Below are 72089 nucleotides of genomic sequence, written 5' to 3' on the forward strand. Positions count from 1 at the left end.
GGGCATTGAGGTTGAGGTAATGATGAATTTAGTAGGACTGGGTGTTTGGTTGGTTGAGGGGATTGGGGTAGTCGTGAATTTCGGCGGGCTGGGTGTTTGGTTGGTTACCTCTTTTGCTCTGAGTTTAGGGTACCTGTTTGTGTACAGAGTTTTGTAGGCTGAGCAGCCTTTATAGTTGGCAGGATGGTCACCTTGACAGTGGACGCACTTCTCTGGGGTTTCCGGTGATTTAGTGCACTGGTCGGTGGAGTGTGTGCCTGCACATTTAACGCAGCGGAAGGTATGATTGCAGTATTTCTGTGCGTGACCGTACCTTTGGCACCTTTTGCATTGCACTATCTCTTTTTTCACAAGCGGTGGTTCGAATTTTACTATTGCGTTCATTAGGCGACTGATGTTGTAAATTTCCTTATTGTTAGGCTTTTGTTTTATGTCTATAAAAGTAAGGATAACGGTTCTTTCGAGACTCTATGCCTTATATTACTTACGTTGATGATTTCGTGGCCGAGTTTTGAGAGTTCGAATTTGAGTTCATCTATGTCTGCTGAGTGGTGGATGTTGCGCAGAACCACTCGAAAAGGTCTTTCTTGTTTGAGCTGGTAAGTGTGAAAGTTGGCGGTCAAGGTCTTAAGCAGTTTGGTGATTTTTCTGTATGCGTCGGGGGTTGTCGGCAGAATTTTTACTTTGTTGTTGTTAATCTTCAGGTTGTAGTCGTCCTTGGAGATATCTCTCTGTAAGGACTTGATCATTGTTTGTATGTCGATGACATCATCCACAAATATTGGTGGGGGAGGGGGGATTCTCGGTGCTTGTTGGTTTGGCGGCGGGTCTGCGATTTCTATGCCGTCGTTAGTGGGTTGCAATACGGCGAACCTGTTGTGGGTGTTTATTTGTAACGTTGGTTGTCCGCTCCGGGTGACGTGTTTGGTTTTGATGTTTCTATTTTCCGTTTCTTTGTAATATTAGCGTCGTTGGTGCGGAGGGTTCTACTGCACTTCTGACACGGAGGAGGTAGCGCAGGGTAGTTGCGAGTTTCCTCAGGAGAGCCTGGTCGCGATTGCTGGGCCATCATCGAGCTAGTCAATTCAAAATGAATATCTAGTCGTGAGGCTATGAGGCTAGTATTCGGGTTGGGGTTAGGTGCGTGGGATTTTCTTCTCCCTAAAGGGTAGGAAACACTTGGCTGTGTTCACTTTCGACGGTTGGGCGACACGTGATGTTTTCGGGCTTCACTGGGCACTAGAGACACGTCTGCACGCTTCGGCACTCAATAGCGAACTGAACGTAAATGCTGAATCATACGAGGACCAGAGACACCACCAGCAGCTTCAGGCTTTTAACCTTTCTTATATCTTTCCACGCAGGAATTTTACAAAAACTCTTCCAACCATTCCATAACCAGCTATCGACGAGACAAGCCAACTTTCTTTTTCCAGAAATTCTCTGCAAGCCACGGATAGGATAGAAACAAGAGGAATCGTGTACTATTGGATTGGCAAATAAGTGATTGCGGATTTTGCCATTAAATGGTAATGACAAGATCCGCAATCATTTAGTTTCCAACCTAATATATGTCGGAGATGAAAGAACACCGGAGCTTTTGGAATTTTGGATAATCCCGCAACATTGTAACCTAGAGCCTACTATAGCTGTAATTGAACAATTGTAGTTATTCAATCCGATTGTAATTGTTCGAGAGTTGTGATAATGAGCTTAGGCTCAAGGCGACAGTCAGTCGCCGAACGTAGCCGCGGTCACGGGATGAACGCTTTGCCTAGCAAAGGTATGGAGTAATTCTATAGCTCTCCTTAAAAGAAATATTCGTGGCGACACGAGACAGTAAACATTCCAACGGTTTCTGTCCCGTGGCTCGCCACACGCAGACCCTATTCTTCGAGTAAGATGATTGCCAGATGTCGATGCGTCTCCGCAGTACATGTTCGGCTAGCCCGAGGGCCCGTTATAAATCTTAAGGTTTAGTTAACTAAAGTCCTTCAAACAGACAAACAGTCTTTGTCCCAACTATGGGAAAATAGGGGAGACCTATTCTTCAACGAGCGGCGTCTCCCACTAGCAACTTTCCCTCGAGGACGGCTAGCATCTTTTTCTAACCACCGGTATAGAGATTGACCAATTAGCGGCAACATCAATTTCCCTTACTTTCCGAACGAAGGCTATCCCCGACGAATCCGATGATCTCGTGTCCTTAGACACACCCCATCATAGTTTTTCCTCTGTAGCATCATCGGGACAGAAATGCATTCTTTCTTGCGATCTCGTCGACGAAAAGAGTAACACCAGTGAATTTACGCGTCCGACTTAGATTTTGTGAGCACGTTCATCTATCATCCCGTCGACCGCGGATTCGTTATTGAACCTAGGATGATTTGTCATTAGTTTCTCGAGTATCTAATTACCACGGTTACTTGTCCAATTCTATAATAATCGTATGTTGCGACGCACAACTTTCTAACGACCAGTCAGATGGCAACTGATCGGTTGTTTATCGCGAGCCTTGAACGTTATTAGCGTCCAAGGTGGAGGAGTACAATAAAGGTAAAGAGCGAGATTTAGTTCACCTTATTTATTACACTCAATACTCTGATTACACTGGTTTAAGTTGCTATATTCCACGTTCTACTCTGAATCCACTGCCCGTAAGTGTACTGATTATCTTGTTAAATATACTGTTCACTGAGTGAGTACTGGTAAGTGTTGACTCTTAGAATACTGATGCAAGAGTCTGTACTGTCCGTAGGTTACGGAATATACTGTTAAATATACTGTTCACTGATACGTGTTGACTTTTCGAATACTGCTGCAAGAGTGAGTCTTGGGCTGTTGCCGTTGTAGCGGAAGGTTCGTCGTGGGTGTGTCCCAGGTCTGTTCCTACCTGTTCCTTGGGTAAAGCCGTTTCTGAATGGGCTGGCTGCTTTCGTGAAGGTTCGCGCGGGTGACCTTACACTTGGGGAAACCCGCGTGTCCCGTCTTGCTGAGATGTAGCATAAACTAACGCACTTTCGTAGTTTATGGGTTTTTTCCGGGAGGTCCTAAAGTACCTGGACTATACAATAGGCCCACTGTTTATGATGGGTCCGCATTGCGGTACCCTTGACGATCGTCCTGCCCGAGGCTCGCGTCTGGTGGTCATACCGTAGCGGTACTTACCAGGCCGCCACTCCAAATCTCGAACATCGTATTTGCACTAGTCAATGTCTTCTCTATTGCATAACGACAATGTATAATCCGAACGAAGTTTCGTTTCACGCCCCAAACTCTAATTCTAATGTAAACTCGACATATGTATGTATAGCTGTTGTGTGTGAATAAAGTAAATCATTTATTTTCTCGATTCCTCTCTATACCTTAACAGAATGTTACATTGGCATGTTGTTCACCATAAACAATGAACTTCGGTTGTGGGGTTGTTTAGGCAAAAGTACCGATACATGACGGTACGACATATGGTATACAGTTGTGGCGGATCGGTATCAATAGGACGCCGACAGATGGAGGCACCAACGCGGCGCAACACCTCCCGGGCGATCCGTGGGTACCAACCGCCAACACCAGAGGGCTACGACGACAACGAGCCTGTCTATCTCGCTAGCGGTCGAATATACGGGCTATTGATACAAATACCGCACCTAGCGAGACTCCCTCTACGTCTGAGGCAGGGACTACCGGGCATAGCCTTACTGACGAGTCCATCGGTAGTCCCGGGACGAAACGCAAACCTCTCTCTTCACCCACCAGACAATATTTTGTGTGTGGGAATTACATTCTTTTAGCTTTACAATATATAAATTAGATTTAAGTCGCTGTAGAGCAATGCTTATACACGATGTTGTTTTTTTCTTTCTATCTCTGTTCTGAAAACCTGGTCGCAAAAATAGGACAGTTCGTTAGTCTATTTGGTTTCAGAGGGGTTGTGGGATTTTGGAAAGGGGTCGGTGAGGGTGGACGGGGAGGAGAAGGGAGGGGTGTCCTGTAGAATTATTTGCAATATTTACAAAGTTTACAATATTCACACTATTTTATACGGAGCGAGATCTGAGCGTTGCCGTTTTGTGGCTCTTTCTCTTGTTATTCTCTTTTTTATTATGGTTTTGGTATCCACCAATTTTTTTATGTTTTTTCTGTGATTGTCTTCTGTGTCTTTTTGGGGAAGGGCCATGTTGTATCTCCACCTAGTGTCTACGGTTTGTCCATTTAAGTTTTTCTCGCAGAGTATTGTTTTAATCCCTATTTTGCTTTTTATATGATATATTATTGGGATATTATTTTGGTCTTGGAGATAGTTTCTTTCGTGTAGGTATAAAAACGCTTCCTGTACGTAACTTGTTGTCAGTGTATTTTTGTAATACGAATCGTTTGGAAATAAGCAACCGAAGATTAAACTATTTTCTTTTATCTTTGCAGCTTGCGCGAAGTGGTTCCTTGTTAGTTTTATGATGTTTTTTTTTTTATTTATTTATTTACATTTCACAATTTGTCCAGTAGGACATTTGGTAAAATATTATAGCTTAGTGGTATAATAATATAACATGTGGATGGCTACCCCCAGTGTAATACCATCTTTGAATTTGATTGATTTATTTCTTTAGTGTGGTGAGTGCTTGTTAGTTAGGTTACGTTCTTATTTTAAGATGTGACAGTCGATGCGGTGGTTGTTGGCTAAGTCGTAGATTCTTTTATCTTTGACGTATTTTTTGAATCTGCTGTGTTCGAATCTGTAAGTACTTAGACAAGCCCTGATGCATTTTCCTTCGAATATGTGAATTTTTTCCATGAGGGAACCTGATATGTTGTACCAGATTAGGCAGCTGTAGGTTATGATCCGTCTGATTAGTGCTTGGTAGCACAGGATTTTTACTTTGCTGTTGAGAGGTTTGGAGTAGAACAATCTTTTTGTTTTCTAGAATGCTTTGCTGGCTTTGGAGAGTTGAATTTCGAGGTGCTGCTTGTAGTTTAATTTGTCGTCTATATTTACTGCTAGATATTTTACGCAATTTTTGTGTGGTATGAGCTCCCCTTCGTTTGCTTTTTCTCTTAATTGGAATTTTTTACAGTGTTCTCTTTCTATTGGGCCGATTTCACTTGACTTGGGTCTAAACAGTATGGTTTCGCATTTGCTTGCATTGATTTTTAGTTTCCATGCATAGTAGTGTGGCGAATGAAAAGAGAGTTTTGCGTTTCGTCCCGGGACTACCGGTGGACTCGTCAGTAAGGCTATGCCCGGTAGTCCCTGCCTTAGACGTAGAGGGAGTCTCGCTAGGCGCGGTATTTGTATCATTCGCTCGTATATTCGATCGCTAGCGAGTTAGACAGACTCGTTATCGTCGTAGCCCTCTAGTGTTAGCGGTTGGTACCAGCGGACGGCCCGGGAAGTGTTGCGCCGCGTTGATGCCTCGACCTGTCGGCGTCCTGTTGATACCGATCCGCCACAGTAGTAATCGTTAATTTTGTCAAAAAGTTCTTGGAGTTCTGTTCTTATTGTTTAGGTGTAAAAGTGTTGTTCGTGATAATTGTTGCGCTGGCTGTAGATGTCGCTGATGGGGTAACTGCTGTTTTTCTTCTAATTGCGTTGAATTGATTTTCTGGGATTACGTTATTTATTGCGCAGAAGGAGGCTAAGGGGTTGTTTATGACTATTTCCAATACTTTGCTTATGTTGGGGAGGAGGCCTATAGGTCGTAGGTTTGCAGGTGATGAACCGTCTTTATTTTTTTGTAATGGCTATTAATTTGGCCTTTTTCCATTTTCCGGGGAAATAGGTGTTATTTAGCGCATTGTTGAAGAGTACCGTGTAGTACCATTTTATTTTGTTAGTTTGTTGAAGAATATTATGTGAAATATTATGAAGAATATTTGTTTAGTTTGAAGAATATTATTGTTAGGGAAGTGATACATTTACACTGTACATGAGAGTGTGTGTGTAAGGGTTAGAGGGCGTCAAGGTCTTAGTGGAGACAAAAGACTGTTGCCAGATGTTAGAAGTATCTAGGATAGCCGGTTGGCGACCAGCGTGCGTGCAAGACGTTCTTCAGAGAGTAATATAGATGTATAACTGTTGTGTGGGAAATATAGTCAATAATTTGTATTCCCAAATCCTCGAATTTCCTTAACATGGTAGCAGAGCGTGGTTACTAGTTTTGCAAGATATTTAGTGCGTGGTTACGATCTTGCGAGTGAGTTTTCAGTAAAGAAAAAAAACTTTCAGAGGAAAAAATATACTTCGAGCACGTAGGAACGCTTGAGTAAGAAAAGAAAAAAAAAAGAAGAATCAATTAAAATGGAGAGATCGGAAATCATGATACCTATATTCGATGGTGAGGATTATGGAATGTGGAAGCAAAGAATCACGATGTTTCTCAAATATAAGGAATGCGAGGTTGTTACAACTAGAATGAAGAACGAAAGAGACGATGAAGACTGGGACAAAAAGGATTTGAAGGCGATTAATATAATTCATAGTGCAATATCGAACAGACAATTGGAGTATGTTAGGGAAGGAAAAACGGCGTATGATATAATAAAAAGGTTCGATGAAATGTACTTGAAAGAGTCGACGGCACTGCAGATCGTATGCAGAAGGAGATTGGAAAACATAAGACTGGAGAACTACAGCATCAGTCACAACAAGTGATTCAGCATCATTCTTTAACGATTTCGAAAAATTAATAAACGAATTAAAAAGTGCGGGCTCACAAGTAAGTGAGAGGGAAAAGCTGAATTACATGCTGAATACGTTACCCGAAGAATACAGCTACATAGCGGACATAATAGACGCATTGAAAGAAGAGAATCAAACGGTAGCGTATGTGAAAAATAAAATAGAAATAGCAGAGAAGAAAAATAAATCCAATCGAGGAGAAAGGCAAACCAACGCCTTTTCTGCAAAAAAGGAAGGATGCTTCAGATGTGGAAGATTATGACACTTTGCGAGAGTGTCAAAATGGCGTCCAAGCGGGAAGCAGTAACGGCTATTGGCATGGGCCAACACGTGGTCGAAACAGAGGAAGAGGGAACAAAGGCAATACGAGCAGAGGACGTGGAAACTTTCATCGTCAATCAACAATCAGTTCGCTGTGGAGTGCCGAAGTGTGCAGACGTGTCTCTAGTGCCCAGAGTAGTCCGAAAACAACACGTGTCGCCCAACCGTCGAAAGAGAACACAGCTAAGTGTCCCTTACCCTTTAGGGAGAAGAAAATCCCACGCACCTAACCCCAACCCGAATACTAGCCTCACAGCCTCACGACTAGTTGTTCATTCCGAATTAACTAGCTCGATGATGGCCCAGCAACCGCGACCAGGCTCTCCGGAGCAGTCTCGCAGCTACCCCGTGCTACCCGCCCCCCGTGGCAGAAGTGTAGCAGAACTCTCCGCACTAACGACGCCAATACTACAAAGAAAAGGAAAATAGAAACAGCTACGCAAATAAACACACACAACAGGTTCGCCGTATTGGAATCCTCAAACGACGCCATGGAAATCGTAGAACTGCCACCAAACCAACACTCACAGAGAATCCCCCCTCCCCCACCAATATTTGTGAACGACATCATTGACATACAGACAATGATCAAGTCCCTAGAGAGAGATATCAGCAAGGAGGAATATAACCTTAAGATAAGCAACAATAAAGTAAAAATACTGCCGACGAACCCAGAAGCTTACAGAAAACTCACCAAGACACTCAGGACCCTGAACGCCAACTTCCACACCTACCAACTCAAACAGGAAAGGCCTTTCCGGGTGGTCCTACGAAACATACACCACTTAGCAGACATAGACGAGCTCAAATACGAACTCTCAAAACTCGGCCACGAAGTCATCAACGTAAGTAATATAAGGCAAAGAGTCTCGAAAGACCCGTTATCCTTATTCTTCCTAGACATTAAACAAAAGCCGAACAATAAGGAAATCTACAACATCAGTCGCCTAATGAACGCGATAGTAAAGATCGAACCACCGCTCGTGAAAAAAGAAATAGTGCAATGCAAAAGGTGCCAAAGGTACGGTCATACGCAGAAATACTGCAACCACACTTTCCGCTGCGTTAAATGCGCAGGCACTCACTCCACTGACCAGTGCGCCAAATCACCGGAAACCCCAGCGAAATGCATCCACTGCCAAGGGGACCACCCTGCCAACTACAAAGACTGCCCAGCATATAAAACACTATACATGAACAGGTACCCTAAGCTCAGAGCAAAAGAGGTATCCAACCAAACACCCAGCCCACCGAAATTCACGACTACCCCAACCCCCTCAACCAACCAAACACCCAGTCCTACCAAATTCATCTCCACCTCAACCTCCTATGCCCAAGCAGTACAAGGCATCCAAAATAACCCGAACAGCCAAAGGAACCTTCCCCAAAACAGTGTCCCCAACCCACCTAACACAGACAACTCCTCAAGGCTTGAAAAGCTAATAGAGAAACAATCAGAGCAAATAAATCACTTGCTATCGCTACTAACACTCATCGTGGAAAAATTAGCACGCCCCGACTCAAAATAAAACCAAGGCGCATAGCACTCTGGAACGCCAACGGTCTAGCGCAACACAAACTTGAACTAGAACTCTTCTTAAAACACCAGCAAATCGACGTAATGCTCGTATCGGAAACCCACTTCACCGACAAGAGCTACCTGAAAATAAATGGTTACAAATTCTACCATACCCAACACCCCAGCGGAAAGGCCCACGGTGGCACCGGAATAATAATCAAAGCAAGTATTAAGCACTACGAACTTCCATCATTCCAGAAAGACTACCTCCAAGCAACAAACGTAGCAATAGAAGACTGTCATGGCTCAATCACCACCTCAGCAGTATACTGCCCTCCCAGACACTCCATCGCCAAAGAAGACTTTGATAACTTTCTGGACACCCTGGGCAATAGATTCATAGTTGGAGGAGACTATAACACCAAGCACATCCAATGGGGCAGCAGACTGGTTACAGCAAGAGGCAAAAACCTCTTAAACAGCATACTAAACAACAACTACCTCACCACATACGAACCCACATACTGGCCCACTGACACCAACAAAATACCCGACCTTCTCGACTTCTTCATAACTAAAAATATCCCATCAAGACACGTCCAGATCAACTCCTCGGCTGATCTTTCCTCTGATCATTCTCCCGTGATAGCAACAGTCAGTTCAACAATCATCGAGAATACACCTAATGGCTCCATTCACAACCAACACACCAACTGGCAGCTCTTCAGAGAAGTCTTTACACACTCAACCTCAGCCTTCACCCCACTAAAAACAAAGGAAGATATCGAAGCAGCCACGGAATACTTAAACACGAGCATAATAAACGCAATCCGCCTCTCCACACCGACAAAGCCATCCAACAGCAAACAAGAATATCCCCAATACATACTAAAAAGAATAGCAGAAAAACGTAGACTAAGAAGAGTATGGCAGACCCATAGAACACCGGAGGACAAACGCAAACTTAACAACGCAACTAGAAAGCTATCCAGAACCTTAAAGAACTATAAAAACGACTGCTTCCATAAATACCTCGCCAGCTTATCCCCCACAGCCGACGCCAACTACTCACTATGGAAGGCCTCCAGAAAACTCACACGCCCCCCACAAATAATCCCACCTATCCGCCGTCCGCAAGGTGGATGGGCGCGAAGCCCTACAGAAAAAGCCGACCTGTTTGCTAAACACTTGTCAAAAGTATTCAAACCCCATTCCCCCAAAGCCGCCGCGGACGTTACCGAATACCTGCACACCCCCTTCCAAATGTCCCCTCCTATCGAACCCTTCTCCTCTGCAGAGACTATAGAAACAATCAGTCGCCTAAACCCCAAGAAAGCAGCAGGACACGACCTAATAGGCAATAAAGCAATCAAGGAACTTCCCACAAAAGGGATAGCACTCATCACATCGATTTTTAATGCTATCCTTCGCCTGGAACACTATCCTAGGCCTGGAAAATCTCATTGATTACCCTCATCCCTAAACCCGGTAAACCGATATACGAAACCAGCTCCTATCGCCCAATCAGTATTTTACCTACCCTGTCCAAACTATTCGAGAAGATGCTCACGAACCGACTCCTTCCAATCCTAGAGAACTTGAAAACACTCCCAGATCACCAATTCGGCTTCCGAAAACATCATTCTATAGTAGAGCAAATCCACCGCTTAACTCATACGATCAGCCAAACACTCGAAAAGAAAAAATATTGCTCAGCGGTTTTCCTAGACATCCAACAGGCATTCGACAAAGTATGGCATGAAGGGCTACTATACAAGATTAAAAAGATCCTACCTCACCCCTACTACTCCATCCTAAAATCTTACCTAACCAATAGACAATTCATGGTCAAATGCCTAGACGCCACTTCCGCAACATTCCCAGTAGAAGCCGGCATACCCCAAGGTAGTGTCCTCGGACCCCTACTGTACTCCATCTACACTGCCGACCTACCCATATCAGACGATATAACAATAGTGACATTTGCAGACGACACAGCGCTATTAGCTACCCACGCAGACCCGGTAATAGCCTCATCCACTCTCCAGCGAAGTCTCGACTCCATGGAAAAGTGGTTTCACAAATGGGGCTTCAAAGTCAACGAAAAGAAATCCTCACATGTAACCTTCACGCTTCGAAAACAAACCTGCCCCCAGGTCACCATCAACGATGCAACAGTTCCTAGCAGGGACACAGTCCGATACCTGGGCATGACCCTGGACAGGAGACTAACGTGGAAGACACACATCTCAGATAAAACGAAGCAACTAAAGGACAAACTAAAAAAACTCTATTGGCTCACGGGCCGACGCTCCAAACTAAACATACAGAATAAAATTACCCTCTACAAGACCGTAATAAAACCTGTCTGGACCTACGGAATCCAACTATGGGGAACAGCAAGTAACTCCAACATTGAAATACTCCAACGCTTTCAATCGAAAACGCTAAGATCCCTAATTGACGCACCTTGGTATGTAACCAATGAAACAATACACCGCGACCTCAAGATACCCACCGTCAAAGAGGAAATAGCAAAATATAGCGACAGATATAGCAAAAGAATCAACAAACACCGAAACCCCCTAATCACTGGACTACTCGATACGACGGACCAGATTCGCAGGCTGAAGAGGCACTACCCGCTAGACCTAAACGTTAGATTCATGTAATTATCCAAATTAAGCATTTGCACTTACTTATAATACTTATAAATTATACCTATCTATAATAAGTATTAACTTATTGTAAATAAACAGCCATGTCACTGCGCCACACCAGAAAAATTACTGAAAATTCTCAACGCGAGAATTGATTGTAATTTCAACAAATAAATAAAAAAAAAAAAAAAATCAACAACCGGCAGGGGCGAGCATGGAAACTCAAGAGCAGGCATATGGACAGCAACGGCGCACGCAGCAAACAGCAGTGAGACGAATGAAATAAGTAAGATCGAAATAGTGTGGCTATTAGATAGCGGTTGTACCGATCACATAATTAATAATATAAATTATTTCGATAAATCTATCGACCTAAAAGAACCGGGAAATATATATTTAGGCGATAATAGACCGATAAAAGCGACAAAAGTTGGGAATGTTATAAGTTATTTTGAAGCATTCGGAAAACAAAATGAAATAAATATGAGGAAAGTATTTTACGCGAAAGAAATGTCCGCAAATTTGATTAGTTTAGGTAAACTAACAGACAATAAGAATACGGTTATTTTCAAAGGAAATATTGCGAAAGTAATAGATGAGGATAATAAACTTACAGCTGTAGCGTTCAAGGAGAATGGGACATATAGAATAAAAAGTATATTGAAAGGGAAGAAGCACTTAGTAAACAGCGCCGAACGTAGTGCTATGAGTAAAAAGGAAAGATGGCATAGAATGCTAGGACACGTAAATTTTAAATATTTAGAGATTTTGGGTAAAGAGCAGCTAGTGACTGGCATACCGAATGAATTTGAAAAGGAACTTTTGAAATGTAGGGTGTGTATAGAAAGCAAAATGCATAACTTACCTTTCAAAAATAATCGAACTAAGGCTAGGGAAACAATGGAAATTATTCATACGGGCGTATGTGATCCCTTTAAGACTACCGGATTCAATGGAGAAAAATATTTCATTTCATTTATCGATGATTATAGTAAAATAGCTAGGACCTATTGTATAAAATCAAAAGATGAGGTCTTTGATTCTTTCGTACAGTTCGTAAATGAAGCCGAAAATTTAACGGGCAAGAGGTTAAAAATATTAAGATGCGATAATGGTAAAGAATATTTAAATAATCGAATTTATAAATTTGCTAGGGATAAAGGTATAAGAATAAATAATTGCCCAACATACGTACATGAATTAAACGGGACAGCGGAAAGGTATAATAGAACAGTGATGGACATGGCGCGTTGCTTGTTAGCGGAAGCGAAAGTACATAAAAGGTACTGGCCGGAAATAGTTTGTACAGCAGTATACTTGAAAAATCGAATATTAGCGAATACTATAGAGAGAAAGACACCTTTTGAAATATTCTTCGGGAGAAAACCAAGTGTTAAAAATCTACATCTCTATGGAAGTAAAGTTTTTGTAAGAAGGCCAGAACAAAAAAGAGTTTCCAAATGGGACAAGAAGGCAGATATGGGAATTCTATTAGGATATAGTGAAGTAGGATACAGAGTCTTATTAGGTGGGAAAATAACAATAGCTAGACATGTAGAGGTCATAGAGACAGACACTAAATGTATCGGTTTTGAGGAAAACTCATTAGAGGCAGATAGAAATGATAGCGAAGATAACTATTCATTGCATGGTATGGATAAGGAAGAGTTAGAAGATAGGGAAGATGAAAATGATAGTAGTACTGAAAGCTCAAACACTACTAGGAGATCTACACGTATTAAGAAAACTCCAGTAAGGTATCCAGAAAAGGAAAATATTTGCGAGATTCATGCAAATTATTGTAAAGTAGATATCCCTCGTACATTTGAGGAGGCGATTTGTTGCGAAAATAATGAAGTTTGGAAACAGGCTATGGATAAGGAAATAGAATGTCTCTATAAGAATAAAACTTGGAATTTGGTAGAAAGGGTAAAAGGCAAAGAAGTATTAGATGTAAAATGGGTTTACACGAAAAAATCAGAGGACAGGTATAAGGCTAGATTAGTGGTAAGGGGATTTCAACAAAGAAACGTAGCCGATGACATATATTCTCCAGTGGCGAGTAATCAGACCTTTAAGATATTGCTATCATATTGTTGTCAAAATGGATTAATAATTGAGCAAATGGATGTAGAAACTGCCTTTTTAAATGGTGAAGTAACCTCGGAGGCATATGTAAATCAACCAAAGGGATATGCGGACGGAACGAATAGAGTTTGTAAATTATCGAAAGCGCTTTATGGGTTAAAAGAAAGTCCGAGGGACTGGTATGAGTGTTTTGATAAGTATGTGACGAGATTAGGTTTTAAGAAGAACAATATAGAGCTGTGCCTATATACTTATGGAGAGGGAGAAAATGTTGTTTATTTGTTAATATACGTAGACGATTTGTTGATTTGTAGTAAAAACAAAGGGAAGATACAAAGTGTAAAAAAATTATTAACTGATAAATTTGAAATGAAAGATTTAGGTGAAGTAAAAGAATATCTTGGAATAAATATAGAGTATGATTATTTAAAAAATGAAATGAGATTAAGCCAAAAGAAATACATAGAATCATTAGCAAACAAATATAAATTACACAATAGCAAATTGTACTGTACACCTATGGAGACCAACTTAAAAATTGAAAAAGCTGAGATAAATAGAGAGGACATTGGATACAAGAATTTAATTGGCGCATTGCTGTATATTAGTGTAAATACCAGACCCGATATAAGTTATAGTGTGAATTATCTGAGTAGATTTCAAGATTGTTGTAACGAGACACATTTTAAATATGCCTTGCGAATATTGAAATATTTGTACCGGACTAGAGATTTAGGGCTACATTATAAAAGAAATGAAAAGTGCGAAACGATAGAGTGTTATGTGGACGCTGATTGGGCAGGAGATCATATAGATAGGAAATCGACTTCTGGGTATATAATTAGATTGTATGGAAATGTAATTGGATGGAAGTCTAAAAAACAAAGGTGTGTGACAAAAGCCTCGACGTATGCAGAGTATGTAGCTCTATCGGAAGCGGTGAGCGAAGTAATGACTATCAGAGAACTAATGAAAATCTTCGATGTAAATGTAGACGATAACTCTGTAAAAATCTATGAGGATAACTCTGGAGTAATGAGTATAGCAAAATACGGAACTTTTACAAAAAATTCTAAACACATCGAAGTTCATTACCACTACGTTCACGAGTACGTAAAGGAAAATAAGATAAACATAATAAAAGTACAGAAGAAAACACTGCGGATATTTTTACGAAGGCACTGTGTAGAGAGAAATTTGAAAGGTTTAGGTCATGGATGAATGTAAAATAAGAGAAATGTAAATAAAGCGATAAATGTTAAATATTTTGTTAATTCGACAAGTATGTAAATAAAATTAAGTGTACAGTATAAATGTAAGGAGGCGTGTTAGGGAAGTGATACATTTACACTGTACATGAGAGTGTGTGTGTAAGGGTTAGAGGGCGTCAAGGTCCTAGTGGAGACAAAAGACTGTTGCCAGATGTTAGAAGAATCTAGGATAGTCGGTTGGCGACCAGCGTGCGTGCAAGACGTTCTTCAGAGAGTAATATAGATGTATAACTGTTGTGTGGGAAATATAGTCAATAATTTGTATTCCCAAATCCTGCAATTTCCTTAACAATTATATTTAGTTGGCTGTAATTTGTAAAGTAGTTTATTTCTGGTTCTGGTTGTTTGGGGTTGTCCGAGGTGTTTTCGTTTGAGAATGTGCAAACTGTTTTATTTTGCGCTATGCCTTGTTCTATTTTATTTTTGAGTTTGTTTGTTTCGGCGATGATAATGCTGTTCAGTCGTTCTCGACCCATGTGGTCGTTTTGTGTGTGTGTTTTGGAAAAGTGGGTGCCGATAATGTTTAGTTTTTCCGTTGTTTTTTAACGAGCGTAGCTGGCTACCCGGCCAAAAGCTAAATACCTAATCCTAGGCCAACAATTTAGATTCAGGAAGAATCAGAATACAGTAAAGTAAATACACAGAATGATCAGCGACGTAATTAGATCAACGGAAGGTGGAAAATACTGCACCGCGTTGCTTCTCAATGTGGAAAAAGCCTTCGCTAAAGTTTGTATGATTTTATGTATTATGTAATAAAATGAAGGATTTTAAGGAAGTTATAAACAATTCTGCTGACTAGCACATATAGAATTATTTTCTCCCACATTACGAATAGGTATTTGTATGTTAAAATTAGAAGTGTATGTGTCCTCTCTGAAAGAAATTAACGGTTCCACAAGAAAATGTCCTCGAACCCATTTTCTATTTTGTTTATTGCTAACAACGCTGAAAACGGAAATTTGTTCCTTCGCTACGTTCACATCTGAAAATAAGCTAGAAAAATTTGCGGAATGTGGGCAAATTGTAAAGTACAAATTAAATAATAAAAAAAAAAAGAAAAAGAACATCTGAAAATATCCCATGCAAACATGGAAACATTAAAATAGCAAGAAGAAACGTAAAACGCACGTATATAATATAGAACGCTAAGCGAGAGATAACAAAATGCAATTAAACTCAAACAAGTTTTCGCACATTGTCTTCATTTTTAAGGAGAAAGAATCTTCTGAGATTAAATTGTTAAATCAGGTAATCGAACAAACAACTTCGGTTAAATACCTTGTACTGCATTTGGATCATAAGTTGGACTGGAAAACATTAAACACCTAATGATAATGAGAAAATCGTTGCACTATCTTACAGCAAGAACATCTAAATTGAGCATGAGCAACAAATTACTAGTTTATAAAACCATAACAATAACTGTAGCAGCTAACTACCGACACAAAGAAGAAATCATCCTGCCAGCGGCTAGTCTCACGTATAGTTGAGGGTTGGATGATAAAATAAAATAGCTGAGTCGTAACACAACTATCAATTTTGCTTTTATTAAACTTTATTATGAATTCAGCAATCACAATGGAATATACACTGAATTAACACACATAAATCATTCCAATAACTTTATGTAAAACCTAGTTACATTTATACGTTAAGTATGCGACCGTTCTAAGGGTAGAAACTCGGTAAAAGGTGTTGCCTATTCTAAAGATGGAGACTGAGTCGTTTAATGACGATAGTGTGGATGTTGAGGAAAGCTAGGGGTGGGTGTGTCTGCGGTCACGAGATGATCTGATTCGTTAAGGACAATTTTGGTTAGGAAAGCGAGAACGATAGACATTGCTTTTGATTGGAGAATCAACGTCGTTCCGGTGCCGTTGGAAAAGCAGAGGAACAAATAAAGTTCTTCTGTTTCACAAAAGAAGGATACATACATATGTATTTTCTTGTCCTTCTAACCCATTGCCGTTGCGGTCATTTGTTGCAAATTCGATCGTTTGCATCGGACGTAAATTTTGAGGTTAAAATCTTCTGTTACAAATTATTAATTAGACCTATTTATAACTTATGCTAATCCCATACGTTATAAAATCTCTGTCAGTGCGATGGAAAACGCAAGGCTAGACATCTTGAAAATAAGCGCAATAGAAGAGGCACGAATTCTTTTAGAACAGTCTTCTCTTACTACAATAAATATAATAGCAGCAAAAATATATTATTCAGCGCTTCATAATAGACTTAATAATAATGATTTAATTAAGGGAATTATTTAATTTTACCCCTTATATTTTGAGAGGGCTATGAAAAATATACATCTCCTTCAAGAGGCTAATTAGAATACTTCCTGATATACATTGCCACATTAAGAATCAAATACTTTCCAATCGGGTAGAAAGTCGACGGGGCAGCCAGCTACGCTCGTTAATGTCCAGAACTGAAGACGACGCGTCGCGAGTTCGAATCCTCGGCATGATCGCTCTTTAGAAGGGGACGGAAAAACCAAAATTTCTCTTAAAAGTAATATACTACAGGCAAACGGCCAGTCCCTCCCTTGCGTGTCTTCTGGGTGTACTTTCTGAGAATACTTGGTTAAAGGTGCTTGGTGTTCAGCACACAGGTGTCCGACGATCAAAACTCGCACTGATACACTGTCCCGTTCGTGGAGGTTTTAGCCGGTAAGAATCCGGCACTACCTCCGCCCGCGACCGCAGGGTAGTAAGGTGTCTATGAAGATTTCCTCCACGTAAAAAAAAAAAAAATTTTTTTTGCAGTACGAAAGGAGACACGTTTAACATTCCCGTAGACAAGGATAGAACACACATATATATAGTAAGGCATTGTCGCCTTTCGGCGGGACTTATCAGATCTTTTTGGAGGAACCGCGAAGGGCATCCGCTATCCTTCCGGATAACACAGGTTATCTGTTAACCTTTTCTTGTGGCAAATGATCTTTACAACTACATCCTTTCGAGCATTGCATTTCGAACAATATATTAGACGCGAATCTAGATGTTTGATCCATTGACATCGTGTAATCAAAAACGAAATAGATAAAAAATTTGATATACAACACAGTATTACTGAGTGAATTTACACTATTAATTACCAAATTCCAGACTTGAACAACATAATCATAGGCAAAACTTGGATACATACCGGTGATTAGAAGGTGGCGCCTACTGACATTCTGGATCAACTTCAGTAAACATATTTCTTTGAATGATGAAATTAAAAGTGTTATACGAGTAGCGATAATATCGTAAACTGTTTATAATTTAATTAAACATAATGTTACTTATATGCTTGTAAAAAGTTTCTATTTGTAAATTGGTTCGTTAATTATTTTGTTTTATTTTATTTATATGATCATATATTACCGGGTTTCCGACCGGGTTTACACCCGAAGATCAGTCACTCACTCATCTTATACATACGCACCAGCGTAACTATCTTCTTTACAAGTTGTTAGAATAAACGGTGATTTATAACTTACTATACAGTGTTACATTCATTTTGTGTTACACCGAAGTTGTTGGATTGTGAAAATATATAATAACCTGTTAGTAGCAGCGTCATGATCAATTTAACTACTTTTATTATCCCAAAAGAAATAAGGGATCGAACGTTTCGCGGCGTCGACTAGCAAATCGTAACGGGAATTTACTACTCCCGTTGGCGCGCTTCTTCGAGATCGTGTCTCCCCGCGAACGTGCGAAAACACATTATAACTAATATTTTATTGATCTGCGGCATTTCAGTCAATATCACACCATAATGTTATTATTATTATTATATTATATTACTATATGGTTATTATTATATTAAAACTGTTTTGAGAATAAACGCTAAAATAGGTACACATTACACAGTTGTTCATCGAAATCGTTACAAAGTTACGTAGTATCTAAACACCCGACGCAACACTTAAAACTCGTTTGTCGGAAAATAGCGGCATTGCTGTCAATGATATTAGCATAGTCGTCTGTGCTATATGTAACAACACAAGCGTCGGGCGCGTGTTTCAGCTGGTGTTGCTATGAGAGTGGTGCAGACAGGCGATCGATGTTGTCCATACAATTCGGATTTAAGACTCAGACTGCGAATTTCAGACGCAGCCGCGTAAGGCGCGGCTGTGCGGCTACAGAAATTCCATCTTTAGACAATAGGGCCCTGTCTAGCACTCTTTCCAGGAAAAGCGTGTTCAGATTGCAAAGCACCTTACAACAAAAAAAGAAAAGTAAAGTAAGTTAAATATAAAGGGGCAAGCCATGCGTTAGGTGAGATTATTCTCAATCAAAAATGAATTTTTGATCAATATCCAAATGTGTTATGATGTATATCAATTGTATAAATAGCAAAAAAGGATTAATATATCCTTTCAAACTTTGCACGCTGCACTAAAATACAGAACACATTTACTCGCAATATATTTTAATACAGTTTCATTCGCTTGAAAAGAAACAAAAGATTTTGATTGCAATATACTTGCGTCTGCAGTTTGCTATTGCCATCTTGCCCTCGGTGTACGGCCTGATCTCTGATGTGGATTAATGTTACACGCTCGTCGGCCCTGACACAACGATTCCCTTTTCAGCAGCTTTTTCGTTGCTATTATAGTACCGGGGAGAGATTACCGACATATAGACAATGTCGACGACAAAGGGCAAATGCCGACAAGCCGAAAAGGTGGGAAACTTCAATAGGCCTAACGGCCATCAATATATTTCGGCACCGCAGCCGTTGATGTTCGGTTAGCCACCGGAGTGTCAAGAGTCAAGAGTCGTTCTTCGACAGTTGTCACATCACACTACTGCATTAAGTTCACGTTAAATAATCATTCTTCATATTATTGTAGTATCATGGACGAGAGGCCTGGGGTTGTTGTGCGGATTGCAAACAAGCGATTGCCGAGCATGTGCGTAGTGGGGCTAAGACAAACGGCAAGGGGCTGCTAGGGGACGATAAACGAATTAACAGCAGTATGAGTTGAGAAGTCAGAGAGTGCGAATTATGTTGTCGAAATAGCGTTGTTAGCGTTGTTAAGAGAGAGTTGAATTTGCGTTGACGAACATTGTTAATTAATTATCTAGTTGTTTTAATTATTATACGTTTGTTGCAATTAGTTCATACCTAATAACCATTGTTTTCTCTTTAATTGACATCTGTTTAATTCATTTATCATTAATAAACTAATCATAATTATTTACAATACTACATTATGATAAATAAATAATCATCGATTTTCTATTTAATCAATTGTAATAAATCCATCTATCAATAAATTATTACATAGGATGGATACCATTGGAAATCCCAATTTCTAACATTTCTGAATAAAGAAATTCTATAATATTCGGTTGCCAACCCAATACATTCATCCACACGTTTGCTCTCTCTATTCCGAGATAAAACCTCAACAATATGAAAAGCCAAATTAACGAAGGTAATACAGGGAACAGAGAATATTAACCAGAAGCAGAAGAGTTTCAAGAAAACATAAAACGCGGACCCAAACGAGGATGACTGAATAAAGTCACACGAGAAAAGCATGACAGGTTGCTAATGGCAAGAGAAATGCGCTTAAGAGAAGAAGACGTTTCGAAAGATTAGAAAAGCGAAATGAATAAACGAATGTTATTACTACCAAACAACTATGTGGCAGCGATAGAATCAGAGATCGTGTCTCAACACGATGAGACAGAGCACGATATGGAGATTAGTGCAGCACGAAAAAGAGATAGAAACGATAGAAAGCAAATAGATGTACAGTCAGAAACATTCGCAGGAAGGAAATATAAAGTACAAAGTACGATTACTCGCAGTAGGAAATAACTAGAAATCGGAATAAGTTACGGGGAATCATTCGCTCCTGTCAACGATTGGACATAGCAAGGGCTATGCTGGCTCTAACAGCGATTAATCGAATGAAAATCAAGCAATCCAACGTCAAATCGTCATACTTATACAGAAATACAAAGGACATAGCATATATGGAACAACCACTAGGATTTATAACCGACGGTAACAAAGTATGCGAGCTAGAAAAACGCACATATGGATTGCCTTAATCTGGATACCGTTGGATATTATATAACACACTTTGAAGGAGAATCGTGTGCATATAAATTAAGGGACAGAAACAACCGATCGTTGAAATATACGTAGCTGACTTTTTATAGCAACAAATGATAAGATAGTTGAAGAACTCGCATCAAAATTGAGATAGCACTTTGAGTTAATCGAATCGGAAAAAAATAATTCCTTAAATATAAAAGTTATAAAAAAGAAGGATGTGATATAATTACCGGAAACATCATACAAAGAACAAATTTTAAGGAAACACCGCCTAGAAAGTTGCGATCCAGTAAAATAGCCAGTAAGAAAATTAAAATGCATTTAAAACAAGATTTAGATACATATAAGGTTCGCCGAAGCCGGTATCACGTAAAGTGAAAAAAGAAATGGAAGATGAAAATAAAAAAAGAGAGAATTTATTTGCTAACATCTTGTTTACACTAATGACAGTTTACTTCCGAACTCCAGCCGTGACTTTCAAAGACTGGAGCTCTTACAACTCGGCCGCATCCCTACACAAGTGGTTATCTTACGAAGTAGGGCGGACGCCCGGGTGTTGGGTCTGGGCCCTGACCCCCTGCTGTCTGGTAGGTGTCCGTCATTAGCTCATCGGTTTTGAAGTGTACCGGTCCTGACACCGGATAAGACCGAATACCAACAGTTACTGAGACCACTGATCTACTGCATTGGCAACTAAATGATTGCTGATTTTGTCAATACCACCTAATGACAAAATCTGCAATGACTTAATTGCCAACCCAATGTATAGCTATCGGAACGAGACCTGATATTTCTTCACGGTAAGTAAACTGTCACAATATAATCGTAACTCAAAAGCAGTACATTTGACCGCTGTGAAAAAGGAATGTAGATACCTGAATCAGTAGACGCCATTTGGATGGAAAAAAAATTAAATTTGTAGAAAGAAAGAGTGAAAAAAGATTAGACAAGATCAAGCCGTGCTTTATTCGCTTTACAATTGAATATGTCTGCAGAACAGCAAGGAATATTTTAGTAATAGCATTTTACAATTAATTTGAAGATATCTAATACGAAAATTGAAATGTACCATAACGTAATAGTAAAATGATTAAGAAATATGATAAATACAGATATGTATGTATGAGTAACATTTTGTATGTAAATTAATTTTTAAGAAATGGACAGGTGCTATATTTTAACCTTTCAGTTTCGACAAAAAAGATAATTCCTTTAACAAATTTTGTACAAATTCAAATCAGAAAATAAAATATAAACGTATACAACTTTCTATTATCTTTCGAAATCATTTTAAAAACAATTACAAATAACATATGAGTTGTATGAATGAAAATAGTTACATCAGAATCATTATCCACGCTAAACCCTTATTTATTTAGTATCAATTCAAATTTTTCTCATAGAAAAGGAATGTCACGTGAAAGTATTTAATGCAGAGTTTAATTAAAAGTTTCCATGCTATTGACCATTCATTTGCGTACACGTTCGAACGTCCCTTGTGATAGGATCTTCTTATTATTTTATTTATATCGTTCTTAACAATATGAGTAAAACTAACGTAGAAAGAATTAGTTATTGGTATACTACTTGTAGCAGACTGCAGAACTAAAAAGAAGGCAAAAAATAGTGTGAAATTAAAAATTTTGGCGGGTTTAAAAAAATGTGTTTTTTAAAAAGAAGAAATAGACTTTAAGGTGCTATAACAATTATTTAAATAAACTTCTTAACGAACTTTTTTAGTTCATCGAGAAGAAAAATATATGTAGGAATGTTTATTATAAATTAACAGAGAAGACAGTATGATAAACACAATATTGTAACACTCTCACAAAATTGAATATAATATCGCACTTCATGAATTCGCTTAACACTATTTCTACGTCACAGCAACGATGAACTTCCCTCGACCACGATTAATTCAACTCTGACAGCATTACCACGCTCATTTTTCCCTTAACAAATCTTGGTAACGCTCACAACACTCCTTGACAGCATTAACATATCTTAACAACGTTTAAAACAATCAGCCACGTCTTTCGCTAACGTCACACCATCCCACATATATATAAAATAATTTAATCCTTTTTTGGTTTTTCGTTTCAGTCAAGAATTACGAGATGAATCTTTCACGCCGATTGAAAACTGCAGCCCATGAAATAGGCTTAGAAATCTATTATAATTTTTCTTTTTACTTAAAAAAATTTTTTGTATTCGTTAAATATATAGAAAACCATACCTCTAAATTCAATAACTTCGTTTCTTTCTTTCCCTTTTAACAAATATCACAAAAAGACGCTATTTTAGAACATTCTAATTCAGGACATCCCCTTAAGGAGGTTACTAAGAAAGGGATAAGACTTAGCATATTTATTATCATATTTAACGCAGTTCTTCGCCTTAAATATTATTCAAAGCTTTAGAAATTGTCACTCATTACTCTTATTCTTAAATCAAGGAAGCCAATCCATCGAGCAAATTCAAATTGATCAGTCGCTCTTCCGTCAAATTTATCCAAACTCTTTCTGAATATGCCAATCGGACGACTTCATTCCTTTTTCGAGGATTCGAAAATAACGTCAGATTATCAATTCGGTTTTCGGAAGCGACATTCAACAGAACAATATCATCGGATAGCACACAAAATCAGCCAAGACCTAGAGAAGAAAAAATTGTGCCCTGCAGCAGTGTTTCTGGGTATTAAAAAAAATATATACTTATACCTACTTCTCTGTATCATAGTTGTACTTAGTCAATAGGTTTTTCACAATAAATATTTAGGAAATGCTACTAACTTTTTTATTACATATATTTTGTCTCTCTATATTACTTTATTATTATTATCTCTATTTATTTTACTATAATTTTAGTTGGTAATTGAATTGAAAACAATTTCATATTCGATATCGCTGCTATAATTTAAGAAGTATTGTTATTTGGTCTTAGATATCGAATGAAATAAATTTCTTAATTATTACTTCCACATAATTATCGATTACTGCTGCAGAACATTTTAACTGTACACTATGTTCATAATTCTAAACTTTTCGTATTTTGCCTTTAGCATTCCTATAATATTTATGAATCAAGCGTCCTATTACTGTAATGAAATTATTGATATAACAATAAACAAACGTACTAATAACGACAGTACCTTCAGTTATGACTTAGTTATTTCAATCCGACGTGATCAACGAGATGTCCATAACAAATTTCAATGTTACCCACCTGAAACGACAAATACAATAATTAAGTTATTAATGTGACATATTGGAAAGGAGGGAATTACGAATTTTTACATATAAATTAAAATTCATTTTGTTCTGTTAGAACATACATCATTTATACGTAATTCAATAAATAAATACAAAGCAAAAAATGTTGTGGCTCTATTATTTCCTTATAAAACGAAAGAAACTTTTCGGACAATGTAATATTTATAATTCACTGTATTAATATTTATGTCATATAAACACATGGAGAGAGACTATTAACAGGTACATGGTTTGCGAAGACACGTTTAAATTTAGTTAAAATATATCGCATTAGATGATATTCTTTAATGAAAAATTTACCGCAACAAAAACTACCGATGGCAGAAATTTAAATATTTCCAAAGGTAGTTGTGCTTTGAATTAACTTCTGTCGTATAGTAAATATGAATTAATGAATTTAAAACAAATTGTCACATTATCTTTTTGAATGCAATATTGTTTTACTGTAGATAATAATAAATTATATCTTATAGTTACTGATCGATCGTTCGCGGGGAGACGCGATCGCGAGGAAGCGCGCCAACGGGAGTCGTAAATTCTCGTTACAATTAGACAATCGACGTCACGAAATGATCGATTCTCTATTTCGTTTAGGCCAATAGAGGTAGTTGAATTGATTATAACACTGAGAATAACAAGTTACAACGTATACTTTATTGCAGCAACTTTATCGACATAGAAAGTTATGCCAGGTGCGTATAGATATAAGTTAAACAGATGACTGATCTAAAGATGGAAAATCAGTCAAGAAGATGTTGACTTATCTAAGGATGACAACTAACGAAGATATGTTGACTGATCTGAGGACGATGAACCAGTGAAGTTCGGTGACGATGCTGTGACAACAGCCATACCCAAATCCACGTCATTCCACGCTACCTGACAGTGAACCGTTAGACTCTGACCTTACCTTTGCACATGGCCCAAAACTAAATTTTCCTCATTACGTAGGGCACTCAGGATCCTCTCCTTGCCTCTCAACACTCTTACTACAAGAAATATAATAGCAGCAAAAATATATTAAGAGCTTTATAATAGATTTAATAATAATGATTTAATTAAGGGAATTATTTACCTTTACCCCTTATATTTTGAGAGGGCTATGAAAAAAGTACATCTCCCTCAAGAGGCTAATTAGAACACTTCCTATGATATACATTGCCACATTAAGAATCAAATACTTTCCAATCAGCTAGAAGCTCGGCGGGGCAGGCGCTACGCTCGTTAAAGCCCTGCACTGAGACGGTGCGTCGCGAGTTCGAATCCGCGGCATACAGAGGAGCAGCCGAACACTTCCCAGAGAATGGAAGTTTCTTATTAAAAGAAACATACAGCATTTATTAAAGGAACACTACACATGCAAGCGGCCAGCCCCTCCGTTGCGTGTGGTGTTGATGGATGCACTTTCTGGGAGTACTTGGTTAAACGTGCTTGGTGTTAAGCACACAGCGCCTCGACGATCAACTCGCACAACACTAGTCCACTGTCGTCCCGCCCGTGGAGGTTTTAGCCGGTAAGAATCCGGCACTATCTTCTGCCCACCTACACTTAGGGTAGTAAGGTGTCTATGAAGATTTCCTCCACGTAAAAAAAAAAAAAAAATTTTTTTTGTAGTATGAAAGGAGAGACGTTTAACACTCTCGTATACAAGAGTGGAACATACATATAAATGGTAAGGCACTGTCGCCTTTCGGCGGCACTTACCAGATCTTTTTGGGAGGACCGCGGAGGGCTTCCGCTATCCTTCCGGATAACACAGGTACCAATAATTTTTTCTCACTGGCGAATAATCTTTACCAAAATTTTTTGTGACAAATGATCTTTACATCCTTTTGAGCATTGGATTTCGAACGATATATTAGACGCGAATCTAGATGTTTGATCCATTGACATCATGTAATCAAAAACGAAATACATAAAAAAATTTTATATGCAACTGACAAAATTTACACTACTAATTATCAAATTCCAAACTTGAACAATATAATCATAGTCAAAACTTGGATACATACTGATGGATAAAAAGTGGCGCCTACCGACATTCTGGATCAAATTCAGTAAACATATTTCTTTGAATTTTTTTGAAAGTTTCTATTTGTAAATTGGTTAGTTAATTATTTTGTTTTATTTTATTTATATTATCATATATTACTTAATTTCCTTTTATATTATTTTATGTTTTTTTATCCTATTTATTTATTTTATTTCATCAACATAATTTTCGTATGCCCTAACAGAGCATAAAATAGTCAATGCAAATATTGTAATTAAATATAAGAAATTATAATCTGTGAGTAGACTAATTTTAAAGCCATTGGATTGGATTCATTATTTATTTAAAAAAAAATTTTTTCGTATTTGTTAAATATATATAAAAGCATGCCACACAATTCAATAACTTTATTTCTTTCTTTCCATTGTAAAAAAATCACAAAAAGACGCTGTTTTAGAACGTTGTAATTCAGGGCACTCCCTTAAGGTCCAAGGGCTGTCTTCGACGAAGTACCCTAATACCAATGTGACCTAATCGCATTCTCGCGGTTACGATTTATCGTTCGATTAGCTTGAAATCAGTTGTTTTAAAGTTCAATAGTATGGGAACCGTTTGCATCTTGTTCAGTTCACAGGATTCGGTCGAATAACCTTTACAGACGACCATGGGATGGTTCCATGTGAAAAGATAGTAAGAGAATATATGATACAAATTTTTCGTCCGTGGTTTAGTTTCCAAGCAAGCGAGTCTGAAAATTTGTCAAGTATACTTGAACGTGGCTAATTATAGACTGGGTATGAACAAACAATCAGCAGGAAGTTACTTTATCTGCGAAAATGGCTTCACTTTTATGAAATTAGGATTTGGATATATTTAATTAAAAATTGTCCTAGTATACGAGTACGATAAACTTCCGAATTTATGCGTCTTTTAAAGAAATTGTATTTTTTTCATTTTTGACTTATTTTCACATGTTATATAACTTCTTGTCGATTATTTACACCCGTCCAATCCGGAATTAACAATATTTAAGTATATATATTTGATACATTTTTGAATTTGATTTTATCGAAAACGAAGATTCTATATTTTCTTCTTATGTTTTCATAAGGATTGACCTCATTTGCATATCGATGTTATTCAGCCGGGTTTACATTTCTACGAGACTGCGAATTTTTATGAAAATTCATACTTTTGTAAATGTAATCAAGAAAATTGAACTCAAGCAGAGATTTGCTTCGCCCTCTAAACATCGTAACAACTATTTTATTTCAGATATCTTATTGACAAGATGATTCTAATAAAATAATCGAAAGGGACTAAAACTCTATCCTAGCTGAAGTTAACACTAGAACTACCACACCAGTGAAATTGACTGGTTTTACAATTTTATTTTAGAATTCCTACTTCATGTTATATTTTCTTTCCGCAATGATGTAATGACTTTCGCAACGATAACTAAAAGAATAATATAATGAATTTTATTTTGTTTTTTATGTATCCAAACTCAAAATAATTTTGTATCAAGGCTACGTATACCAATAGCAGTTAAAATGACTGCTACTTGTCAAAGCGTGAAAGGGTCCTGCAATCTGTTTATCGAACTTCAATTAACCAGTTTCCTCGTTTCCTACAACTTCCCACACGTTTTTCAAATTTTTACCGCGTATCATTCGATATGATGATATCAGTTATCAGGAAAATTTCAGATCGATCGCTAGATGCTAACGCTAGAAATACCACAAGCAGTCAGAATGACTGGTTCGACGATTTTATAAATGTGTCAACTCTCGTTTAGAGATTATGGTCCCGGATGGATCAATAATACCAAAAATCTACTACATAACATGGAATTTCTTCTGTAAGAAGGTAATAAATCAATAAATATAAAACTGTTCTATTATTACGTGTTTTTTAAAGACCATTCATTTTCACTGGTTTTGGTAGAAATAGCTTCGTGTTAACTATCGATAGTTCTGGTGTTAAGGAACAATTGTAGAGAAAAATTGTGCACTGTTTTATCCATTACTCCATTTTTTTTATTGATTTGAGGTGTATGGTGTAATAGGTACTGGAGGTACACTCAAGTATGTTCAACCAATAAGGTTTATTAACGTCTATCACTCGATAACAATGAATAACACTTAACGATTAACAACAATTGACGCTTGACGACGATTAACAACAGCGGCGATTAATGGATCTCTTGAAAATAGCCGAGTCGTTTCTCTTCGCCATTCGCGCTTCGTGGTTCGGGGTAGAATGTCCTTTTTGTTCCAGATCGAACGGATTCTTCCCTTCGTTGCCCATCGATATCGATATCCCCACTAGCGTGAGTTCATTAGATCTGCCGCAGCGGCTGGCGCACGTATGCTCTTCCGAGAATTCGGCGGAAGAAATCGATGGCACATTGTGCACGTCGGTGTTGCGCTTTCACGGCGTAACGCTTTGTATCACGAAGCCGTTGAAAAGATCCGTGACACGTGCCGCCGCAATCGTTAATCGTGGTTAATCGTTATTTGTTGTTAATTGTTAAGAGTTTTATTTATTTATTCTTAGTCCATACCTTTCGGCTTTGGACGACTTTTGGTTTACATTTCTTATATAATGCCCTTACATCACTTATATATCTCTTACACTAGCTCTTCTATAATTATATACAACTGCTTATACCTATCTATTGCACCTTACTTGATCTATCTCCATGTTCTAACTTATATCTAACGCTTGTAACTAAGTGCTCTTTCCGTCTTTGGCTTTTGCTTCCTTGTTGTGCTCCCTCCCTGTCGTTCCTCCCCTCTTCTGCTGCTCTTCTCTCCTCTATTATCGCTTTCAGTTCTGCCAGTCCTTCTCCAGTCTCATTTAGCGTTTCTACCATGTTCCTTGCTCCTCCTGTTATCTCACATTCCTCTAATATGTATATAAGTCCTCCTCTCCTTTTTTGCATAATCTGCAAATCCTCTTTCTCCCTCCTCTTTCCAGTGTTCCCTTGCCCTGGTTTCGTTACTACATCTAAATCTTTCTACTATACTTCCATTTCATCTTTCCTTCTAGATATTTTGGTAGCCCTTCTTTTGCTATATTTCTGTAATATCTATTGTACTTAGATTCCCTTATCCTTTTCTCCCTCTCCTCTGTTTCTCTCTTCCCTCTTTCTTCTATGATTTGGTTTGCTGTCATCCTTTCTTGTCCATCTCCTGCCGCCACTTGTGTCCTTCCCTCTCTCGCCTCCTGTAACCTCATCTTTCTTTTCCTTGCTCTTTTCCCTTCTTGGCCCTTTCCCCACTTCCTTTCTCTCTCCTTTATACACTCCTTTACTAATTCCTTCTTCGATTCTAAGGCTTTCTCCTCATACCTTACTGCTCTTTTCAGTGCCTTTTCTCTTATTTCCTCTATCTTGCACTCCTCTCTCAAAATGTAATTCGGCGTTGTTGTGTCTAAGCCTAGAATCCATCTCACGTATCTCCTTTTTATTCTGTCTAGTCTCTCTTCTTGTTAAGAGTTTAATAAACGTTATTGTTGAAAATCAATAGTATTTCTTGTGGTCACCTTCGCCGACGATCACCTCAGATATTTTATATGTTTGTTTGCATATTACGTACAATTCGATATTTCTACAACCTCGAATGTCTTCGATCATGAAACACTTGATATTTGTATTAACGGATATTAATATTACGAATTTATATAGCAAACTGATTGTATTCGTGTGAGATTAATTTAAAATGAAGCTTCAGTTCCAATTCCTCGATGTTAGATTATTATAATATTTCTATCTGATACAGTGTTACAGCAATAGTCACTTAAGCACAGTAGAATTTTCAACCTCAAACTATTAGGGGGAGGATTAAGCAATTCATATATTGGGTTGGCAACTAAGTGATTGCGGATTTTGTCATGAGAAGGTAATTACAAAATCCGTAATATATAGCGCAAGAGCAATTTGAAGATGACGTTATAAAATGTATATGTAAAATATTATATTTTGTCCATCTAATGATTCCGTTAGAATGCGTGAAAGACTCTTTTTTGATCATATTCAATAATATAAACATCATCGTGTGGATTGCACGTTTTAAGTCATTCTTCTCCTAGTCGACGAATTGGAATTGAACACATAAATAATAAAAAAGATTTTTTAATGATATACGAAACGTGCAATTTTTATACACAATCGTTAACATACGTTCGAATGAAAAGAAAAGTTTCTTTGGAATGATAGCACGAATTAATAATCTAAAGAAAGAGTCCATTGCATTAGCATGTTGAAGATTCCGTAGAGTTCACGGTACAGATAGAATTAACTGATCCAAGAAACGTATGTGTTACGCCGCGCGACGAGTACGAGAAATTAGAACTCCGATTAACTACTCAACTGAGCAACCTACGACTAATTGCGACGTCACAATCGACAAACGACGAATCAGCTGCCGGTCGCGAGTCTGCTTCGCTTAAACTGCCGGAGATTCGAATACCCACATTTGATGGTACGCTCGAGAATTGGCAGTCATTTTACGATTCCTTCTCGTCAACGATAGATCAAAACAAACAACTAACACCAGTCCAAAAATTCTATCACCTCCGATCAGCCTTGACTGGGAGGGCCGCGCGAAGTATACAATCGCTAGCCATCACCGAGTCAAACTATGCCATCGCCGTTGACGTACTCAAAGAAAAATTCGACTGCCACCGTCAAATCTGCATGCGCCACCTCGACTTGCTTTTGGACTATCCAAAAATAGTTAAAGAGACACCCGAAGCCATAGACGACTTTCTCGAGACGTTCAAGATAAACATCCAAGCGTTAGAGAACCTCGGTGACCCAATCACATCCGACACCGTTCTTCTCAAATTACTTACATCAAAGTTACCCCCAGCCATCATTCGCAAATGGCAACGCACCTTACCAGACAAGAAGTTACCGTCATACAAGCACCTAATAGACTTCTTGCAAACAAGGACAAACGGCGATCAAACGAACGCTCCAACACCAATGGGAAAAGGGGGTACCTACCAACACACTCGTCACCGACAAAACGCACGACATGAACGAACACACATTACAGATTGGATGTGGATGTGTCCGACCTGCAAAGGATCTCACGAACTCAGATATTGCAAGGTTTTTAAGGCCAAATCGGCTACAAAACGCCTCGAAGTTGTAAAACGGGCATCGCTCTGTATAAATTGCTTAGGCAGAGGCCATTCACTCACTCAGTGCACATCCGGTTCATGTCACATGTGCGGGCAACGCCATCACACAAATTTACACCGAGCGCTCACTCAGGTCAGTCCACGGATTTCAAGCGATCGGGCCTCAAGCGATCGGTATTCAAGCGGTGGGTCAACGAGCGGTCGGTCAACGAGCGGTCGGTCGTCTGGAGATCGATCGTCGGGCGGTCGTTCGCCGCACAACCGATCCTCTAAGGGACGGTCTCCACCTGGGTCATCGCAACAGCACTTTACACATCGATCGAGACGCACAACCGAATTTTCGCGGAGATCTACCCAGTCGACTCCAAAAGACCGAGAATCTCATCCTCCACATGAATCTCGAGCATCGTGGAACAAAGGCACCGACCGAAGCTCATCGCCCAAACACCAATCGAAGACGAGGAAGAATTAAACAAAAAAACCTGCGCATTCCTAGCCGCTCTACGCCGATTCAGCTCGGCGAGGATACTGCGCGAAAATCATCACGGACAACGGCCTCAACTCCGTCAAGGCCAACAGAGGGCTGCTGAAAATTCGGACCCTACGAACCCAAGAGAAGGGGCACAAGTTTTCTCGACGACCAGCAGATAAAAGGGATTTTCAACCCTTCAAATTCTCTATCCCGTATCACCCAATCCGAGTGATCTCCCTATCCTCATTCCCGGTCACTTCCCAATAGGTGATGCACTAACGAGTTTACGGGAGCGTGATTTCAGGACAGCTTTACCATGCCGGCATCCAGTTGGCAGCGTATCCACCCGATCAAGCACCACTTCAGAAGCTGAGGGAATCATAAGGAACGCTACCGTGCACACGGCAAGCCACGGTCACGACATCCAACGGTCATTCTCCACCGAGGGTCATTACTAAGAGAATGCGATTCGAGCTGGTCATCGGGGGGAATCCAGCCTCCCAGGCAACCTCAAACCGCCGCACCGCGCTTGATGACTCTTCACCAAGCAGCACCGACGTTCCCTTCGACGATACCTCCTGGGCCGAGGTGTTTAACGACACTTCCAGAAGCAAGATTTACGACACTTCTTGGGTCGTGAATTTCACCTGGAAATCGCTCGGCATCGGCGAGGAAGACGGCGATCCAGACTACAAAGGGGACAACGTGCCATCCAGGCAACGGGCCTTCGACCGTATCTTCGAAGTCACCCTGGCGACAACGGCCTCATCCAGACTACCACAAGTCATACGGCAACGAGCATCTTGGAACGACGTGCCACGCAGCGCGTCCTACCAACGAGCCAACCCGATCACGCAGAATAAGGACAATCAGCAATCAACAAGGAGTCGGGCGGCTGCTCCAATTAACTCCACCTTTAATGAAATTTTGATCGGTACCCTCTCAACGGGGGGAGGATGTTACGCCGCGCGACTCTCTGCCTGGCCCAGGTCACACACCGCGGGCCAGACGGACACCAGATGTCCGCTCTTCCGTACGGCGTACCCTCAATAGCCTAAGTACCCGTTATAAACCCGAGTAATTTGCTCGTTAAGGTCCTTCAGACCCAACAAATGTCCTTTTCTAAATCAGTTTCTAAAGACTATTGTTTACTACGGCTTGGCAAGGGAAAGTTGGGTTTTTCCACGTACGATGCTTCCTAATAACAACTTTCTATCAAGGGCAGCTAAGACCCTTCCTAATCCACCAACCTTCGTTTAACCAATTAACAACGAAGCCTATTTCCCTCACTCTCTTAGCCAAAATCGTCACCAACAAATCCGATGGTCCCGTGCGCTGGAGACTGATCCTTAGCCTTCCTCCGAGACAGCATCGTCTCCCAAGAAACACTGATTCTACATCCTTCGAACGGTCAACATCCTTCGAGCGGGTATACACACCCGCAGATCAGTCACTCACTCATCTCGTACATACGCACCAGTGTAACTATCCTCGTTATAAGTTGTGGAATAAACGGTGAAATATAACTTACTATACTGTGTCATATTCATTCAACCACCTCTGTTATCTTAACCGAAACAGGGGAACGACTACTTCGCGGCGTCGATTCACCGAATCGTAGCGAGAATTTACGCCTCTCGCTGACGCGTTTTCCTCGCGACCGCGTCTCTCCGCGATCGGTCGTAACAGTATGATATAGTATGTACGATACGTATGATATTGCTGAAGACAAAATTGTTGCAACGGCTATAGATAATACAAGCAATTTTGGAGAAGCCTTCCAATTATTTGGAGTAAACGTAAAATGCATAAATAATTGCGAACGAACGTTTAACACTAGAACTACCGATAGTTAACACGAAGCTATTTCTACCAAAACGAGTGAAAATGACTAGTCTTTAAAAAATAAGTAATAATAGAATATTTTTATATTTATTGATTTATTACTTTCTTACAGAAGGAATTCCATGTTATGTAGTAGATTTTTGGTATTATTGATCCATTTGGGACCATAATCTCTAAACGATAGTTGACACATTTATAAAATTGTCGAACCAGTCATTTTGACTGCTTGTGGTATTTCTAGCGTTAGCATCTAGCGATCAATCTGAAATTTTCCTGATAACTGATATCATCATATCGAATGATACGCGGTAAAAATTTGAAAAACGTGTGGGAAGTTGTAGGAAACGAGGAAACTAGCTAATTGGAGTTCGATAAACAGATTGCAGGACTCTTTCACGCTTTGACAAGTAGCAGTCATTTTGACTGCTATTGGTATACGTAGCCTTGATACAAAATTATTTTGAGTTTGGATACATAAAAAACAAAATAAAATTCATTATATTATTCTTTTAGTTATCGTTGCGAGAGTCATTACATCATTGCGGAAAAAAAATATAACACAAAGTAGGAATTTTTAAATGACGTTATAAAACCAGTCAATTTGACTGGTGTGGTAGTTCTAGTGTTAATGAAACGGATCTTATTGCTGCTCACATACATTGCGTTTATGCGTTTCAGACAATGGTAACAGAATTTTATGAGAACTGACACAATTAGCAACTGCATATAGTAAAGTTATACAGAAATGTCACTATTTATGGAAAGTGACAGCACAGCCAAAAAACTACAAAAACAATTCAGGATATTTTGTGCCATACTCTGACCAGACCTGAGCAAACTAGAACAGTTTGTATGGTTCGTCACAAATTATTGCAATAAATGGAAAAAGTAATAAACTTCGCAAAATTAAACAATCAAGATTTTCAGTAGCTAGAGAATCATTTAAAGTATAGGAAATCTTCTGCTATGCTTTAAATATGTTACAATGTGAAAGTAATACATCTTACGGAATTTTCATACCATTTTTTTCTCTACATGCAAAACTTAAAGCGATAATGAATTTTGAACGGATTTATTATGAGCCATTTGCAGAAACTCTTTCGAACAATATAAAAGTGAGATTTCACGAATTTTTAACCTCTTTCTACTCGAAAAATTGAAAAAGGTGTAACATCGGCTTTCTCATCTTGGCGATTTAAACAGCGATGGTGATCACTTCTCTTAATCAAGGCAGGAGTTCCGCAAGGAAGCGTCCTAGGACCAATTTTATACACATTATGCACGGCCAACATACCAACAACTAACAATAGCAAAATACTGACATTCGCGGATGACACAGCTGTACTAGTCAGGCACACTAACCCTGCAACAGCAGTTACATTACTACAGGAACATATCACAAAAATAGAAAAGTGGCCCCAAGCAAAACAAATTAAAGCAAAGCCCGATAAATGCAAACATATTACATTCACACTGCGAAAACAGAAACCACCAAATATTGTACTAAACGGCACACACATAATATAAACAAGCCAAGTCAAATACCTAGGACTCCACTTAGATACACGACTCACATGGAAACAGCATATTAAAGCAACAATAGACAAAGTACAGATGGCAAGGAGACAAATGTACTGGCTAACAAGTGGAAAATCCAAACGAAGCATAGAAAACAAACTAAAAATATATAAAATGGTCATAAAACCAATCTGGACGTACGGAATAGCACTATGAAGAACAGCAGCAATGAGCCATATAACCAAAATAGAGGCAATGCAATCCAAAATACACAGAACAATAGTAAGCGCGCCATGGTACGTTAGAAACGAGGACATTCGGAAAGACCTGGGAATACCAACGGTCAAGGAGGAGATTAACAAAAGTGCAAGAAGGTACGGAGAAAGAATAGCAACGCACCCAAACCGGCTGGCAGCGGAAACGGTCGACACATCAAGCATAAAAAGAAGATTAAAAAGGAAACACTCAACAGATCTCACAAAGGACATAACCCAGCAAACACGATGATGGTACCCCGCTGGGGGTAGCCGCCCACATGTTATATTAGTATACCACTATAATATTTTACCAAATGTCCTACTGGACAAATTGTAAAATTTAAATAAATAAATAAAAAAAAAACTTCGCTTGTCATCTACACGAAGCGAAAGATTAATGCAACCTTTTAAAGAAGCAGCCCAAGTCAATATCCAGAACAACAAAAAGAAGCTTCGTCTGGTGACGGGTTCTTCGATTTTGGAAATAATTCCCATGAAATTACTTTACTTGCATCTAGGACAGAGTTAGAAATTCTATAATATTAGGTTGTCCGGAAAGTGTCTTTCTTTCGTAAACGTGTTTTTTACAACAATGCACCTTCATACAAACGTGAAACTAAGTCTGTGAAATGTCGTGGTGTTTATCTCAACCAGAACAAAATGGATCGTACGAAATTCAACAAAATAATATAAAACGAAAAATGTTGTGTGTCTATTATTTCGTCATAAAACAAAAGAATCCTGTCGGACGACCTAATACATGTGATATGTGAAAAACAGCAAGGTTTATATCTTCCATATCAGAATCCGTCGATAAGAAACGTTTTTTTCTTATATGTAATACGCCATTACCAACGCCAGCAGCCGTGAAGAGATTATCCTTTCATTATGCAATGATAGAAAAGGAACCGAAGGCGCATAGACTCTCAGATGAAATATTTTTAATGAAAGCCAAATTAAAAGCGTACTGTACTCCCACTCGCACACCAAGATCATAATTTATATTCATTTATTATGTAAATATTTTTTCGTTGAATTATTCAACAAATGTGGATTTTATAAAAACTGTCCAATATCACTATAACTACCACAATACATATCAAATTTCTGATTTACGTTAGTCATAACCGTTAATCAACCATATTAACTTTTTGCCCAACTCTGATTTAGAACTATAGAGACGGAACCTAATCCAGAGCATAGCCGGAACACGGAACGAACACGGCACGGTTTTATCGACCTTTAGCTACACAGGAAACATATGCAAAATGAGTAAACATATTCGTCATCGATTTTCCATTTCTGTATTTCGAGTAACTCACATTGATCCATATCGACATTTGTCGTAGATCTTGCTCTTCTTCTTCTGTTTTTACAAACAAAGTAAATTTGACATAAAGATAATACGTATAATTGATATTTCGAAACAAATTTCTAATAAATTCAGTTACTTATTACTGTTATAAAATACTTGTCGGGTTGACATTAGAATTAGGGTTAGGGGCGTAAAGCGAATCTTCGTTTGGATTACACGTCGTCGTTATGCAATAGAGAAGACATTGGCTAGTGCAAATACGATTACCATAGAACCGGACAAGTAACCGTGGTTATTAGATACTCGAGAGACTAATGACAATGATCCTAAGTTCAATAACGAATCCGCGGACAACGGGACGGTAGTCGTACGCACTCGCAAAATTCTAAGTCGGATTCTGTGTTAATATTCGCTGACCGTAAGGAATTAATCCTTTTTTGTCGATGAGACCGCAAGAGAGAATGACTTTCCATCCCGGTGATACCCCAGAGGAAGACTATGACGGGGTGTGTCTAAGGACACGAGATCATCGGATTCGTCGGGGACATCTTACGTTCGGAAAGTAAGGGAAATTGACGTTGCTGCTAATTGGCCAATCTCCATATCGGTAGTTAGAAAAGGATGAGGGAGGGTTGCTAGTGGGAGACGTCGTTCGTGGAAAAATAGGTCTCTCCTGTCTTCCCGTAACTGGGACAAAGACTGTGTATCTGTTGAAGGATTTTAGGTAACTAGATATTAGTGTTTATGACGGTCTTCGGGCTAGCCGATCACGTACTGTGGAGACGCGTCGACATCTGGTAAACATCCTGCCCGGAGAATAGGATCTGCGTGTGGCGAGCTACGGGACAGAAACCGTTGGAATGTTTACTGCCACGTGCCGCTACAAATCTTTCTTTTAAGGAGAGCTATAGGATTACTCAATGCCTTTGTTAGATGGAGAGTTCGTCCCGTTGACCGCGGCTACGTTCGGCGACTAATTGTCGCCTTGAGCCCAAGCTCATTGTCACAAGTCTCAAACAAATACAATTGGTTAGAATGACGGCAAATCGTTTAGTTACAACTGTAGATTTTAATTACAATGTTTTTATGGATTTTCCCGAGGTTTCAGAGAGAAGGCACCGGTGTCCTCTTATCTCCGACATACTAATAAGATATAAAAATCATTGTTGAGAATTTTGGACCTTAATTGCCAAAATAATGTTATAGGAACACTAAATTTACACTTAGAATTTATATTAAAATAGTTATATATTTATTTGATAAAGGATTTCAAAGATATTCATCGATATACACTTGCACGCGTCCCACCTTCTTCCATACCACACTTAACTGAACAGTTTACATTCCTTTGTTTACGAGGCACCGCGCACACACATACTTCCACACACTCATATTCACATACATGTATAGCTACCACGCGGTCAATCTAGTCTAGCACATGAAATTATACACATCTCTATAATCATGAATATGATTTCTATATGATTTATAAATATGAATATTCCTTTTCGTAAAGTGTAACATATATTGGGTTGGCAACTAAGTGATTGCGGATTTTGCCATTAGGTGGCATTGACGAAATCCGCAATCACTTAGTTGCCAACCCAATAATAACGAACAACGATAAAGACATACACTAGGTATATGCATGGACTAGATTTTCTTATAAAATGCTGAGTAAATTTGTAAAACATACGATGCCTTATTTAGTTCTTTGGCAAAATAACTTTCCACTCTAAAGTATAAAACTAAATAATAAAAGATATATGTGTATGAACTGTTTTTATAGAAACGTAATGTTTCAATTACTATAAAATCGATACAAGAGATAATTCTAGAACTGTCTCGGAAATAATAACGGTTTGTAAATAATTAATCTAGAAACAAAGTGTATAAGAATCAAAATAGAAATCGTTATAGAAACAGAAATTCCTTACAAGAATTACTCAGAATAGAAGTTCATAAATATCGTAAAAAGCAAAATCAATGCCATAAGTTTTTTTTTTTATTTGTTGAAATGTTATATTTAACATATTATATTTAATAAATCATTTTACATGATTTCTTTTATATACATTTATGGATTCCATTTTATATCGTGTTATTTTCATGCCTAAAATTCTTTGTAAGTGGGAGGTATGCCGTCCTTCCTTAACGTGAAAGCGATGTGATTACATTTGTCGGTATACCCTCTTTTCACTGATTTAACCAAAGTTCCAGCAATCATATGTGTTACTGCAATAATATCGATACAACCTTAGCTCGGTGGTTAGAATTACAGTATCATCCGCGAACGTTAAAATAAAGTATTTTTAGAGCTGGCCAGTATATCGGCTGTATACATACAGAGTATACGATGTAGATATGAAAACATAACCTTGAGTATTGCCAGCACTGACAGTATGTAATCTGAAAGAGTTTCTGATATTCAGCAAAGAATATTCTATTTTCAAAGTATAATTTAACAAACAGAAGTATCTCGATAGGGAAGTTTTGTTTAATTCTGTCAAGAAGTCCCCCACATCATACTTTGTCAAATAGCTTTTCAACATCCAAAAATAGAATAGTGCAGTACTGTTTCAGCTCCAGTGCATTGATGATCTTGTTTGTTACCTTATGTACTTTTTCGTGGCGTATTTATTCCTGAAGCCAAATTGATCCGATGGAATTAAACTTCTTTCAGTGATTATCTTTCCCACCCCATTTTCAAATACTTTTTTCAATAACTTCACAACTTTTTATAAGTTTTTTGGACATTGTTGGGAGCAATGAAATCGGTCTAGGGGGAGTTTCCCTATTAGTGGACACTTATGGTTTTCCTTAGATACACAAAAGAAATAATGTCATGTTTTTGTTTATTTTGCATTAATTACAGGTCAACTAAGTAGAAATCAAAGTAAAGAAATAAGATAAATAAAATTGTCGTAATATTTAGATTAAACTAACATTAAACGTTGGTTATTGATTTTAAAAGAACATAGAATGGCACCTAATATCGGACATAGCGAAAATAAGTAACGCAGGGCAGCTTCAAAATAATTTACAACGATCATGAATATAGTCACCGAAAACACTAAAAACGTCGACACAAACCTCGAGAAGTCATTCTATCGTAACCATTGAACCCAATATTAATCAATGATCCCTAAGCAAACTACGCAGACAGCTTATTTGTTTATATTTTCCGATTTCAGTGCACTGATTTTGTATTCTTTGGTCTATTTATCTTTTAAAATCTACTTTCAAAATTCTTCTTCTATTCTTTAACACATTTTTCACTTTCTTTCTCTTAAAGAAATAATTTATAAAAATACGAAATAAAAACTTGGCTCTTTTCTGATTTCCTTTTCCTTGGTTCATAGAATCTTTTCATCTTTAAATACATAACATAGATTTTTTGAAAGAATGTTGCTAGAAAATGTATAAACACAGAGTGGATATTCATGCAAATTCATAGTTTTCAAAATAACGCTTAAAGAATGGAACTAAAGTATTTGCTATCTTAAGTTATGACTTATTTCTGTTTAATAGTGTAATTTTATTGGATAACTATGATCCTTAAGAAAGGAGACATTTTTAGTTATTTTTTAAAAATGTCTAAAAATTGAAATTTTTAAAAATCTGTTACTTTCTTAGCAACTCAACAAAGGGATGCAATGTTTAACATGTGCACAAGCATAGTTACAACGATGAATGTTGCTTTACGTTTATAGGCGCAAATGGATTAAATATCACGTCCTATCGCTCTATTGGGCGGCACTCCTATATTTGATACGCTCCATTAGAAGATGAACTGATCGTTTCCTCGAGTAGGGAGCCTTAAGGTCTTTCTAATGAATTACTAGAAAATACGTAAAATACGTGAAAAATGTACGTATTAAAAATTATAAAAATTCGTCATAACGTTAATACTGAAAATGGTTTCTGGAAGAATTTAGTGTATTTTTTAACTTAATATATATTTTAACTTAACGTATATATATATTTAGTTATATATATGTCGGATTTGCACTGGGAGTAGGGTTGTGGGCGTCAAATGAATCTTCTCGAGAATTAGCCATTGGTACGGTACACACAGGCGTAGTTTATTGCAATGATAGAATTATTACAGTCTTGATAACTGATCACGGCGGTTTGGCACTCGCGACACTAGTGACGATGGTCTCGGGCTCAATAACGAATTCGCGGCCAACGGGATGACAAAAGAACATACTCACAAAGTCTAAGTCTGGTTAAAACGTGAAATAACCACTGATCGCGAAGATGTTACTCTTTAATCAATGAGATCGCGAGCGAGAATGACTTTCCCGTACCGATGATGCCACAGAGGAAAACTATATTGGGGTGTGTCTAAGGACACGAGATCATCGGATTCGTCGAGAAAAGCCTTCGTTCAGAAAGTAAGGGAAATTGGCGTTGCCGCTAATTGGTCAATCTCTATACCGGTGGTTAGAAAAAGATGCTAGCCGTCCTCGAGGGAAAGTTGCTAGTGGGAGACGCCGCTCGTTGAAGAATAGATCTCCCCTATTTTCCCGTAGTTGGGACAAAGACTGTTTGTCTGTTTGAAGGACTTTAGTTGACTAAATCTTAAGATTTATAACGGGCCCTCGAGCTAGCTGAACATGTACTGCGGAGACGCATCGACATCTGGCAATCATCTTACTCGAAGAATAGGGTCTGCGTGTAGCGAGCCACGGGACAGAAACCGTTGGAATGTTTACTGTCGCGTGTCGCCAGGAATATTTCTTTTAAGGAGAGCTATAGAATTACTCCATACCTTTGTTAGACAAAGCGTTCATCCCGTGACCGCGGCTACGTTCGGCGACTGACTGTCGCCTCGAGCCAGAGCTCACTATCACTAATGTCGAACAATTACAATCGGATTGAATAACTACAATTGTTTAATTACCGCTATAGTAGACTCTAGGTTACAATGTTGCGGGGTTATCCAAAATTCCAAAGGCTCCGGTGTTCTTTCATCTCCGACATATATAACTAAATTATTATGAGCTATGAAGTCTCTTAGAAAAAAACATGATTCCATAATATGTTTCAATTTAATGATGAAATATCGCTTCAAACATTCCTTATAGCTACTTGAGCTACTATCCTGAAATTAAAATTGAGCCAGAACATTCTCGATTTTGATTTAACAAACAGTAAAATCATTAAGGAACTTTCTTCTAAAGCAATTAGAATACTTACTATGATATACATTGTCACATTAACCCCTTCCCGTGCTTTAACGAGTGAGACTCGCGATGAAGATTTTGGCCCAAACATGAATATCACGAGCCACGGTCGTGAACAGATAGCTTTACATCTGCCAGAGTGTTTTAGGAAATATCATACCATGGAGGTTTTTTTAGAGTTTATTTTACTTTACTTTTTACTATTTACTTTTTACTATTTACTTATAGGCGTAGTATTATTACATTATTACATTGCTTCGGATAAAATCACATTTGAAGACTCTTGAATTTCTATTGAAGTATTGTTTATTCATGAAATATAATTTTGAAACCGTCATCTATTTCAAAATGTAATATATTTATCATATCCATAAAAGGAAAAAGGATTAGAGTTTACTTCCACAACAGCACTGTCGCGTAAAACTGACTATATCATAGGTATTTGTATTTCGGCTTGTATTGTGACTCTTCTTGAGCTCAGTCTGGTTTGTTTACCTATCGCTTGGGCCAGTTTTGTCGAGCTATATGAATCAAATACTTTCCAAACAGCTAAAATCTCAGCGGGGCAGCCGGCTACGCTCGTTAAGGCTCACAACCGAAGACGACGCGTCGCGAGTTCGAATCCTCGGCCTGCAAAGTATATTTGGTAAAGGATGGAAAATCCAAAATCTCTCTGAAAGGTAATATACAACAGGCAAGCGCCCAGCCCGCCCATCTCCCTTGCGCTGTTGTGGGTGTACCTTCTGGGAGTGCTTGGTAAAGGTGTGCTTGGTGTTATTAAGCACACAGCAGGGGCGCCCCCGACGATCGACTTGCAGCTGGTTACGCCCCGTAGTGGAGGTTTTAGCCGGTAAGAATCCGGCACTACCTTCCACCGTCCTGTGTTTCCGGCCCACAGGGGGTGGGTATGGTGTCTATGAAGATTTCCTCCACGTAAAAAAAAAAAAAAAAATTTTTTTTCTACAGTATGAAAAAAGAGACGTTTAGCACTCCCCTAGACAAGGATGGAACACATATATAAGGTAAGGCACTGTCGCCTTTCGGCGGCACTTACCGAATTTTTTTGGAATGACCGCGGAGTTTTTTTAGAATTCCGCTATCCTTCCGGATGACGCAGGCGCTCACAGGACATGGAGTATTCGGGGAATACCTGTAGAAAATCGGAAGAGAGGTGACGAACACTTGTCACCACTGCGGAGAGTGCGAGGACACGGCCCAGCATACACTAGAGTTTTGTGCGGCGTGGGAGGCCCCCGTCGTATGCTGCGACTAGCGATTGGCGAGAGATTGGACCCCATGTCAGTTATGAAAACGATGCAAGCACAACAAAGATGTACACTTGACATCATTTAGAGGGAGTTTTCCATAATGTTGGACGGCGCTTAATATCGGACACCAGTTACATTTTTAAAAAATTGAAACGCAACGGAATAGTTTTAACTGTCAAAGCAGAGGAGGAGATAGAATAAAAGATGTGCAGATTTTTCCACGTTTCCATCGTGTATGTGTAGACAAAAAATCAATCGATCGTTGGCGTTTGACTTAAAATCAATGCACTGTGGAAGTTAAAAATTATATCCATTGCCTGATGCAGTAAAAAGGTGATATCGCGATGATAATTGCGGATGGAAGGAAGATGTACGTTTTTGTACAATAAACTCTGAAATGTATTTAACGACGTTTAATACATACGGATGAAGGATAGGAAATAAAAATAGAAAGATTAGATACTTAGATACAGTAATATGTGTATAGATAACTATATGGTGTGACTCTAATAATAATTACGATTATAGCGATTATAACGCTGCCGCTAACGGTCTTTTCTGTACATGTATATCAACAATTATATAATATATATGGTTCGACGCGTCATTTAACTATATAATATATATAATCAATAACTCTATATATATTATATATATGTAATTTACAACAGACATGTGGAATAAAAATGTTAAATAGAATTCGTTAATAGGTTACTATGTATTAATAGTTGTGAAGTGGAACTCAAAGGAAGGACTTTAGAGCATACTTATCGCTTTGTACAAATCGTATATTCTGAGATATAAGAAAACAAATCTTATGGCTATATATTGAAAATTGATGAACTTACGTATAGTATATATATGTCGGAGATGAAAGGAAAACCGGAGCCTTCCCTTTGCAATTTTGAGGAAGCCTTCTAATGCTTTAGCCTAGATTTTATCATAACTGTAATTAAGCAATTGTCATTTGTAATTGTTTGATATTTGTGAAAGCGAAAGTGGGTTCGAGGTGACAACTGGTCGCCGAACGTAGCCATGATCACGGGATAAACGTTTTGCCTGACGAAGGTGTGGATCGGTTGTATTGTTCTCCCTAGAAATCACATAGAATTGTACTTTAGAGATGTCGATATAATGGGACACACGTTGTATTAGGAATCAATCTCCAGACAGAAACTGCCTAGCAACGGCGTTTGGATCTTTCTCGATGTTTCCAAAGAGTATACAACAAACTTTTGACAGAAATTGCCTAGCAACAACGATTGGAACTTTCTCGATGCCTCCAGCGAGCATATAACAAACAAATGCAGTCGTATAGCGAAAAAGATTTTCATCAGATATTCATTCGTGTGATCGCCTTGGAAAGTGATACATCGAGCAATTTACCGAGTGTCTCAGCAATCGTATTTTTGTGTTTAAAATTATTCTACGCATAGTAAAGACTTATCCCGGTGACCGTGGATTCGTTTGAACCCCGGAACATTGTTAATAGCGTTAATTAAATTCATTACTCGTAAAACCTATTAATCGTTAATCTCATTATTCGTTAAATTTATTATTCGTAAGACATATTATTCGTTACTCTTATTATTCGTTAAACTTATTATTCTTTAATCTAATTATTAGTTAAACTTATCGTCTGTTAATCTTATCATTCATTAAACTCAATATTCATAATATTTTGTAAAATCTTGTATATTCGCGTAAATATAACTTCTGTCTCGTAAAACGATGGCTAACTCAAACGTTGAATCGTTACGCGCCTTAAATTCTAATGTTAACCCGACAAATATATGCAACATATACAGAAAATGTTATTATTTAATAAATATTTTATTATTTAAATGTAATAATTAATAATTACAATTTAAATTACAATAAGTTACGAGTATTTTTTCAAGATTATGGAGCATTAATTGATAACGTTTATCGCTTAAGATCAACTTATAAGCTGAGAATGAGCGTTCATCGTCACAAGACGTAATCGAGACATATTTAAATTTGCTGCAGTAGCATACTTTAACCTCATCCAATTCTTCAACTGACTGACCTCGAAAAATTTCATTAACTTTCTAGATTATTTAGAATCTGGTATGTCTTGCTAAAACTGCATTCCACTTTGATACAATTTTGGCTGCACAAGTTCCAGGAATGCTCCTAAAATATTTATCAGTGTCAGTCGTTACTTTCACCGATTCAGTGAAAGACATTGCAATTGTTTCTAGTTTCTATATATTATCCGAGAAAATCCCAAAGTGGGTTTTGATAAACATTAGATTTTGAATTAGCAATTCATTCTGAAGAAGATCTTGTGCTGTTTTAATTACTAATTCCGCGTCGAAAAATTTAACAACATTTTTAATATTTTCCAAATACCAGTGTGGTATAAAATATAGCTGTCTCGAGCCAAGTATCTGAGCTCGTTAAAATTGGTTCAGGTGGTAATAGAATGTTCTACGATACACTCTACGATAACATTCGATCCAAAGTGGTGCTATTATAATTACTTTATTAATAGAATGTACTACACTATTTACTAATGGGAAATGTAAACGTACTTCTTCTGCACCTCTATATACTTCATCAATTATACACGTTAGATGCACCATGTTTGGATAAAATATCTCAAGTGTTTTCCAGCTTTCATCATATCTACATCTATTATCAACAATAACACTGTTTCTTCGTTACCATCTGACCATAGTATTCGACTCTCTGTTTCTAAAGATTGTGATAATATGGTATTGCCCTTACTTTTATACGTCGAGTCTTTATGGATTTGTAAGCTATAAGATTTTATAAGTTTCCAATTTCCGCGGGATCAGCAGTGGTTAAATATTTTAAGAATCGAATCACTACTTAACACCAGTTGTTTAAATTCATTAAAAATATGAAAGAAAAAATATTAAATAAATACTTTTATATCGTCTATCTGTATTAGATTTGAAAGATTTAGACAACTTTTAAAACGAAACATCTTACATTCTTTAAAGAGGTTCAGGAGCTTTTGCAATGTCCCTCGTGTGCGTAAGTATAATTATTTATTTATGAAAAAATTCTATGAATAAATAGATCTAAATATTTTGTATGTATGTTCACATTATATGCAATCTGCAAATATATATAAATTTAACAGATTAATTATTCGTACAAGTACTATAATTTTCTATTATTATTTAAATAAATTTTATTAATGACAAAACTCCGTGTCTGTATCTTCTACGGAATCAAATTTTTAATTATTTATTTTAAGAAGCATGTGTGAATTTATTATTTTAGTCCATATAATTATTGAATATTTATTACAATTTCTCAACAGTCTCAATGAAAATGCACATTGAATGGAAGAATTTAGTGGCATTTCCGTATAATTTTTAAGCCATTGAATATAATGGAACAAGGTTTGAAAATTATTATGATATAACCTCTTTCTAATAATTTATATATAACATATTTTCTATTTATTTCGTTAGTTTTTCAAATGTCTTAAACTTAATCGTTTGAAACAAATATAACAAAATAAACAAAACTGTTTCTTTGATAGCTTAGAGTTTTTATTTTTTAGGTAATTTAAATTGCAAGTTGGGAACATATTTACTTCACAGATTATACATGGCAGGGCACAGGAATCTGAACGATTTTTCAAATGAAATAGAATTTTAAGATTTCAATTTCTTATGAAGCTTTTATGTTAATACAAAGATGCCAATTTATTTTTTGAAAAAGACTCTCTCGAATATTATTCTAGTTGATTCCAAAGATTTCCTATTACCTTTTGGATCATTTCGTTATGAAATGCTGCAATTTTATCTTTTCTTTCAATTCCTAAATATTGGCAAATGGAGGATCACACTCTTTGTTTTTTGGTTTTTGAGGCAACTATCACTAATCGCAATAAATCAAATTTGCCGATCAAGAGAAATAAGAAATATCGTCGTACCATGAAACCGAATGTCCAGAAAACATTCCACGCGCAAACATTCAACACACTGCCATTGTGACGTGCAAAGTTGTATTAGGTTGTCCGAAAAGTGTCTTTCTCTTCCAGACACGTCTTTTACAACGACGCATCTTTATATAAACATGAAACCTAATCTGTCGAACGTTGTGATCTTTATTTTGCTGGGAACAAAATGAATCATACGTAATTCGACAAAATAATACAAAACGGAAAACGCTGTGCATCCATTATTTCCTTATAAAACGAAAGGAACTTTTCGACCTATTATCCTAATGGGACCATACAGTGTTCAAGTCGATGCAATTGTGGTTCCAAAGAATTACACAGAATTTTCACATAGCGGTCTTATGTCACCGTAACAGCATAGCCTGTCCTCAAAGAAGAGGCAACGGTACCAAACAATGCTGCTCCATATCATACGGTAATTTTCTGGGTGTGAAAACCTGAACTTCGTGAAGATTTTCAGGAAAATTTTATTTATTGACACAACCAGATAATACAAAATGAGTCTGGTCTGACATAAGCAGAAAGTTCAGCGCACTATTTACAGTCAAAATTTCAAGTAACTCTTGAGAAAAATTTAGCTGTTGGACGACAACTATATTGTATGGATGAAAGTTAGGGTCCTTGTGCAAAATTCTACGAAGACTTCGACTTGAAAATAAAGCGCTTGCGTATCTCCTGGTTGAACAGCGTTGATCTCGTTGCATTGCTATTCTCACAGTTTCAATGTCCTCTGCAATTCGTATTGCACGAGCAACAGCGAGTAGCTTCGTGTTTAATGCAGAAGCACTGTGCCAAAAATTCCGAACCTGTAACTTGATGGAGTTACGGCAATGAACAGTGTCGTGGCGCGGAATTTAAAAATGTATGCGAAATAATTACTTTGTTCGACAATATAGAAAAATCGCCACAGAAGAGTTACCAAAATACTTAGAAGGGAGGATGAAGTGGAAGGACAGAAAAATATTAGCAGGATTCAGATGTGGAAACGAGACCAAAGCAAGGGAATACTGGAAACAAGAGGGAGAAAAGAGATGCAGGCTACGTAAAAAGAAAGAAGAAGACCTGAGGCACGGAATAGAAGAATGCGAAGTAACGGGAGGACCAAAGGACACGGAAAAAACACTAAACGATGCTGGAGAAGGACTAATAGAATTGAAAACAATAATGGAGAAGAGAAGAGCGATACAAGACGAGGAGGAACGACAATAAGGAAGCACAACAAGGAGGCAAAAGCGCAAAAATTGCCATAGTTTTAGAGACAGAATATATAATGGAGTGTGATATAACAGAGTGGATAAGAGGGGAGGTAGATATATAAGAAAAGAGAGATTAGATAGATATAAGGGAGGAGGCAATAAGGCGATAACGCCATGAGACTGATAGAATGTAAAAAGCGTAATAGGTAAACGAGATGTAAAACCGAAAGCTCGACCAAGGCCGAAAGGCGCGGACTAAGTAATAATAAATAAAATAAAATAAATAAATAATTACTTTGTTCTAATAACTGATTCACTATTTTTAAAAAACGTTTCTGATACAAAAGCACGATACTACTCGGTTCATCGTGCCATCATTACTGAAATTATCGGCAGGTACGCAAAGAAATATAAGGAAAGAGCTCATAAAAAGAAGACTAAAGAGAAAACACCTCAGTGACCTCACTAAAGAAATAAAATAAACAAACTGAAAGATGGTATTCCGATGGGCGTAACCATCCACATATTATTTAGCAATAAAGCTAGAAAAATTTACCAAATGTCTAGCTGGACAAATTGCAAAGTACAAATTAAATAATAATAAAAAAAAACACTTTCTTCTACCAATGAAGCAGAAATATTTGTATATCTATAAATCATATTTGTGATAATACATGAAATTTCTGTAAATCACCTTTCTAGATATCTTTTCTTATAAAACCATTTACAAACTCAGAGGCCAAAGAAATGATCTATTAGCATTTTAACCCTCAAAAAGCACCGGGATACAATATGACAAGTAAGTAAAACGATTAAGGGAGTGTCCTGAATTAGAATGTTCTAAAAAAGCGTCTTTTTGTAATTTTTTTTTAGAAGAGAAAGAAAGAAACGAATTTGTTGAATTTTGAGGTATGATTTTATATATATTTAACGAACAGAAACAAATTTTTTTCAAAGTAAAAAGAAAAATTATCCACCTCGTAATTCTTGATCACAACAGAAAACCAAAAAAGGATTCAATTATTATATATTTTTCTAATAATCTAAATCTAAATCTTGAGGTTCAATCTGAGGTTAAATCTAAATCTTCTGTTTCAAATTATTAATTAGACCTATTTATAAATTATGCTAATCCCATATGTTATAAAATCTCTGCCAGTGCAATGGAAAACGCAAGGCTAGGCATCTCGAAAATAAGCGCATTAGAAGAGACAGGAATTCCTTTAGAATGGCCATCTGTTACTACAAGAATTATAATAGTAGGAAAAATATATTATTAAGAGCTTCATAATAGATTTAATAATAATGATTTAATTAAGGGAATTATTTACCTTTACCCTTTATATTTTGAGAGGGCTATGAAAAAAGTACATTTCATTCAAGAGGCTAATTAGAATACTTCCTATGATATACAATGCCACATTAAGAATCAAATACTTTCCAATCACCTAGAAGCTCGGCGGGGCATCCAGCGACGCTAGTTAAGGCCCAGAACTGAAGACGACGCGTCGCGAGTTCGAATCCTCGGCATACAAAGGAGGCACAAAAATAGCACAGGGCGAGAAGGTTTCTATTTAAAAGAAATATACAACAGGCAGCCTCTCCCTTGCGTGTTCTCTGGAATGTACATTCTGGGTGTACTTGGTAAACGTGCTTGGTGTTAAGCACACAGGGGCCCGACGATCAACTCGCACAACACTGGTCCACCGTCGTCCCGCCCGTGGAGGTTTTAGCCGGTAAAAATCCGGCACTACCTTCTGCCCGTCTCCACGGGTGGTAAGGTGTCTATGAAGATTTCCTCCACGTAAAAAAAAAAAAATTTTTTTTTGAGTATGAAAGAAGAGACGTTTAACACTCCCGTAGACAAGATTGGAACACACATACAAATGGTAAGGCACTGTCGCCTTTCGGCGGGACTTATCAGATCTTTTTGGAGGGACCGCGAACGGCTTCCGCTATCCTTCTGGATAACACAGGTTATCTGTTAACCTTTTCTTGTGGCAAATGATCTTTACAGCTACATCCTTTCGAGCATTGCATTTCGAACAATATATTAGACGCGAATCTAGATGTTTGATCCATTGACATCATGTAATCAAAAACGAAATAGATAAAACAATTTGATATACAACACAGTATTACTGAGTAAATTTACACTATTAATTACCAAATTCCAGACTTGAACAATATAATCATAGGCAAAACTTGGATACATAGCGGTGGTTAGAAGGTGGCGCCTACTGACATTCTGAATCAACTTCAGTAAACGTATTCCTTTGAATGATGAAATTAAAAGTGTTACACGAGTAGCGATAATATCGTAAACTGTTTATAATTTAATTAGACATAATGTTACCTATGCTTGTAAAAAGTTTCTATTTGTAAATTGGTCCGTTAATTATTTTGTTTTACTTTATTTATATGACCATATATTACTTTATATTCTTTTATTTTATTTGATGTTTCTTTATCTCCTTTACTTATTTTATTTCATCAGCATAATTTTCTTTAATCTGTTCTATCTTTTCTAATAATCTGTGAGTACAGTAATTTTAAAGCCATTGGTTTGGATTCATTATAACTAATATTTTATTGATCTGCGGCTGTTGCGTCGCATGGAGCAGCGGAACCCCAGCCAACGCTATCTGGCGGCCAGCGGCCCACCTACCTGCTTCCAGACCCCCAATAAACTCAATGACCGGCCATAAAACGTCACCTTCTAGCTAAATTGTTTCCAGATGTGTGTCGAGCAATCTAGTTGTCTAGAAGCATTTCGGTTTATGTCCGGATTAGCAAAATCCTTGAGTTTGTTATAGGCTCGGAAAAGGCAGGTAGTCACCGAACGAGAAAACCCAACACATAAACATAGGGTAGAAACGACTGGTTTTCCCCAGCAATAAAATCACCCCGGACACTGGTGAGAAGTTCCTCATGTCCTGCTTCTTTAGCGGGGTCACGACCAATCGGCATCAAGCTTTCCTTCGGGGAAAACTAAGAGGGAGTCAGTCAGGCGGTCAGTCAGTGAATCAGGCAGCCAGTCAGTCAGTCAGTCAGCAACCTCGGGAAGTCTCAGTTCGCAGCAACGATTCGCGCTTACGCTCTCGCCCTCTCATCCCCTGATCTTACGTTCTAACCGAGTCCAACCGTATCCCGGTTGCTGTTAATTCACCACTCAGTGTATACACGGTGTCTCAATAAAACACAACTGAAAACCCGTTACAGCAGTGTGCACTTCAATCAACCACCTCTATTAGCCTAAACGCAATAGGGGATCGATCATCTCGCGGCGTCGATTGAACAATCGTAACAGGAATTTACGACTCCTGTTGATGCGCTTCTACACGATCGTGTCTCCCCGCGAGTGAAAGAACATTTTGGTCCTTCGAGCCGGATACGTGTCAGTGAAAGAGTGCACCCCAGTTACCACGCAACATCAAGGTAAGCTCGCTCAAATTGTCGAAATCCCTCATGGCTCCCCCTCAGGAAGAACGCGTCCGGCAATTGCTGCGGAAACGCGAAGGATTCAGACAAGAATTAGAAGCGTTTCGCACATTGCTCAACAATCACGAGGAAGGGACACCCGTGCATGCTATTCAGCGTAATTTGCAAGACTTAGAGGGAGAGTTTGCATCGTTCAAAAAGAGCCAATGCGAATTAGACGACAGAGACGAGGGTCAAACACTGAAGGACCGGATTGACCTACAACAGAAGTTCTACACCATCGCCGGACAGGCGTCCGCCATCCTTGAGAAGGCAAACAAGCAAGCAGAACCAACCACCACAAATCTTGCAACAAAGCCATCGGACATGTCATGGCCGGAACCCGTCGATTTGCCTAGAATTCAGCTACCCACCTTTTCTGGAGCCTACGAAGATTGGCCGGGGTTCGCGGATCAATTTCGCTCCACGGTCCACGATAACCCCCGCATAGACGACTGCAAGCGACTGATGTATCTCCGTTCTTGCCTAAAGCATGGGGCAGCTCTAGCGATCGCGTCATTAAGCAATGCGGCAGCTAACTACGCAGTCGCCTGGGAAATATTAGAACGACGGTATAACAGACCAGCCAAAATTGTCGAGAGACACTTGCAGGAGATATTTGACGCAGCCTCCTCATCACGGATAGCACATCGCGATTTGCAGTCCTACACGACCAAGTTGGAAGCTCATTACAAAGCCTTGGCCGCCATCGGACAACCAACCGCAGATGCCCTGCTTTTGCACCTATGTACCGCCAACCTTGATCGGGAAACCGATTCAATATGGAAGGAAAAGATCAGGTCCACACCATTCCCCACGTTCCCGGACTTCTTGCAATTCTTGAACGATCGCTGTCAGGTCATAGAACCTGCAAGAACGACACGCCCACCACGAGGGCAGGCATTTGTCACGTCACGATCACCGCCACTCTGTCCAATCTGCCATGGACCACACGAAATTTGGCGCTGCAACACCTTTAGGACGAAGACGATCGACGAACGGATTCTAGCCGCCGAGGAAATCTCAGCGTGTACGAATTGCCTGCTACCAGGACACAAATTGCAACACTGCACCTCTGGCTCTTGCCGCATATGTGATCAACGCCATCACACGCTCCTACATCGATCAGACGCGCCAATGAGCAATCAGACGCCTCCCACCACGCCCCCACGCACAAGGAAAGCTCCGTCATACCATCCAAATAACCCATCAACCGGCCCCGATCTGCGCCTGCAAAAAGCGCGATTCGGGTGGGTCATCGGGGGGAGCCCACCTTCCCCAGGACCTGCCAGGGTCTTCCATGCCTCCACAACGGAACTAGAGACGGACCTCACCCGCTTTCGGGAACTCGACGAGGGACCTCAGATAAAACACTTATCGGAGGCGGATCGACGATGTGAGGAGCATTTTCAAAATCACGTCCAACGCACCAGCGATGGGCGATACATCGTCGCACTCCCCTTTAACGACAAAATCTCGTCACTCGGATCATCCATGGCAATCGCCTCTCTCCAGCAGCAAGTCAGACGAAATCAACGGTTCGAAACAGCGTATCGGGCGGTCATTCAGGAGTATCTGGACTTGGGCCACATGACCAAGGTTGCATCACGCCACGAACCGGAGAACGAGCTAATTCAAATCAAAAATCGTCTGGAAACATATGAGACGGAGCTCCGCGCCATCCAAAACGAGATTGTAAGCATAGATGAGGAAGAGATCGAGCGCGGCCTCGAGATAGCCGACGAGTACGAGAAATCAGAACTCCGAGTAATCACTCAACTGAGCAACCTACGACTAACTACGACGTCACAATCGACAAACGACGGATCAGCTGCCGGTCGCGAGTCTGCTTCGCTTAAATTACCGGAGAATCATTTTCCTGGACATAATGCGAAGACGCCACCTTCGCCATTGCCACGAGGGCCTACGGATAAGGGAAGTAACAAGGACTTAAACAAAACACGCAACGCTATTCAAACTCCGCGGACGGAGAAGATCGCATCGACTCGAACGCCGACCTCGCCGCGAGTCACGCGCAATTCATTGCACAATACTAGCAGCGTGTCACCTACACGCGCCTTGACGACAACCACGTTCGCGTCTTCATTATCTCAACAATCTGATACAACGCTGCCGAGCGCCTTAAATCAGAAAACTCTTCCTATTCGCAACTCATCGCATCACACTCGCAACGTGTCACCTAAACGCGACTTGACAACAATCACGCTAGCATCGTCGCTACATGAACAATCTGATTCAACGCTGCTAAACGCCTTAAATCAGAAAACGCTTCCCATGCGGACCTCATCGCGTGACACTCACAACGTGTCATCCACCCGAGACCCAACGACAACCTCGCTCACATCATCAGCATCGCAACAATCTGATTCCACGCCATCAGACGCCTTGAATCAGACAGCCGCTCAAGAGTCTCTGGATCAACAGACGGATGAAACCTTACCAGCCGACATGCCGTCTCCTACTACATTATCGCCGAAATGGAGCACACCGACGAATGGGCTGAAACAAAACACCATACTCGTCGATGTCAGTGCAGCCTACAAGAAAACTGGACCACGCCGGTCCAACCATCAATCATCATCAAGAAGGCGCGATACGAATGGGTCAGCGGGGGGAGCCCTGTCCCCCAATCCACCGAAGACCTCCTTCACGTCTTCATTGTGCAACCACACACGCATTTCACGTGCCTTTGTGGAATCGGCGAGCTGTACAACGACACCTCCTGGGACGAGGTGTCTCACGATACTTCATGGGCCGAGCTGTTTCACGACACTTCCTGGTTCGCGAACCGCAATAGAAAATCGCCAGGCAATGCAGATGACCACGGCGATCCAGAACGCAAGGAAGACAACATATCCTCTACGCACCGGACTTTCGACCGTATCTTCGAAGTCACCCTGGCGACAACGGCCTCATCCAGACTACCACAAGTCATACGGCAACCAGCATCTTGGAACGACGTGCCACACAGCTCGTCCTACCAACGAGCCAACCCGATCAAGCAGAATAAGGACAATCAGCAATCAACAAGGAGTCGGGCGGCTGCTCCAATTAACTCCACCTTTAATGAAATTTTGATCAGTGCCCTCTCAACGGGGGGAGGATGTTGCGTCGCATGGAGCAGCGGAACCCCAGCCAACGCTACCTGGCGGCCAGCGGCCCACCTACCTGCTTCCAGACCCCCAATAAACTCAATGACCGGCCATAAAACGTCACCTTCTAGCTAAATTGTTTCCAGATGTGTGTCGAGCAATCTAGTTGTCTAGAAGCATTTCGGTTTATGTCCGGATTAGCAAAATCCTTGAGTTTGTTATAGGCTCGGAAAAGGCAGGTAGTCACCGAACGAGAAAACCCAACACATAAACATAGGGTAGAAACGACTGGTTTTCCCCAGCAATAAAATCACCCCGGACACTGGTGAGAAGTTCCTCATGTCCTGCTTCTTTAGCGGGGTCACGACCAATCGGCATCAAGCTTTCCTTCGGGGAAAACTAAGAGGGAGTCAGTCAGGCGGTCAGTCAGTGAATCAGGCAGCCAGTCAGTCAGTCAGTCAGCAACCTCGGGAAGTCTCAGTTCGCAGCAACGATTCGCGCTTACGCTCCCCCCTCTCACCCCTGATCTTACGTTCTAACCGAGTCCAACCGTATCCCGGTTGCTGTTAATTCACCACTCAGTGTATACACGGTGTCTCAATAAAACACAACTGAAAACCCGTTACAGCAGTGTGCACTTCAATCAACCACCTCTATTAGCCTAAACGCAATAGGGGATCGATCATCTCGCGGCGTCGATTGAACAATCGTAACAGGAATTTACGACTCCTGTTGATGCGCTTCTACACGATCGTGTCTCCCCGCGAGTGAAAGAACAGCGGCATTTCAGTCAATATCACACCATAATGTTATTATTATTATTATATTATATTACTATATGGTTATTATTATATTAAAACTGTTTTGAGAATAAACGCTAAAATAGGTACACATTACACAGTTGTTCATCGAAATCGTTACAAAGTTACGTAGTATCTAAACACCCGACGCAACACTAAAACTCGTTTGTCGGAAAATAGCGGCATTGCTGTCAATGATATTAGCATAGTCGTCTGTGCTATATGTAACAACACAAGCGTCGGGCGCGTGTTTCAGCTGGTGTTGCTATGAGAGTGGTGCAGACAGGCGATCGATGTTGTCCATACAATTCGGATTTAAGACTCAGACTGCGAATTTCAGACGCAGCCGCGTAAGGCGCGGCTGTGCGGCTACAGAAATTCCATCTTTAGACAATAGGGCCCTGTCTAGCACTCTTTCCAGGAAAAGCGTGTTCAGATTGCAAAGCACCTTACAACAAAAAAAGAAAAGTAAAGTAAGTTAAATATAAAGGGGCATGCCATGCGTTAGGTGAGATTATTCTCAATCAAAAATGAATTTTTGATCAATATCCAAATGTGTTATGATGTATATCAATTGTATAAAGAACAAAAAAGGATTAATATATCCTTTCAAACTTTGCACGCTGCACTAAAATACAGAACACATTTACTCGCAATATATTTTAATACAGTTTCATTCGCTTGAAAAGAAACAAAAGATTTTGATTGCAATATACTTGCGTCTGCAGTTTGCTATTGCCATCTTGCCCTCGGTGTACGGCCTGATCTCTGATGTGGATTAATGTTACACGCTCGTCGGCCCTGACACAACGATTCCCTTTTCAGCAGCTTTTTCGTTTCTATTATAGTACCGGGGAGAGATTACCGACATATAGACAATGTCGACGACAAAGGGCAAATGCCGACAAGCCGAAAAGGTGGGAAACTTCAATAGGCCTAACGGCCATCAATATATTTCGGCACCGCAGCCGTTGATGTTCGGTTAGCCACCGGAGTGTCAAGAGTCAAGAGTCGTTCTTCGACAGTTGTCACATCACACTACTGCATTAAGTTCACGTTAAATAATCATTCTTCATATTATTGTAGTATCATGGACGAGAGGCCTGGGGTTGTTGTGCGGATTGCAAACAAGCGATTGCCGAGCATGTGCGTAGTGGGGCTAAGACAAACGGCAAGGGGCTGCTAGGGGACGATAAACGAATTAACAGCAGTATGAGTTGAAAAGTCAGAGAGTGCGAATTATGTTGTCGAAATAGCGTTGTTAGCGTTGTTAAGAGAGAGTTGAATTTGCGTTGACGAACTTTGTTAATTAATTATCTAGTTGTTTTAATTATTATACGTTTGTTGCAATTAGTTCATACTTAATAACCATTGTTTTCTCTTTAATTGACATCTGTTTAATTCATTTATCATTAATAAACTAATCATAATTATTTACAATACTACGTTATGATAAATAAATAATCATCGATTTTCTATTTAATCAATTGTAATAAATCCATCTATCAATAAATTATTACATAGGATGTATACCATTGGAAATCCCAATTTCTAACATTTCTGAATAAAGAAATTCTATAATATTCGGTTGCCAACCCAATACATTCATCCACACGTTTGCTCTCTCTATTCCGAGATAAAACCTCAACAATATGAAAAGCCAAATTAACGAAGGTAATACAGGGAACAGAGAATATTAACCAGAAGCAGAAGAGTTTCAAGAAAACATAAAACGCGGACCCAAACGAGGATGGCTGAATAAAGTCACACGAGAAAAGCATGACAGGTTGCTAATGGCAAGAGAAATGCACTTAAGAGAAGAAGACGTTTCGAAAGATTAGAAAAGCGAAATGAATAAACGAATGTTATTACTACCAAACAACTATGTGGCAGCGATAGAATCAGAGATCGTGTCTCAACACGATGAGACAGAGCACGATATGGAGATTAGTGCAGCACGAAAAAGAGATAGAAACGATAGAAAGCAAATAGATGTACAGTCAGAAACATTCGCAGGAAGGAAATATAAAGTACAAAGCACGATTACTCGCAGTAGGAAATAACTAGAAATCGGAATAAGTTACGGGGAATCATTCGCTCCTGTCAACGATTGGACACAGCAAGGGCTATGCTGGCTCTAACAGCGATTAATCGAATGAAAATCAAGCAATCCAACGTCAAATCGTCATACTTATACAGAAATACAAAGGACATAGCATATATGGAACAACCACTAGGATTTATAACCGACGGTAACAAAGTATGCGAGCTAGAAAAACGCACATATGGATTGCCTTAATCTGGATACCGTTGGATATTATATAACACACTTTGAAGGAGAATCGTGTGCATATAAATTAAGGGACAGAAGCAACCGATCGTTGAAATATACGTAGCTGACTTTTTATAGCAACAAATGATAAGATAGTTGAAGAACTCGCATCAAAATTGAGATAGCACTTTGAGTTAACCGAATCGGAAAAAAATAATTTCTTAAATATAAAAGTTAGTTTTGAAGTGTACCGGTCCTGACACCGGATAAGACCGAATAACAACAGTTACTGAGACCACTGATCTACTGCATTGGCAACTAAATGATTGCTGATTTTGTCAATACCACCTAATGACAAAATCTGCAATGACTTAATTGCCAACCCAATGTATAGCTATCGGAACGAGACCTGATATTTCTTCACGGTAAGTAAACTGTCACAATATAATCGGAACTCAAAAGCAATACATTTGACCGCTGTGGAAAAGGAATGTAGATACCTGAATCAGTAGACCCAAGTTGGATGGAGCAAATATTAAATTTGTAGAAAGAAAGAGTGAAAAAGAGATTAGACAAGATCAAGTCGTGCTTTATTCGCATCACAATTGAGTATGTCTGCAGAACAGCAATGAATATTTTAGTAATAGCATTTTGCAATTAATTTAAAGATGTCTAATACAAAAATTGAAATGTACCATAACGAAATAGTAAAATGATTAAGAAATATGATAAATACAGATATGTATGTATGAGTAACATTTTGTATGTAAATTAATTTTTAAGAAATGGACAAGTGCTATATTTTAATCTTTCAGTTCCGACAAAGAAGATAATTCCTTTGACCAATTTTGTAGAAATTCAAATCAGAAAATAAAATAAGAAAGTATACAACTTTTTATTAACTTTCGAAATCAGTTTAAAAACAATTACAAATAACATATGAGTTGTACGAATGAAAATAGTTACATCAGAATCATATCCACTCTAAAACCTCATTTATTTAGTATCAATTCAAATTTTTCTGATAGAAAGGAGATGTCACGTGAAAGTATTTAATGCAAAGAGTTTAATTAAAAATCTTCATGCTATTGACCATTCATTTGCGTACACGTTCGAACGTCCCTGGTGATAGGCTCTTCTTATTATTTTATTTACATCGTTCTTAACAATATGAGTAAAACTAACGTAGAAAAAATTAGTTATTGGTATACTACTTGTAGCAGACTGCAGAACTAAAAAGAAGGTAGAAAATAGTGTGAAATTAAAAATTTTGACGCGTTTACAAAAATGTGTTTTTTAAAAAGAAAAAATAGACTTTAAGGTGCTATAATAAACTATTTGACGAACTTTCAGGGCACCCAGGATCCTCTCCTTGCCTCTCAACACTACTCTTACTACAAGAAATATAATAGCAGCAAAAATATATTGAGGGCTTTATAATAGATTTAATAATAATACTTTTAATTAAGGGAATTATTTACCTTTGCCCCTTGTATTTTGAGAGGGCTATGAAAAAAGTACATTTCCTTCATGAGGCTAATTAGAATACTTCCTATGATATACATTGCCACATTAAGAATCAAATACTTTCCATGCAGCTAGAAGCTCGGCGGGGCAGCCAGCTACGTTCGTTGAAGCTCAGAACTGAAGACGACGCGTCCCGAGTTCGAATCCTCGGCATAAGGAGACCTCTCCAGCTCTTTAAAAAGGGACGGAAAAACCAAAATTTCTCTTAGAATATACAAACAGGCAAGTGGCCAGCCCTTCCCTTGCGTGTGTTCTGGGTGTATTTTCTGGGAGTACTTGGTTTTTAAACGTGCTTGGTGTTAAGCACACAGGGGCCCGACGATAAAAACTCGCACTGGTACACTGTCCCGTTCGTGGAGGTTTTAGCCGGTAAGAATCCGGCACTACCTTCTGCCCGTCCCCACAGGGTTGTAAGGTGTCTATGAAGATTTCCTCCACGTAAAAAAAAAAAAAATTTTTTTGTAGTATGAAAGGAGAGACGTTTAACATTCCCGTAGACAAGGGGGAACACATATAAATGGTATCACTGGCGAATAATCTTTATCAATAATCGACATGAAAGTAGGTGTTACGCCACGATGCTTACCACAGGCTGTATTTTCTAACCGTCGCTCGCGGTCCTACAGTGTCGCAGGCTGACCGTCTCATCTGCCCGCCGGATCATATACAATGTATCGACGGGCGCATAGTTGTCGCCAAGCAGCGAGCCCTAGAAACGTCGATTTTTGTCCGTAACGTTTTCGACACAAGAAGAACCATACGTGATCATAGGCGCGAGCGGTGGCGTGAAGCGAGCATAATGGGGGGTCGTCTTCCAAACAAGACAAAGAAATGATCGAAAGGCAATCAATCCCTTCTGACGAGCCAAGCATTAGACATCGAGAGCTCTGACGAGCAAAATCAAAATCATATAGTTTAACGAATTCATTGAGAGATATCGTAAGGTCGAGTCAACTTTGTGTAATTTATTCATCATATTATTGTCAAATATATTATTTTATGTTCACCTGTCAATACAGTGTTACTTCATTGAACCACCTCTGTTATCTTAATCGAAACAGGGGAACGACTATTTTGCGGCGTCGAATAACAGAATCGTAGCGAGAATTTACGCCTCTCGCTGACGCGTTTTCCTAGCGGTCGCGTCTCTCCGCGAAAGGTCGTAACAGTATAAAAAAGAACATAGTCGGACTACATGCCGTTGAATAGGGATGGGGGGGGCAGAATTATAAAAAAACCAGGAAAAGCTAGAAGAAGAGAAGGAGAAAAGGGAATGAACAAGCGAAAGTGTGGAAAAATACCTGGAGGAATGTAAAGACTGGACCTGCAGTCCAAGGGAAGAACAGTAGAGGAAACGTGGACTGAAATCAAAAAGAAGATAAACGAAGCAATGCCAAAGAAGAAAGTGAAGATGAGGAAATGGGGTATGGGAGAGAAAGCGTGGTACAACAAGGAGTGAAAAGAAAGGAAAAGAGTGATGAGAAGGGAGATGACAAAGTTTATGAAAGGAAAATGCAGCAGAGAAGCGCTCATAGAGGGAAAAAAGAAAAGGAAAGAGAAGAAGCAAAAGAAAGCAACGGGGGAAAACTGGTTAGAAAATGAGGTACGAAAGTATGCACCGAAGGAAGTGGGGGTGGCATTATGGGAGTTAAGGGGGGGCTAAGGTTAATTCGTACAAAAAAGGCATGTTTCTGTGAATTTTTTGTGACGACACAGTTAGAATCTCTTTATTAAAACCAATAATACACTAAAGTATGACATTCGAAGTATATTGTATAAAATTTTCACGGACGTGTCTCGGAAAAAAGTAGAATTGCGGTGCCTCTCGTAACTTGGTGCTGTATCATCTGAAATCAAAAAATTAAAGTTCATTTGTTAGGAAGCAGTTTTCTCCAGGTAACGCTGGGAGGATTTTTCGAAATTTCAATTTTTCACTTTTTTGGAACACTTTGAAGGGAAAAATGCGATTTTTTGCGAAAAGATCGGATAATTTGTTATTGTAAAATAAAAATAATTAACAAATTGGAAAAAACTCTCCAGCGTTACCTCGTAAATTATGTACAGAAATAGTGTTCAAAGGGGCACCGGGATCTGGGGGGTAAGATTAGGTATTATATAGAGAGCGAAACATCTGCCAGGTATCAATAGCACGTTCGGGTCGGGTAGGTATTAAAATCCGACATGTATGAAAATACTCGTAACTTTGTCAATTTTGCTCCAATCGACTTGAAATTTTGATACAATATTCTTAAGATATTATGCATTCAATTAAAAAAATACAAAAAAATTTTAATACCTTACCCCCCCCCTTAAGGAGAATATGGAAATAGGGAGGGGATACCAGAAGATTGGAAAAAAGGAGTAATACGTCGGATATGTAAGAAGGGGGACAAGAGAGTAGCGAAGAGCTACAGAGGAGTAACGCTAATGGATACAGCATACAAGATCTATGCAGAGATACTGGACGAACGACTGAAGGCAGAGATTGAAAGAAAACTGGAAGATTCGGATTCAGAAAAGGAAGAGGAGTGACCGATGCGGTTTTTGTGATAAACCACGTCATATACAAGCAGCTAGGTAAAGAAAGAGGGAAATTACATGCCTGTTTTGCGGACTTAAGAGCGGCGTTCAACAGACTAAACAGAGAGAAACTGGAGGAGAAAATGAGGAAAATGGGGATTAGCGAAGAACTAACCCGAAGGATTAAAGCGATATACGAAGAAACAAGGAATGTAGTGAGAGTCAAGAACCGCGACACAAGGGAATTTTGGACTGCGAGGGGAGTCAAACAAGACTAGAAGAAGAACTAAGGCAAGGACAAGCTGGGGGCATAGTGGTAGGAGAAAGAAAGGTATGGTCACTAACATATTCAGACGATATTGTGTCGATGGCAGATAGAGAAGAGGAGCTAAAAGATATGCTAAAGAGATTCAAACAATTTTTAAAGAAAGCCGAGTTAGAACCGAGCACGGAAAAGACCAAGATAGTAGTTTTCGAAAAAAGAAGGATAAAAGGAGACAAAGAAAATGGAAATGGGGAGAGCAAGAATTAGAAGAAGTGGACGAGATAAGATACCTAGTGTACATGCTAGAGAAAAACCGCAGTGATGAGAAACACATGCAAGACAGGAAAAAGAGAGCAACAATAGCAACGAAGAAAACATGGAGCCTGGGAGAAAGATGCAAGCTAATAGAAATCAAAGAAAAAGCATTAAAAAGAACAGCAAGGTATGAAGATAAAGCCCTAGAATGAAAAAGGAACTAAAAAGGAGTAAAGGAGTGTATAAAGGAAAGAGAGAGAAATTGGGGAAATGGCCAAGAAGGGAAAGGAGCAAGAAAGAGAAAGAAGGGACTAGAAGAGGTGAGAAATGGAGGGACGCAGATAGAAGCAAGAGAGGAGCAAGCAAGGATGACAGTAGACCAAATTATAGAAGAAAGAAGAAAGAGAGAAGCAGAAGAGAGGGGGAAAAGGATAAGGGAAACCAAATATAATATACATTACAGAAATATCGCCAAAGAAGAATTATCAAAGTACTTAGAAGGGTGGATGAAGTGGAAGTATAGAAGGCAAGATTCACATGTGGGAACGAGACCAAAGCAGGGGAATACTGGAAAGAAGAGGGAGAAAAAAGATACAGACTATGTAGAAGGAAAGAAGACCTGTGACATGTAATAGAAGAATGTGAAATAACGGGAGGATCAAAGGACATAGGAAAAACACTAAATGAGACTGGAAAAGGTTCAACAGAACTAAAAGCAATAATAGAGAAGAGAAGGGCAAACGACAGGAAGGAAGCACAGCAAGGAGGCTAAAGACCAAAGCTGCAATAGTTATTAGTCATTAGTTATTAATTTGTAGTTTCTAGTATTTAGTTCGTAGAGATAGAATAATTAAGGGAGTGAAATAGAATAGAGCGGTTAAGAGGGGAGGTAGACATATAAGAAGCGAAATAGATATAAGAGATGTAAAACCGAAAGTTCGTCCAAAGCCGAAAGGCACGGACTAAGCAATAATAATAATAAAATAATAATAATTTATATAATAATAATTTAATGTGAATTAAATTTAATGTAAGTTAAATTATTATTATATAAATTATATAAATTACCTTACGGTTGATATCGTACGTGATAAGGATCGCGAAAGAGTATCTAATTTGGTATAGTCTTTACCACAAAAAGTATTTCAACCTGAAAAAGTTGTGTAATTCATTTTCGTTGATCCGAGGTCTTATTCAAAAGATGTTATTTCTTAAAACTGTTGCCTATTATTTAGTAACAATTGTGTCACTATTACTGCAAACTTTTCAATGTTACATAACATAATGCAAAAAGAAGCGGAAAGAAACAATGAGTAATTTACTTATATATTATTTATACAGAATCTGTATAAATCTCTAAACATTTATACAACTTTATTTTTTACACTAATGCTATTATATTCATCGAATTGATTGGTATCTCAAACTTTTTATTTATTTTTGCAATATATTTTTTGTAAAATTATGAAGTACATTTATTAGGACAGGAGCACAATTACATATACTTATTTTCATTAGATTGGTTTAAGTCAAATTAGTTACACATGGTATATGTGGATATGCATATTAAAGGTTGGCTGTTCTATTAGCCGTTCAGAAGTCACAGTAATCAATTTCGCAAATTAAGTGACGATGTTGCAAACACTGTTTTTTAATTTACATTAGAATCTATTATCATTTATGTCATCTTTCTGCAATACATGAATTTTTGTTGGAATACAACTGTAATATCGTAGAATAGCTTTGATTGGAGATCGGCTGAAATTAGAAAACACCGTGTACGCCGTCTTTTTGTGGTTTGTTTACATCCAAGAGCGCCTAGTAACAGTGACGCGAGAAAAGATAAGCAGCGTCAAAACAGAAGTACGGTTTCATATTTCAAGGAGTGGCAATCGAGAGGCCAGAGTATGTGAGCCGAAAAGTGTGTGCGTGTGTGTGTGAGAGAGAGGACGAGAGCAAGAGCGAGCACGACCGAGCAGGAGTGCATTGGCGAGGGTCAGAGTTGATCGAGACGTCGAAGCATAGAGTCGTTAGAATTGAGTTGCGAGTGTTGTCGAGTGTAGAGTTGCTAGTGAGTGAGAGAGAGAGAGAGAGAGAGTTACCAAATACTTGTCAAGTTATTTGTTGTAAATACGAGCGTTGCATTTAGTTTTCCTGTTAATCAAACATCGTTTCTCTGTCTAACTAATATCTGTATTTTCAATCCATTATTAATAAATTATAATTAATCGGACAAAATTACACCTTTAATATATTCCGATATTACACAACGATATTAATCGCATACAGATAAAGTGATTGATCGAACGGATTCTTCCCTCCGCTGCCCAGCGACATCCCCACTACCGAGCGTTCGTGAGATTTTTTTTTTTTTATTTATTTGTTGAAATTACAATCAATTCTCGCGTTGAGAATTTTCAGTAATTTTTCTGGCGTGGCGCAGTGACATGGCTGATTATTTACAATAAGTTAATACTTATTATAGATAGGTATAATTTATAAGTATTATAAGTAAGTGCAAATGCTTAATTTGGATAATTAAAAGAATCTAACGTTTAGGTCTAGCGGGTAGTGCCTCTTCAGCCTGCGAATCTGGTCCGTCGTATCGAGTAGTCCAGTGATTAGGGGGTTTCGGTGTTTGTTGATTCTTTTGTTATATCTGTCGCTATATTTTGCTATTTCCTCTTTGACGGTGGGTATCTTGAGGTCGCGGTGTATTGTTTCATTGGTTACATACCAAGGTGCGTCAATTAGGGATCTTAGCGTTTTCGATTGAAAGCGTTGGAGTATTTCAATGTTGGAGTTACTTGCTGTTCCCCATAGTTGGATTCCGTAGGTCCAGACAGGTTTTATTGCGGTCTTGTAGAGGGTAATTTTATTCTGTATGTTTAGTTTGGAGCGTCGGCCCGTGAGCCAATAGAGTTTTTTTAGTTTGTTCTTTAGTTGCTTCGTTTTATCTGAGATGTGTGTCTTCCACGTTAGTCTCCTGTCCAGGGTCATGCCCAGGTATCGGACTGTGTCCCTGCTAGGGATTGTTGCATTGTTGATGGTGACCTGGGGGCAGGTTTGTTTTCGGAGCGTGAAGGTTACATGTGAGGATTTCTTTTCGTTGACTTTGAAGCCCCATTTGTGAAACCACTTTTCCATGGAGTCGAGACTTCGCTGGAGAGTGGATGAGGCTATTACCGAGTCTGCGTGGGTAGCTAATAGCGCTGTGTCGTCTGCAAATGTCGCTATTGTTATATCGTTTGATATAGGTAGGTCGGCAGTGTAGATGGAGTACAGTAGGGGTCCGAGGACACTACCTTGGGGTATGCCGGCTTCTATTGGGAATGTTGCGGAAGTGGCGTCTAGGCATTTAACCATGAATTGTCTGTTGGTTAGGTAAGATTTTAGGATGGAGTAGTAGGGGTGAGGTAGGATCTTTTTAATCTTGTATAGTAGCCCTTCATGCCATACTTCGTCGAATGCCTGTTGGATGTCTAGGAAAACCGCTGAGCAATATTTTTTCTTTTCCAGTGTTTGGCTGATCGTATGAGTTAAGCGGTGGATTTGCTCTACTGTAGAATGATGTTTTCGGAAGCCGAATTGGTGATCTGGGAGTGTTTTCAAGTTCTCTAGGATTGGAAGGAGTCGGTTCGTGAGCATCTTCTCGAATAGTTTGGACAGGGTAGGTAAAAGACTGATTGGGCGATAGGAGCTGGTTTCGTGTATCGGTTTACCGGGTTTAGGGATGAGGGTAATCAATGAGATTTTCCAGGCCTTAGGATAGTGTTCCAGGCGAAGGATAGCATTAAAAATCCATGTGATGAGTGCTATCCCTTTTGTGGGAAGTTCCTTGATTGCTTTATTGCCTGTTAGGTCGTGTCCTGCTGCTTTCTTGGGGTTTAGGCGACTGATTGTTTCTATAGTCTCTGCAGAGGAGAAGGGTTCGATAGGAGGGGACATTTGGAAGGGGGTGTGCAGGTATTCGGTAACGTCCGCGGCGGCTTTGGGGGAATGGGGTTTGAATATTTTTGACAAGTGTTTAGCAAACAGATCGGCTTTTTCTGTAGGGCTTCGCGCCCATCTACCTTGCGGACGGCGGATAGGTGGGATTATTTGTGGGGGGCGTGTGAGTTTCCTGGAGGCCTTCCATAGTGAGTAGTTGGCGTCGGCTGTGGGGGATAAGCTGGCGAGGTATTTATGGAAGCAGTCGTTTTTATAGTTCTTTAAGGTTCTGGATAGCTTTCTAGTTGCGTTGTTAAGTTTGCGTTTGTCCTCCGGTGTTCTATGGGTCTGCCATACTCTTCTTAGTCTACGTTTTTCTGCTATTTTTTTTAGTATGTATTGGGGATATTCTTGTTTGCTGTTGGATGGCTTTGTCGGTGTGGAGAGGCGGATTGCGTTTATTATGCTCGTGTTTAAGTATTCCGTGGCTGATTCGATATCTTCCTTTGTTTTTAGTGGGGTGAAGGCTGAGGTTGAGTGTGTAAAGACTTCTCTGAAGAGCTGCCAGTTGGTGTGTTGGTTGTGAATGGAGCCATTAGGTGTATTCTCGATGATTGTTGAACTGACTGTTGCTATCACGGGAGAATGATCAGAGGAGAGATCAGCCGAGGAGTTGATCTGGACGTGTCTTGATGGGATATTTTTAGTTATGAAGAAGTCGAGAAGGTCGGGTATTTTGTTGGTGTCAGTGGGCCAGTATGTGGGTTCGTATGTGGTGAGGTAGTTGTTGTTTATTATGCTGTTTAAGAGGTTTTTGCCTCTTGCTGTAACCAGTCTGCTGCCCCATTGGATGTGCTTGGTGTTATAGTCTCCTCCAACTATGAATCTATTGCCCAGGGTGTCCAGAAAGTTATCAAAGTCTTCTTTGGCGATGGAGTGTCTGGGAGGGCAGTATACTGCTGAGGTGGTGATTGAGCCATGACAGTCTTCTATTGCTACGTTTGCTGCTTGGAGGTAGTCTTTCTGGAATGATGGAAGTTCGTAGTGCTTAATACTTGCTTTGATTATTATTCCGGTGCCACCGTGGGCCTTTCCGCTGGGGTGTTGGGTATGGTAGAATTTGTAACCATTTATTTTCAGGTAGCTCTTGTCGGTGAAGTGGGTTTCCGATACGAGCATTACGTCGATTTGCTGGTGTTTTAAGAAGAGTTCTAGTTCAAGTTTGTGTTGCGCTAGACCGTTGGCGTTCCAGAGTGCTATGCGCCTTGGTTTTATTTTGAGTCGGGGCGTGCTAATTTTTCCACGATGAGTGTTAGTAGCGATAGCAAGTGATTTATTTGCTCTGATTGTTTCTCTATTAGCTTTTCAAGCCTTGAGGAGTTGTCTGTGTTAGGTGGGTTGGGGACACTGTTTTGGGGAAGGTTCCTTTGGCTGTTCGGGTTATTTTCGATGCCTTGTACTGCTTGGGCATAGGAGGTTGAGGTGGAGATGAATTTGGTAGGACTGGGTGTTTGGTTGGTTGAGGGGGTTGGGGTAGTCGTGAATTTCGGTGGGCTGGGTGTTTGGTTGGATACCTCTTTTGCTCTGAGCTTAGGGTACCTGTTCGTGTATAGTGTTTTATATGCTGGGCAGTCTTTGTAGTTGGCAGGGTGGTCCCCTTGGCAGTGGATGCATTTCGCTGGGGTTTCCGGTGATTTAGCGCACTGGTCAGTGGAGTGAGTGCCTGCGCATTTAACGCAGCGGAAAGTATGGTTGCAGTATTTCTGCGTATGACCGTACCTTTGGCACCTTTTGCATTGCACTATTTCTTTTTTCACGAGCGGTGGTTCGATCTTTACTATCGCGTTCATTAGGCGACTGATGTTGTAGATTTCCTTATTGTTCGGCTTTTGTTTAATGTCTAGGAAGAATAAGGATAACGGGTCTTTCGAGACTCTATGTCTTATATTACTTACGTTGATGACTTCGTAGCCGAGTTTTGAGAGTTCGTATTTGAGTACGTCTATGTCTGCTGAGTGGTGTACGTTTCGTAGGACCACCCGGAAAGGCCTTTCCTGTTTGAGTTGGTAGGTGTGGAAGTTGGCGTTCAGGGTCCTGAGTGTCTTGGTGAGTTTTCTGTAAGCTTCTGGGTTCGTCGGCAGTATTTTTACTTTATTGTTGCTTATCTTAAGGTTATATTCCTCCTTGCTGATATCTCTCTCTAGGGACTTGATCATTGTCTGTATGTCAATGATGTCGTTCACAAATATTGGTGGGGGAGGGGGGATTCTCTGTGAGTGTTGGTTTGGTGGCAGTTCTACGATTTCCATGGCGTCGTTTGAGGATTCCAATACGGCGAACCTGTTGTGTGTGTTTATTTGCGTTGCTGTTTCTATTTTCCTTTTCTTTGTAGTATTAGCGTCGTTAGTGCGGAGAGTTCTGCTACACTTCTGCCACGGGGGGGTAGCACGGGGTAGCTGCGAGTCTGCTCCGGAGAGCCTGGTCGCGGTTGCTGGGCCATCATCGAGCTAGTTAATTCGGAATGAACAACTAGTCGTGAGGCTGTGAGGCTAGTATTCGGGTTGGGGTTAGGTGCGTGGGATTTCTTCTCCCTAAAGGGTAAGGAACACCTAGCTGTGTTCTCTTTCGACGGTTGGGCGACACGTGTTGTTTTCGGACTACGCTTGGCACTAGAGACACGTCTGCACGCTTCGGCACTCCACAACGAACTACAAAACATCAGTGATGAGAATTTATAAAATCATTCTACTTTTATATCACACACTATACATTAAATGTAATGTAAATTAAATAAGACAAGGAAACGTTAAAACTACATATAAGAACCAAAAAACATATAACGAAACAATTGGAAGAACAAATGAAATTACAAGAGCTCGATTCAGACGCATACAGGATAGTAAGAAATATTCCAAAAAATAAAAATGTAAATTATTATATCTACTAAGCAAAGATATTAAAAGGTTTCAGGTTACAATAAAAGAATTATACCCAAAACTTTTTTCTTATTTGGTAGACTTTTCACAATCAATTCTCATTGAGAATTATAAGTAAATTAAACACCCAAAACTTGACATAAAATATATCAAAACAGATCTATTGGGAAGGAGACACACGCTACACAACGTAATTTACTTAAGCGAAAGTGTCGCTTTAACAACATTGTCAATGTTTCTCTCTGAACGTGAATAAGACGGTATGTGATACGTTCATAAAAGTAAAAACGCCAAGAGCTAATAATAATATTCCACAGTGTGTGTTACGACCGTTCGCGGAGAGACGCGGTCGCTAGGAGAACGCGTCAGCGAGATCATGTTAATCGACGCCGCGAAATAGTCGTTCCCCTGTTTCGTTTAGGATAACAGAGGTGGTATGTATTAACACTGTATTAACAGGTTAACATAGAACAATATATTTTACAATAATATGATGAAGATGTTACAGAATTTTGGCTCGACTTTGATCTCTAGATAAATTCGTTTGCTCGTCAGATTGTCGAAGTGTCACGTTTGACTCGTCAGAAGGAACTGCCCGCCCTTCGATTATTTTCGTCTTTTCAGGAAGGCGACCCCCACTACGTTCGGATCACGCCACATTCTTTTACGCGAGGTAAAATAACGGTCACGAGTCCACGTTGCTGGAGGTCGCCCTGCTTAATGAACCATGCGCTTGCCACTACAATGTTTGTTGGCGGGGAGCCGCGACGATCCGTCTGCGACGTTGTAGGACCGCGAGCGACGGTTAGAAAATACAGCCCGTGGTAAGCTTCGTGGCGTAACAGTGTGTGAACGACATGGACGCACGAAAAATTATTGTAATAAATTACCGACTCGTGTCAAATGTTCAGGTATGTGTCTCTCGATTAATTGCTCATATGTAAAAAAATAAAAAAGGTAATCTGTGCAAATTGCAGAAACAATCATCCGGCAAGCTACAAATATTGGATTGTAAGGAAGGAGCTGCAAAAAAATTATTTCTTTCAATTATCACCAGCCATTTAGTATCCATTTATATTATTATTCGGTTTATAGTCAAATGGCTAACAATGTTTAAACATACAAGAACCAAATATCGACTGCATTAACGAGTAACAAATTTTAAGCAGAAATGATAAAAGAAAGCAATAATCAAAAACTTAAAGAAACAACGGAAAAGACCTGAATACGATATAATAACAGCAAAGATATTAAAAGAAATTCCGGACAAAGGAGTAAGATTTTTATTTTCAGGCTAGGGAATTTTCCACAGATATGGAAACGTGCACAGATAGTGTTAGAAAAAGCAAATAAGTATTTAATACCACCATCCGCTTATAACCAGTAACTTTCCTTCCAATTATATCTATATTGTATTCTGGCTTTTCTTTGAATCTGTTAATCGTATGTTGTGTCGTGTCTTACCTAGTTATGTAGTATTTAACCAGGATCATTTTTTCCACCATCGTTTAAGAAAGGATGGCTTTAAGCCGAACGTAAATGTTGAATCATACGAGGATCAGAGACACCACCAGCAGCGTCAGGCTTTTAACCTTTCTTATATTTTCCCACACAGGAATTTTACAAAAACTCTTCCAACCATTCCATAACCAGCTATCGACGAGACAAGCCAACTTTCTTTTTCCAGAAATTCTCTGCAAGCCATGGATAGGATAGAAACAAGAGGAATCGTGTACTATTGGATTGGCAACTAAGTGATAGCGGATTTTGCCATTAAGTGGTAATGACAAGATCCGCAATCATTTAGTTGCCAACCTAATGTATTATAGTTTGAATGTATATGTTGATATTAAAACTATTCGATTCTTCGATCCATACTATGGAATCCAACATCCAAAATAGTAGAGAAGACAATTGACAAAAGATGAATGGATGAAATAATAGCTAAATCCCTTTCTTTTTTGTACGTGGAGAAATGCTCATGGACGCTTTGTTGGTGCTGCAGCAGCATAGCAGTGTTGGACTCTTACCGACTAAAATGGAATGCCACAGAACCTCTTGCAACTTACGGCTGGTGCACTCTCCTAAAAGTTTCCTAACTGATTAATTTGGCGCTAGCGGACGCCATTGCCGCTAGCGCCACCTCCCTGAAAGTCGCGACCCACGGCTGGCGGGGCGGAGCGGTCCAGGGCCACCAGACCACCATCTCCCTCGGCCGCATTAAAAAACAATTTTTTTTTCTTTTCTTTTGTTTTTTCTTTTCTTTCTTTTTTGTTATTTTTATGTTTCTCTTTCTTTTTGTCCTTTCGTTTCAGTTGTTAGTGATTGCCTGTGTTTTTTATTTTTTCTTTTTTTTTCGTGGAGGAAGTCTCATAGACAACTTCTTATCTCACCATCGTGTTGGCCGGGCGTTACAGGGCGGCGGCAGAAGGTAGTGTGTCGGCCGGACTCTTACCGACTAAGATCTCCACAGTCAAAATGGTAGAAACATGGTCGGAAGTGTGAGTGGTCGTCGGCCCTGGGGTGCTTACCAAGCAACTCTACCAAGCACTCGCGGAAAGTACGAACACAACGCGCATGGGAGCGCTCCGGCTTACCTCTGTCGTATATTAGCTTTTGAGAGAGATTTTGGGTTTTCCATCCTTTGGAAATATATCCAGGGCGAGGATTCGAATTCACGATGCGACGTCTTCAATCCCGGGCCATAACGAGTGTAGCTTTTTTTTTTATAATGTTTATTGACCAGTAGATGAATGTGTCAGGTAGATGATACATTTACACTGTACATGTGAATGTGTGCGTAAGCGTCAGAGGACGTGCAGGGCTCAGTTGAGACAAAAGACGATTGGTAGCTGTTAGAAGAATCTATTAGAATAGTCTGTTGACAAGAATCGTGCGCGTAAGAAGGTTATCGAGGTCTTCAGAGTGT

At 39.2% G+C, this 72089-nt stretch overlaps 4 non-coding genes and 1 pseudogene across 4 annotated transcripts; all 5 read left to right on the plus strand.

Moving 5' to 3' along the window:
* The first annotated feature begins 17303 nt into the window (after nucleotides 1-17303).
* On the plus strand, nucleotides 17304-17409 carry LOC117160417 (U6atac minor spliceosomal RNA). Its single transcript, XR_004464774.1, has one exon. It is a non-coding gene; the product is annotated as a U6atac minor spliceosomal RNA (small nuclear RNA).
* An 8084-nt stretch (nucleotides 17410-25493) lies between these two features.
* LOC117160437 (U6atac minor spliceosomal RNA) lies at nucleotides 25494-25600 on the plus strand. The gene has a single exon (XR_004464782.1). It is a non-coding gene; the product is annotated as a U6atac minor spliceosomal RNA (small nuclear RNA).
* A 16991-nt stretch (nucleotides 25601-42591) lies between these two features.
* LOC117160425 (U6atac minor spliceosomal RNA) lies at nucleotides 42592-42696 on the plus strand. The gene has a single exon (XR_004464779.1). It is a non-coding gene; the product is annotated as a U6atac minor spliceosomal RNA (small nuclear RNA).
* Nucleotides 42697-49887: 7191 nt separating this feature from the next.
* LOC117160421 (U6atac minor spliceosomal RNA) lies at nucleotides 49888-49994 on the plus strand. The gene has a single exon (XR_004464778.1). It is a non-coding gene; the product is annotated as a U6atac minor spliceosomal RNA (small nuclear RNA).
* A 9719-nt stretch (nucleotides 49995-59713) lies between these two features.
* Nucleotides 59714-59796, plus strand: LOC117160431 (U6atac minor spliceosomal RNA; annotated as a pseudogene).
* The last annotated feature ends 12293 nt before the right edge of the window (nucleotides 59797-72089 follow it).

This window comes from Bombus vancouverensis, chromosome 18, assembly GCF_051014615.1.
Source record: "Bombus vancouverensis nearcticus chromosome 18, iyBomVanc1_principal, whole genome shotgun sequence".
Classification (NCBI taxonomy): Eukaryota; Metazoa; Arthropoda; class Insecta; order Hymenoptera; family Apidae; genus Bombus; species Bombus vancouverensis.